This window comes from Eriocheir sinensis, unplaced genomic scaffold (assembly GCF_024679095.1).
Source record: "Eriocheir sinensis breed Jianghai 21 unplaced genomic scaffold, ASM2467909v1 Scaffold82, whole genome shotgun sequence".
NCBI classification, from domain to species: Eukaryota; Metazoa; Arthropoda; class Malacostraca; order Decapoda; family Varunidae; genus Eriocheir; species Eriocheir sinensis.
The window spans coordinates 830,697-902,785 of record NW_026112186.1 but is presented as its reverse complement, the minus strand read 5'-3'; positions in this window follow the sequence as shown (position 1 = coordinate 902,785).

Here is a 72,089-nt window from a genome sequence, read left to right as displayed (position 1 = left end):
TTTCTATCTGGTTCTCCTGGCTCTCCAACCCACAGTTCTGCCCTCATGAATCCCTAAATTCTCCCAGTTTACCTCTTCAAGCTGTCTGCAAAGCTCCTCGTAATTTGCTCTTCTAAAATCTGGCACCAACACTAGGTTTCTTTCGCGGAATACCGCCCAGTCTAAGCTAAAAAGAACCGTTCTGTGGTCACTATTTCCTAACTCTCCGCCCACCTCCAACTCACGTAAGAGTTCCCATTATTAGTTAGAACTAAGTCTAAAATGTTATCTCCTCTAAAATTCTTCTAAAACACTCAACATTGTTGCTTGTATTGGTCCTATAATGCACTTTTTTTTTATAAAACTGACGTATAAAGTAAATTAAAATAATCTGATGAACTAACTACATGACGATGGCGAGCACGGTTAAAGAATATACGTGTATTAATTACTTTTCTCTAAAGTTCTAAACATTATCACCGTGAATGTGCAAGCAATTCTCCAAGAGTTGTTACTGCTGCAAGGGAAGGAAAACGAAATAAACCACACAGCTTATAACGACAAGGACACATGCATGATGCTGCTCGGATAAATGCTTGCCTTCATCACGGTTTTACCATATATGATAGCGACGTGCTGTCCAGTGTGTGTGTGTGTGTGTGTGTGTGTGTAACTCACCTCTTGGTCTGCTGCGGGTCTCTCTCGAGACAGCCAGCCGTTCCCCTACGGAAGAGCACAGAGCTCGTAGTACCGATCTTTGGTGTGTGTGTGTGTGTGTGTGTGTGTACGCGGGACAGTTTTATACAATCCTACAAATAGTTTTCCCGTTTTCGTTAGTTCAGCAGATGTACTTAGTGCCGTTACCATGGAGACCGTTGCCCACGTGACGTTCTTTGTGTAAGTCCTAACTAACATATTAGAGTTCTTAAATATTCGCAATATATCAAAATCAAATTAAGGACGTTAAAAAAAGCTGTCAGAATTATGATGATCTTGGGAAATACCACACTGTGATATGAGTGCGGAGCTTGGGCCGAAAAGAAGCCTTGTGATCGGTTGGATACTGACGAACTGTGACGTCATCGCGGCAGCTCATGTGAAGCCCCGGAGCTTGGACACAAAAGCGAGCAGGAGCAGGAGTACGTGTCGGCCGTCAGTGATGTTTATCTTATTTTTTTTGTGTGTGTGTCGTATGACGTTCGCGATCCTCGTCCTCTTCGTGACAGGTAAGCCCGAGGATAGATAGAGTACAGGTGGATAAGTTGTAAGGCGGTGGTGGGAGAGCTACGTGGGCGGTGGCTGTGGTTTGTGACGGACGGCGCGGGGAGGCATAGTTGCTTTTACCTATCTCAATCTCTCTATCTATATGTTCGTTGTTAGGTTAATATCCTTTGTGATGCTATGGTTGCCTTTTCGTTTTTGTGATTTTTTTTTATTATTACCACAAAGTAACACAATGGAAGAACAAACAACAGCAGACCTGCTGGTCCTTACGAGGCTGTTTGTGACAAGCTACACTAACTATCTAATCAAAGGTGGAAGATGAAGGACAGCAAAGGCGAAGGCTCCTCCCCACCCCCCATCCCTCCAGCCAAAGCTGGCAGGAAAGGAAAAAGAACCATGCAGCATGGAAAAATTTCATGTAATTTATGTAGGAAAGAGGAAAGAACTACCATTACTGCTTCCACTAACCGGGCGATATATATAAACGGAAAAGGACACCAGTATTCGAAAGAACTTAACGTTATTATGACAATGAGTAACATCTTAGTTGCTGGTTGGATTCAAAATACTTGTCTAATCTATTCTTGAAGGCCGTAACTGTTGTACTATCAACGACATCACAGGGTAGAGAGTTCCAAACATTAACAACTCGATTGAAGAAGAAGTGTTTAGCTTCGTGCGACGAGAATCTTTTACCACTTATCTTCAAAAGTCAAGCCCTAAGAGTTGCATTTTTAAGTGCTATTAGCCATATATGAATCCATTGCTTCATCTTTGAATAACGTAGCGGCCTCACTCTCCAGCCACCACCATCCTCCCAGTTTCTATTTTCAAGAAAGTTTATTTGATTTTGTCATTCGACGTCTATTGTTGTTACCATAGACGTACGAGCCGGGGGGCTGGGAGGGCTGTAGCCCCCCCCAAGTTTGGCCACACAAAGATTTTTCGGGCAGAGTAGCCATCGTAGCAGCCTAAGAGGACTATTGAACTGGCGGCTCGTGAGCCAAATCTAGTCCTTACGGCCGGCGTCACACTGGACCAAATCTGGCGAGCACGAGCTTTTGCTGGAGGGATGGCTTGCTCGCGAGCTTTTGCTCCTGCGTTTAGCTCGCCGTTTGGACGGGGAGCAGCTCGGCGAGCCGCGAACAGGCAGTCAAATGAGCTCTTTGGTGCACCGATATGTGAATAATATATATTACCTAGTGTAGCGGATCCGTATACCCATGATATTAGAGAACTTATTCACATACTCGTTTCAGGTTTGATGGTGTTTGTAATATTTTATAATATTGTGAAAAGTAGTGTTGGTTTTTATTTTGATTTCTGGATCCCTAACCAAGACCAAGACCGCCCAGCTGAAGTAAACACTCGCCTAGTTCTAAAGTTTATTGGTCCTCCGGTATTGTGCACTCTTTAATATCTAGAGTCAGGGACCATCCCGAGTTGTGGGACCAAAGCCATCCACATTTCTGTAAGTCTACGCTGAAGAAAGTTAGATGGATTGTTGTACACACCATGGGTCTCCCTTCTCTTCAGCCATGACCGAACCCCATACCTGGGCACTTCCGCACCTCGGTCCGGACCTCCGCTCCTTCGCACCTGCGGACCGCCAAACGAGGTGCGGGAGCCCGGAAGTGCGGAAAGTTTTCAAAGGTGCGAAAGTAACAGGTGCGGACAGGCGAAATTTTGGGTCCAGACTTCCGCACCTGAGATTTTCAAAGAAAAAAAAACGAAGACGACAAACAGTCCTCGGCAGTACTTTCGCGAGTTTTGGCGGGCTGTGTGCTGCCAGCTGATCACTGTGTCAAGCTTCTTTTTCTTTTCAGAATCTTTTGACTTTTAGTGATTCACTGCGATTGTTTAGTGTTTACAAATAAACATGGACAGATACGTGAAAAGAGGTGATAGCGATAGGAGCAGGAGTGTGTCTGGGGATAGTAGCGTCAATAGCATGAGCTACAGAACCAGCACGCCTGCACCGTATAATATATATATATATATATATATATATACACATATATATATATATATATATATATATATATATATATATATATATATATATATATATATATATATATATATATATATATATATATATATATATATATATATATATATATATATATATATATATATATATATATATATATATATATATATATATATATATATATATATATATATATATATATATATATATATATATATACAAATATATATATATATATATATATATATATATATATTTTTGAGGTGCGTACTAGTTTTTTCAGGCGCGCTTTAATAGTTTTGGGTACAGTGGCGGAGGTGCGTATGTCCGGTAGCGGACCGAGAGAAAAAAAATTAGGCGCGGAAGTACAGGTGCGGACTACCTGCTTCTGAGGTGCGGAGGAGCGATAGCGGACTACCCCAAATCCAGTAACGCGCCCAGCTCTGCCGAACCCAGACTCGTCTTTTCTTCTTCTGAACTCTTTGAGTAACGGCAAGTAATCCCGTCATGGCTGCACACTTAGCCGTGATGCGAAGCGTAGATGTAGTAGACGCCATGGCTGAGGCTTTGTTTACAATGTTGCTCGCCGCTCGTCGCTTGTCAGTGTGATGACAACAGTGTCATTAAATTCATTTAAGTGCCCACCATACAGTAATCATTAACAATATCTACAAGTTTGACAGTGTTTTGACAATATATTTGGTTTGAAATCCAATATGGCCGCCCTACCAATTGGTAAGAATGCACTTCAATTGTTGAAAACATCAATCTAGAGTGTCTTTTTATGAAATAGAAGGATGTAGACCAAACTGTTTGGGCAGAACACAAAACAACATAGCTTAAAGTTCTATATTCCAGGTTCCGTGGCGGCCATCTTGGGAAACGGCCTGAAAAACGGTCATCGGTTACTTTTTTTTTCCTGGACCGAGAGAAAAAGTTGATCAGTATGTCCACCCCCACCTCTGTATCAATTTTAGCACTTTTGTCCAGCGCGTAACTATATTGACCCTAACAGACCTCACTATAGGGTTCGACGCCTCTGAAAAGGTTAAGAACCATTGCTCTGTACTAATAATCATAGAAGGGAGGGAAGACAGTCTTGAGCCTAAGGGAGCTTCAGGAGAAACTCAGGGAAGCATGGTCTCGAAGATATTCATTTCTGAGCATCACATTATTTTTTTGTGTGTGTGTGCTTACGAGGTTTTGACAGAAAATTCATATATGCTTCCTTACTACTGAGACTTTTTACACAACAAAGGGAGGTCAATCTTTGTAAATTTATATCATGAGGTGCTGGCTATCATGTGTTTGAAGATCCCCTAAATTTAACCTAACCCAATCTAACAAAACCCCAAACAGTTACCGTTTACCGTTTACCGTTGATGAGGTTTCCGGCCGCCGCCATAGTTGCACGCCACTGAAGTTACTCTAGGTCTTGACTAAAAAAATGTATATATGCTTCCTTACTACTGATACTTTATATACAACACAGTGAGGTCATTCTTTGTTGATTTATACCATAAGGTGCTGGTTATCATATGTTTGAAGATACCCTAAACTTAACCTAATCTAACCTAACAAAACACCAAACAGTTATTATAGGTCTTGACTCAGAAAATTCATAAATGCTTTCTTGCTACTGAGACTTTCTATACAACAAAGTGAGGTCATTCGTTCTTGATTTATACCATAAGGTGCTGGCTATCATGTGTTTGAAGATACCCTAAACTTAACCTAACATAACGTAACAAAATCTCAAACAGTTATTATAGGTCTTGACTCAGAAAAATAATATATATTTCCTTACTAATGAGACTTTCATACAACACAGTGAGGTCATTCTTTGTTGATTTATACCATAAGGTGCTGGCCATCATGTGTTTGAAGATATCCTAAATTAACCTAACCTAACCTAACAAAAAACCTAACAGTTATTATGGGTCTAGACTCAGATAATTCATATATGTTTCCTTATTAATGAGACTTTCTATACAACACAGTGAGGTCATTCTTTATTGATTTATGCCATAAGGTGCTGGCTATCATGTGTTTGAAGATACCCTAAACTTAACATAACTCTCGACTTCATTTCTCGATTTTGCATGACCCTATCCTTCTTTCTTTCTCTGCCTCCCATTCCGACAATCTCTACTGAATACGAACACAACGTTCCATCTCTTAATAAATTTGCTGTTACAGATGCATGAGTACCACGTTACTGCCCATAGACTATCGACTTTAACTTGAGCCCTGTGGCTGGGCCCGGGGAGCCCCCATTGTTGTTTACACATCTAGCGATGACCTGTGGCTGGCGATCTGTTTCACTGTTAGTCTGTACGTTGTCTATTTATGGAAAATATATATATATATATATATATATATATATATATATATATATATATATATATATATATATATATATATATATATATATATATGTATATATATATATATATATATATATATATATATATATATATATATATATATATATATATATATATATATATATATATATATATATATATATATATATATATATATATATATATATATATATATATATATATATATATATATATATATATATATATATATATATATATATATATATATATATATATATATATATATATATATATATATATATATATATATATTTAGGCAGTGGCCGAAGTGGTAGCGTACTGGACCCACATTCGCCGCGTGATGGACGACGCAGGTTCGATCCTCACGCTACCACTCGGATTTTTCGGTCACCGCCGAGTGGCTTAAAACTACCCACATGCTGTCCTGAAGACCACCCATCAACCGGACTCTAGAGGAAGCCGTCCAAGCAGATCAAGTACGAGTTCCGGGGGCAGCCCAATGCAAGATGGCGCCACTATAAACACTCGCCTGCGCCAGAACGGGCTGGGCTGACCATCAGGCCCCACCTGAAGAAAGCCAGGGCCAACATCAGGCCCCTGGAAAGACACCGGCAATGAGCAACAACAAAAAAATATATATATATATATATATATATATATATATATATATATATATATATATATATATATATATATATATATATATATATATATATATATATATATATATATATATATATATATATATATATATATATATATATATATATATATATATATATATATATATATATATATATATATATATATATATATATATATATATATATATATTATATATATATATATATATATATATATATATATATATATATATATATATATATATATATATATATATATATATATATATATATATATATATATATATATATATATATATAATATATATATATATATATATATATATATATATATATATATATATATATAACACCGGAAGAGAGTAGTTCAGCATGCTCTCTAAAGACAGATCCTCTCTTTATCCACACCACACTACATTCACACTATATACACCTTTTCCAAAATTAAAATTTCAAATGGCGCACATACACCAAGCCTCAGGTCCCCGCCTGGGGACCACAAATTCCAGGGAGGACTCCCTTCTGGCTGCCGACCCGAGAGGTGTCTTGATAACTCCTCGAACCTCTTTCTTCTCAATTTCTGCAACATTCGCGGTCTTCGCTCTAATTTTCATTCTGTGGAACATCATCTCTCCTCCTCTAAACCTCACCTTCTCTTCCTTACCGAAACACAGGTTTCTGAGGCTACTGACAGCAATTTCTACTCTGTTCCCTCCTACTATCTCTATCCTAAATTTCAATCCAAAGCTGGTTGTTGCGCCTACGTGCGCAACGACATCACTTGCTCTCGTGCCCACGACCTTGACTCCTCTGAATTTTCCACCATCTGGTTAAGCTTTCACTGTCATTCTATTACTAAATACATCTGTGCTGTTTATCTCTCACCTAACTCTACCAACTATGTAAAATTCTTTGACTATTTGAATTCTAAAGTGGAGCACATCTTGACCCACTCTCACTTCACTGAAATCTCCATCCTAGGAGATTTCAATGTTCACCACCAGCTTTGGCTTTCATCCTCTTTCAGTGACCATCCTGGTGAACAAGCCTACAACTTTGCTATCCTCAACGACCTAGAGCAGTTGGTCCAGCACCCTACACGTACTCCCGACCGTCTTGGAGATCAGCCCAACATTCTAAACCTCTTCCTTACCTCAAACCCTTCTGCTTATTCTGTCAAACTGTTCTCTCCGTTAGGCTCCTCCGATCACAATCTTATTTCTGCATCCTGTCCTATCGCTCCTGTACACCCTCTGGACCCACCGAAGAGGCGATGCTTCTGGCGTTTTGCATCAGCTCGGTGGGACGACCTGAGGATGTACTTTTCCGATTTCCCGTGGAATGATTATTGCTTCCAGGATAGAGACCCCTCTGTGTGTGCTCAGCGCATCACAGAGGTGATTGTCTCTGGAATGGAGGCATACATTCCTCGTTCTTTCTCTACTCCTCACGGTAAAAAGCCTTGGTTTAATCACGCTTGTTCTCGTGCTGTCAATGATAGAGAGGTAGCTCACAAAAGGTACCAGAGCCTTCAAACTAATGCTAATTATGAACTTTACATATCTGCCCGAAATCGTGCCAAATCTATTCTCCGACTAACCAAAAATTCTTTCATTAATAGAAAATGTCAAAACCTTGCTTTCTCTAACTCTTCCCGTGACTTCTGGCATCTAGCCAAAAACATCTCCTCCAACTTCACTTCTTCATCTTTCCCTCCACTCCTCAGTCCTGACAGCAACACTGCCGTCTCATCTATCTCTAAGGCTGAACTCTTCTATAAAACTTTTTCTAAAAACTCCACTATGGACGATTCTGGGCATATTCCTCATACTCATCCCCACTCTGTCTCCTTTATGCCTGTTATAAAGATTCTTCACAATGATGTTTCTATGCCCTCTCTAGCCTCACTCCTAAGGCTTATGGACCTTCTGGAGTGCCTCCTATTGTCAGTAAACACTATGCCGCCTTGATGTCACCATGCTTGGTCAAACTTTTTCGACTCTGCCTGTCAACATCTACCTTTCCTTCTTGCTGGAAGTATGCCTTCACAGCCTGTACCTAAGAAGGGTGACCGCTCAATCCCTCAAACTACCGTCCTATTGCTTTACTTTCTTGTCTGTCTAAAGCTTTTGAATCAATCCTTAACCAGAAGATTCAAGCACCTTTCCTTCTGACCTTCTATCTGATCGCCAGTATGGGTTCCGCAAGGGCGTTCTACTGGTGATCTCCTAACTCTTAACTGACTCTTGGTCATCCTCTCTTAGCCGTTTCAGTGAAACTTTTGCTATTGCGCTGGACATATCAAAAGCTTTTGATAGGGTCTGGCACAAATCTTTGCTTTCTAAACTACCCTCCTACGGTTTCTATCCTTCTCTCTGTACCTTTATCTCCAGTTTCCTTTCTGACCGTTCTATTTCTGCCGTGGTAGACGGTCACTGTTCTTCCTAAATCTATTAACAGTGGTGTCCCACAGAGTTCTGTCCTATCTCCCACTCTTTTCTGTTGTTCATTGATGATCTTCTTTCCAAAACGAACTGTCCTATCCATTCCTACGCCGATGATTCCACTCTGCATTATTCAACTTCTTTTAAGAAGCCACCCTTCAGGAACTTAACGACTCACGCTGGAGGCTGCAGAACGCTTAGCCTCAGACCTTACTATTATTTCCGATTGGGGCAAGAAGAACCTGGTGTCCTTCAACGCCTCAAAACACAGTTTCTCCACCTATCCACTCGACACAATCTTCCAAACAACTATCCCTATTCTTTGACAACACCCAGCTATCACCTTCCTCAACACTAAACATCCTCGGTCTATCCTTAACTCAAAATCTCAACTGGAAACTTCATATCTCATCTCTTACTAAATCAGCTTCCTCGAGGCTGGGCGTTCTGTACCGTCTCCCAGTTCTTCTCCCCTGCACAGTTGCTGTCCATATACAGGGCCTTGTCCGCCCTCGTATGGAGTATGCATCTCATGTGGGGGGCTCCCTACAGCTCTTCTGGACAGAGTGGAGGCTAAGGCTCTTCGTCTCATCAGCTCTCCTCCTCATACTGATAGTCTTCTACCTCTTAAATTCCGCCGCAATGTTGCCTCTCTTTCTATCTTCTATCGATATTTCCACATGACTGCTCTTCTGAACTTGCTAACTGCATGCCTCCCCCTCCCATGGCCCCGCTGCACTCGACTTTCTACTCATGCTCATCCCTATACTGTCCAAACCCCTTATGCAAGGATTAACCAGCATCTTCACTCTTTCATCCCTCACGCTAGTAAACTCTGGAACAATCTTCCTTCATCTGTATTTCCTCCTGCCTACGACTTGAACTCTTTCAAGAGGAGGTATCAGGACACCTCTCCTCCCAAACTGACCTATCTTTCAGCCACCTCTTTGGATTCTTTTTAGGAGCAGTGGTAGCAGGCTTTTTTATTAATGTTTGCTTTTTGTGCTTGAACTGTCTCCTTTGCAGTAAAAAAAATATATATATATATATATATATATATATATATATATATATATATATATATATATATATATATATATATATATATATATATATATATATATATATATATATATATATATATATATATATATATATATATATATATATATATATATATATATATATATATATATATATATATATATATATATATATATATATATATATATATATATATATATATATATATATATATATATATATATATATATATATATATATATATATATATATATTCATAACACGGCTGCATGGTGTTATGAATGGCTTCGGATTTGAGGGAAAGACAAAGACTCTGTAAACCTTCCTTTTCACTTGTCAACGTGGCTCATGCGACGGTGCCGCTTGAGGGACCTTGGCAACAGCCGCCCGGCCGCACCATTCACTCTTCCGCCACCACGGAAGACTCACGTAGGTCTCACTCTCGCGTCCTGCACAGCCAAGCAAAAGATATTATATATAAAGTAAATAAGAGAGAGAGAGAGAGAGAGAGAGAGAGAGAGAGAGAGAGAGAGAGAGAGAGAGAGAGAGAGAGAGAGAGAGAGAAAGGGGGGGAGTATGAGAGCTCCTCTGAGGATAATGATGGGGTGATGCGGCATTAGTGCGGCTCAGGGGAGCCGTGCCTAAAGGCTCAAGTTAGATTCGGTAGACTATAGTTCACGGATACTTTTATTTATTTATTTTTTACATCAGAGGATACGGCTCAAGGGCAATAAAAAGAGCACATAAAAAAAAGCCCGCTACTCGCTGCTCCTATAAAAGATAAAAGTAAAGAGTAGCCAAAAGAGAGGTCAATTTTGGGTGGAGAGGTGTCTTGATACAATCTTCTTGAAAGAGGTCAAGTCATAGGCAGGAGGAAATCAGACGACGGAAGGCTGTTCCAGAGTTTACCAGTGAAGGGGATGAAAGAATGGAGATGCTGGTTAACTCTTGCATAAAGGCTTTGGACAGTATAGGGATGAGCATGAGTAGAAAGTCGTGTGCAGCGGGACCGCGGGAGGGGTGGAGGCATGCAGTTAGCAAGTTCAGAAGAGCAGTCAGCATGAAAATATCGATAGAAGATAGAAAGAGAGGCAACATGGCGGCGGAATTTAAGAGGTAGAAGACTATCAGTAAGAGGAGGACAGCTGATGAGACGAAGAGCCTTAGACTCCACTCTGTCCAGGAGAGATGTGTGAGTGGACCCAACCCACACGTGATATGCATACGAGGGAGGACAAGGCCCCTATAAATGAAAAGCATCTGTCAGAGACGGTACAGAACGCCCAGCCTCGAGGAAGCTGATTTAGTAAGAGAAGAGATATGAAGTTTCCAGTTCAGATTTTGAGTTAAGGATAGACCGAGGATGTTTAGTGTTGAAGAAGGTGATAGCTGGGTGTTGTCAAAGAATAGGGGATAGTTGTTTGGAAGATTGTGTCGAGTGGATAGGTGGAGAAACTGTGTTTTTGAGGCGTTGAAGGACACCAGGTTCTTCTTGCTCCAATCGGAAATAATAGTAAGGTCTGAGGCTAAGCGTTCTGCCGCCTCCAGCCTGGAATCGTTTAGTTCCTGTTGAGTGGGTCTTCTATTAAAAGAAGTTGAGTAATGCAAAGTGGAGTCATTGGCGTAAGAATGGATAGGACAGTTCGTTTTGGAAAGAAGATCATTAATGAACAACAGAAAGAGAGTGAGAGAGAGAACAGAGCCCTATGGGACACCACTGTTGATAGGTTTAGGGGAAGAACAGTGACCGTCCACCACAGCAGAAATAGAACGGTCAGAAAGGAACCTGGAGATAAAGGTACAGAGTGAAGGATAGAAACCATAGGAGGGTAGTTTGGAAAGCAAAGATTTGGGCCAGACCCTATCAAAGGCTTTTGATATGTCCAGCGTAATAGCAGAGGTTTCACCGAAACGGCTAAGAGAGGATGACCAAGAGTCAGTTAGGAAGGCAAGGAGATCACCAGTAGAACGCCTCTTGCGGAACCCATACTGGGGATCAGATAGAAGGTCAGAAGTGGAAAGGTGCTTTTGAATCTTCCGGTTAAGGATTGATTCAAAAGCTTTAGATAGACAAGAAAGTAAAGCTATAGGACTGTAGTTTGAGGGATTGGAACGGTCACCCTTCTTAGGCACAGGCTGTATGAAGGCATACTTCCAGCAAGAAGGAAAGGTAGATGTTGACAGGCAGAGGCGAAAGAGTTTGACCAGGCATGGTGTCACCACGGAAGCACAGTTTTTAAGGACAATAGGAGGCACTCCATCAGGTCCATAAGCCTTCTAAGTATTGAGGCCAGAGAGAGCATAGAAAACATCATTCTTAAGAATATAACAGGCATAAAGGAGTCAGAGGGGGGATGAGTAGGAGGAATATGCACAGAATCGTCCAGAGTGGAGTTTTTAGAGAAAGTTTGAGAGCCTCAGAGATAGATGAGACGGCGGTGCTGCCGTCAGGACTAGGGAGAAGAGGGAAAGATGAAGAAGTGAAGTTGGAGGAGATGTTTTTGGCTAAATGCCAGAAGTCCGGGGAAGAATTAGAAAAAGCAAGGTTTTGGCATTTTTTATTTATGTGTGTTTTCATATAAAAAAAAAGTATGCGAAGAAAAGTGTTTTTTTTTTTACATAAAGTTCATTGATATATGTATTTTGTGTTATAGGTGAAGCCATTTTTACCATTTTGGTGAACAAATTTTAATTTTTACTGTTTTTTCGTCCAGATCGTCAAACTCATCAAAGCTTTGGTGTATATGCACCATGAAGTTCCGGATTTAATTCTCACAGATAAAGAAAAGAAGTTGAGCTGTCTGCATACTTTTCAAAATATATATAAACTTTTAAGCTTTGATTTATAGATAAATAAGATGAAGAAATCTGTATAATTTTCAAATTATTTACATCATTATATTTTATATATGAAGCTGAATCAGACTTTTTTAATTAACTACAGAAAACTTTCACCGTGATGAAATTATGGTGGATCAACGTGTGAAGTGTCGAAATTGATTATTATAGCTTTTAGACGTTCGGAAGAAAGAAAACAGTCATTCCTACCACTGAGAATTAATTGCTCTGTATGTAAATAGCCATAACATTGTACATAGTGGTCGCTGCTACAAAACAAAGCGTACAGGGATTAGTTGACTCAGATTTCAATATAGCTCTTGAAAAGTACGAAAAAAGGTACATACAGAATTATGGTGTTATATTTTACTGTACAGTGAGGTACCAAAAAAAGAAGAGTACATAGTTCGAAATCACGATACGGCCTTCATTAGCAGGAACAGAAACCGGAAAAATACTATGCCGTGCCGTGCTAGCCTTGGTGACGTGCCTATGGTAACGAGGGGTGGCAGGTGATGTGTCGGTGGGTGTGGTTGGAAGGGTTGAGAGGGAAGTGGCTGAGGGAGAGGTCAATATCTGGTGGTGTGACAGGGGATGGTAATAAAACGTCAAAACCTTGCCAACCTTAACTCTTCCCAAGCCCTCTGTGACTCTCGGGACAAAATATCCCAACAGTTTTACCTATTTATCATTCTCGTTTCTTAATCTATATCTGGTGGTGTGATAATGAGGATGGTAATAAACGTCAAAACCTTGCCTTATAACTCTTCCCAAAGCCCTCTGACACTTCGATGTGGTCAAAAATATCCCCAACAGTTTTACCTATTTATTGCACTACAGCCGTCACCTTTAGGCTCTATCTCAATCTAAAATCTTCCCTCAAACTTTTGCTATAAATTCACTCTTTACGATTCAGAGCATATTTTTCCCACCCTTCCTCCCTATGCCTGATGCTAAAAGAAATTGTAAAGATATTATTTCGTGTCATCTGTGGCCTCAATCCTCAGAAGACTAATGGCCGTGATGGAGTTCTATTGCCTTTAATAACTGTGCCTCCGTGCTGACATCCTGCCTGGTCAAACTGTTTTGCCTCTTCCTATCAACATCTATTTTACCTTCCTGCATGAAGACCACACACATGCACGCTCTAACCCTCTAACCTTCTAAACCTCCAACAACCGTCCTATGGTTCTGACGTATGGATAAATAAGATGAAGAAATCTGTATAAATTTCCAAACATTCCTGTCTTTCTAAATGTTTTGAAAGCATCTTCACAACAAATTGCTAAGCATCCATCAACTATAGCTATCAACCTTCTTCCTCATCGTTACTATTTATTCTGCAAGTGATATTCTACTGATGATTCCTTTTCCTTCCAAGATGAATATTATTATACCACACGTTTTTGTTTTACATGTCTGTGTCTTTTTTTATCACTTGGAATTTGTGGTTTGCAGCTTTAGTTTTTGTATTTCTGGGTACTTTTATAATTTATATGTGGCTTTTAAGAACAATTAAGAAAACTACCATCTGGACATAGTGATTTCGTTTTCTTCAGTGATCTGAAGCGTCTGTGATGACTGCTTCTTTAGTCATACCAACATTGCACATGATACACAAAACTTGTCTTCAGGAAAAAACGTACTGAAAAAATATAATGTTAACCTTTAAGGAAAGAGTATTGATTTCAATCTATCAGTCAATTAGGGGGAGGCGGTGGCCGAGTGGTCAGTGTGCGGGCATTGTGAGGCCGTGGACCAAGGTTTGAGTCCCACCGAATCACGCTGATTTTTTAAATCATCGCCGAGTGGCGGAAGATTACCGACACGCTGCCCAGATCTTCAATCAACCCTGACTTCAGAGACTTCGGTCAAGTGGAGCACCGGGGGGCAGCATGGCCAAGCAGGAGTCATACATCACGGCAGCCACTATAAATAAAGTTCACCTCCGCCACGAACGGGCTGTGGTCGCCCAAGAGGTCCTTCAAGACAGCCTACCGGCGCTAGGCAGCGCCTAAAAAAAAATCAATCAATTAGTACACGCCGGGAGCGCGTCACTCGCCCACCAGACGCAGGGGTTCCTTCAGGCAAGTCTCCCTGCAGGCCCTCTTCCCATCCAGTACCTCATGGCAGGATCTCTCGTCTTGCTCAAGCCACGAACTCTGTGGGCGTCTCTTGGCCTCTTCCGCTCTGGGTTGTCTCTTATAGAAACAACCGGGCGAGCAGCGTCGGTTTCTGGATTACGTGCCACATGCCCGTATAGTCGGAGTTGGCTTTCTGACGGACTATACAGGTAATAAATATCGAAATCATGGATTATGGAGTAATGGCCAGATTGACACAAAGTCATCACAGCGATATCCCATGATTCTGCGTGTAGGCTCTATTACCAAAGGCATGAATCCATTTCTTCAAGTCCCTGTTCAGTGTCCATGTCTCACAGCCATATAGAGAGTAAGACAGGAGTTCAGGCGGCTTGAAGGGCCAGATCTTTGTCCTTCTACACACGTGTATCGACAACGCCACCACATACTTGTACAGGCGAGTCTATAACACCGTGGGCCAAAGTTTTCAATCCGGGCCGTAAAGACTTTTGACGAACCCCCCGTTGTTCTGAACTACACTACCAAGGTATGAGCGAAATTTTCAAGATATCAGTGTTACAGCCACTGCATAAAACAGACTGTACTGTTTCATTGGAGCAAGCCTCCAATGCCATTCATTAAAGAGGAAGTGATGGTAAAAATAAAAGAAAGCATTATATCATAGTTTTCTTTATTCGTAGTGCATCAATTTTGATGGCGAGAATCGGGGTGACACCATACAACAAGACTGGACAAAAGAAAAATAGACGCTCCAAGAAGAGCCGGATATAGAACAAAAATAAACACGCTGACGTGCATGCATCAGTGTCTACATCCGTTAGGAGGAAGTGGGACAACGCGGCGATGGAGTCCCCCCTGAGGCTACACCTCCACGGCGGTTCGGAGGAACGGAGGACAAAGTAGTGGTCAGTGGAGGCGTTTACTTCCTGGCGAAGGTGATGCCTGGGCGCGCTGCTCCGCGGCGATGCGGAGGAGCTTCGTGCACGTGCTCTCGAGGATCAGGGGGGCGACAGGGAGCAGGGAGACTCGGGCCTGTAGCCGTTCTCGTCACACGTAGCGGAACTCAGCGTGGGTGCCGCCGTCCTAAGGGGAACCTGAGGGTGAGGGAAGGCGTGAAGAGGGTGGGATGGTGTGTTTGATGGCTTCTCTCTCTCTCTCTCTCTCTCCTCTCTCTCTCTCTCTCTCTCTCCTCTCTCTCTCTCTCTCTCTCTCTCTCTCTCTCTTTTAAATTGTGCAGACTGAAAATTCTTGCTTCAGTTTCATAGCAATACGCATTATATAACTTCTGAGTTCCTACCTGAAGCTGCCGTCCATGTTATTTCTGGCCCTCTGGACCTGGGGTTGCCGGTCTTGGACAACTCAGATGCCGTTGCTCGTCTGGACGTTGTAGTAGAAGTTGCCGTACGCCGCTGTCGCTGCGCTCGTCGAGGGTGATGGTGGCGTCCTTCAGTCAGGTTGGCGGGCGGCACGCATGACCAGCAGGCAGGCGAGGAGTACCTGCAGACCACCGACGAGCATTAGGCAGGTCAGCTGACCGGGCCAAGCGGCATGCACGTGAGGAAGAGTCGAGCCTCATTGTGGAGGTTATGGCTCTAGTCAAGGCTCTATACACCAGACTCATTCATGACGCCTCGAGTTGTAAGGTCAGGTCTCGACACACTTGGCATTATTGTCAGAGCAAAGTGTGTCTTCAGGCTCAGGAAGTGGATAGTCACCCAATACTAAGAAGCCTGAGAAATTAAGTGATGGGAGTGGAGGGCATTGTATATGGGGCATAGATACTTTAAGGGCGAGGGAAAGAAATTAAAAAGTGCATGGGATACATATATGGTGACAAGGAGGAAAAGTTGCATAATTGTAATAAAACGGGAAATGGCGTAAGAGAAGAGCAATACCTAAACTAGAATAAATAACAAGCACATTTGTTGAAAATCTCATTGAAAGGAAAAATAATATATGCATGAACGAAGTAATACATATCTGTGACTTTAATATTCAAAAAGAAGAAAAAAGAAAACAAATAAGATTAGAAAGTGCTCGCAAGGGGCCGTCAGGAGCCAGCTACTCTACGTGTGTGTGTGTGTGTGTGTGTGTGTGTGTGTGTGTATGCTGTGCGTGTGTGTGTATGTGTGTGTGTGTGTGTGTGAGAGAGAGAGGCCACTAAGAGGTGTGTGGCGACGCTACTCACAAAACTTCATGTTGTTGAGGGTCTGGGGATTCTGTTGAGGATGACTGGAAGCTGCGGCGTGCAGGCTATTTATACCTACGCCGAGGTCAGGACAGGTTAGAATTGAGGAGGAGCTGAGCTGCTGGGGGCGGGAGGCAGGCTGGGGTGAGGAAGGAGGCAGGGTGACCAAGACAGTTAAAAAGAGAAGGAACAGAATGAAGGAAAGAAGTGGATAAAAAGCGCCACAAAAAGAAAAGACGACAATTTCTATGTTTTTTTTTTTTGCACGTTTTTTAGAGATTTTGTCAAGTTAATGAAATATAAGCAGAGACCTTTTCGGCTGTTGTTAGGTTAGAATGAGAAGATAGATAGGTAGATGGACAGATAGACAGATATAGGTAGCAGATAGTTAGAGAGAGAGAGAGAGAGAGAGGCAGAGAGAGAGAGAGAGAGAGAGAGAGAGGAGAGAGAGAGAGAAGGAACAAGTATATACCTACAACTCGCAGAATAAAATTTAGTTAAAAAAGCCCAGTTGCATTTAGAGTGACTTAGCATTTGAAGAGACGAGGAGCTGCAGTGAATGGTAATGTAGACATCTGAAGAAACGCAAATCTTGCAAACTAGTGAACAAAATGAGAAAATATACTAGCAAAACTTACTATATATATATATAAAAAAAATAATAATGAACCCGAGTATTGATGAAGTGCTATGAAGACGAAGGGGCTGGAGAGCGAAGATAAAACAAAGGGGATGTGAAGAAACAGGATAATAAAGAGGAGGAAGAGGGAAAAAATGAGAAGGAAGAATGTGAAGGAATGGAGGAGCAAGGGGAGAGGAAAAATGGAGGAATGTCAAGGAACAGAAAATGGAGGAGGAGGAGGAGGAAAAAAGCGAAGATGAGGGATGGGATGTAAATAAAGAGGAGGAAAAAGCGGAGACTAGATAAAGTATGCGCAAGAACAGGAGGGAGGAGGAGGAGGGAGAAGAGGGAAGGAAATAACGTAAATGAGGGAGGGATGTGAATAAAGAGAAAGAAGGGAGGAGGGGGGCTAGGAGAGGAAGAAACGGATCACGAGGAAGGGTGTGAAAAAAACAAGGAGGGGGGAGGAGGAGGAGGAGGTGGAAGAAAACACGCAGTTGAAGGGAAGAACATGAAAAGAACGTAAGAATGGAGAGGAACTGCAAAATTAAGAAGATAGAAAAAGTAGAAAGATAATAGGAGGAGGAACAACAAAAATGAAAAGAGAGAGGTATAAGAAGGGCCAGAAAAAGGAGGGGGAGGGGAGGAACAATCACAATGGCAAACAAACAGGAGACGCGGAGTTAGCGGAGCAGGGAGTGCATGAAGGAGGAAATGCCAGGCGTTCTGGAGGGCGTGGAGGTGCAAGGAACCAGGGAGTGCATGTAAGGAGGGCGGGGTGGGTGGTGGACGAGGGGTGGGTGGCTGGTGGGCGGAGGATCGAGGTGCTTGGGGCGATGCCTGGGTGAATGGTAGGGGTTAAATGTTAGGGTTAGAGTAGTGGCTGAGTAGTGTTGGTGGGTGTTTTGTGAGCGGTTGGTGGTGGGTTGTGGGTGGTGGTAGAGGATGGGGGATGCGGTAGGTAGTGGGTGGTGGGTAGTGAATGGTGGGGAGTGAGGTGGAGAAAGCGTAAGAAGGTGGGATAAAAAAAAAGTGTTGTAATATGTGTAAAACAACTTTCTTTTTTTTTTTTGGGGGTTATTAATATTGTGGGTTCCTTTTTTAACTTAATAAATCTTGACATTGAAATCCGTGAAAAAGATGGAATATCCTTTTTAGAGTATTGCCTTTAGTGCTTTTTGTATTCCACGGTGGCAACTCTTCTTAAAAAATAGGTATAAACAAATAAGCTAACTAAAATATATATATATATAAAAAAGCAGAATCAAACATCACTGAAAATAGAAATGAAAATAAAACACTCCTCTCAACTCTTTTTATGGGAGGAGTGATTTGCTCAACTTTTTCATTATTGTTTTCTTTTCTTTGCCCTATGAGCTGTTTCTTTACTCTCAACAAAATCGCTATGAAATGCTATGAAAATACAACTCTCCCCTTCTTCCAAGAGTGAGCGTGTGTGCTGTTGTTTGTATGCCTATGCATGAACGTCGTAAGTCTGGCGAGGCCTTTGGGTCATCCCAGAGAGCCCTCACGGAAGTCTTGTCTCCGAACCACAACATGACTTCCTCGACGCCCCAATGTTGGCCTAATCCGTCAACTGGGCCGAGCCAGGCCCGTCGGGAAAAAAAAGGATAGCCTGTGTTAGGCCAGGTATCCCGAAGGTCTGTGGGTCATGGTGGGAGGCGCCCATTATGTGTGTATGAGGGGAGAGATGAGGTGTGTGTGTGTGTGTGTGTGTGTGTGTGTGTGTGTGTGTGTGTGTGTGTGTGTGTGTGTGTGTGTGTCTCCTCTACGACATGGAACGGAGGGAATAAACAGGAATAGGAGAGGAGAACGACGAAAAGGAGAGTAGGGGGGAAGAACAAGATGGGTAAAAAAGAGAGGAGGAGGAGGAGGAGGAAGAGGAAGAGGAGAAAAGAAGAAAAAGAAGACGATGATGATGATGATGATGAACAAGAACAAAGAAGAAAATAAGAAGAAAAGAGGAAGGAGGGGAGCCAAAAGGGAATTGCATGGGGAGAAATGAGGAACTGACAGAAGACAGGGGCAATGATAAAATTATTTTTTTGGGAGAATAGTGGATGATTAATGACTAAGAGAGAGGGGAGAATCAAGAGGCGAGGCGGAGAGGAAACATAGGAAGGCATGGAAGAGCACTGCAACAGAAGGTTTGGCGTGTGACGGTTAGGTTGCCTATGGTGATCTAATCAGGAGGAGGTGGAAAAGATAGAAGGAAGAGGAAAGAGAAGAGGAAGAGGAGGAGCAGGAGGAAGAGAGGAGGAGAAGAGAGAGGAGAGGAGGAAGAAATAAAATGACCTCCGAAACAGATTACACCACTTGGTTTGACGAAAAAGCCCAGGAAGGTTCAATTCACTCCTGGCACAAAAAGAAAGTAACAGTCATTGCAGGTTATTTCTAGATACTTGATCGTTCATGCACTAGCTACTGCAGGAGGGTTGTTCCAGTGACGGATGACTACTTGAGTAGAAAAAAAATATCAAGCGCCGGTATTGCATCCCCTCAGCTTGAATCAATAATTAATGGAGAGTTATTTCTAGTTCTTGGTTTTAGTTTGGGCTAAAAAAAAAAAAAAAGTGGAGTGATCGACGTTGCTGAACTTCTTTAGGTATTTCTGAAGACCCTGTATCAAATTCCCTCCATGAGTCATCTTAGTCATCTATTCACACACCTGAAGAAGAGAGGAGGGAGGGAGGAGAGAGGAGGAACACATATGGAACACAAAAGGGAAGAACATACACCCAGCAGACCTGATGGTTCCTTACGAGGGCTGCTTGTGAGCATTAAAGCTACAACTAACTATCTTAATCAAAGGTGGAAGATGAGAAGGATACAGCAAAGGCAGAGCTCCTCCTGCACCTCATCCCTCCAGCCAAAGCTGTGCAGGAAAGGAGAAAAAGAACCATGCTTGCATGGAAAAACTGCATGGAAATTATGTAGGAAAAGAAGAAGGAGAACCATTAATTAATGCTACCACTCAACCGGGCGATATTAAAACGGACCAAAGGACACCAGTATTCGAAAAAAAAGGAACTTAACGTTATAACGACAATGGGTATATATCTTAGTTGCGCGGTTGGATTCAAAATATACTTGGCTAATCTATTCTTGAAAGCCGTGACTGTTGTGCTATCAACGACATCATAGGGTAGAGAATTCCAATCGTTAACGACTCGATTGAAGAAGAAGTGTTCGGCTACACGTTAGAGCGAGAATCTTTTACCACTTATCTTGAAACTGTTATTTCTTCTTGTTCTATTTGATTGATCCAATTTGGCAAGTAATCTTCCGCATAATATCACTGAATCCTTTAAACATCTTTAAACGCTTCCTATTAGAATCGCCTCGCATTCTTCTGGGTTTTGATAAGCTGAATAAAGTTTCATTTCTTTAAGCCTTTGTTCATAAGATAAATTTCCTCAACCTAGGAATATTTTTTTTTTACTCTTCGTTGAAAACCCGTTCCAACTTTTCTACGTGCTTTTCTGCCAATAGGGAGATCAAGCTGTACACAGTACTCTAGACGGGGTCGAAACCAGCGAATTATAAAAGTTTTAATAATATTATTTTTTTCCGATTTATTTAGTAAAAACTCGTCCGATAGAAGCCAGCCAATTTGTTTGCGGTTTTAACTACCTCTGAACAATGCTGACTGGGCTTTAAATCGCTTGATATAGATGATTCCAAGATCCTTTTTCATTTACTGCAGAAAGTTGTTGTGGCCCATTCGTATTTACGTACTGAACGCGATTGTTACTGTTTCCAATGTGCCAACACTTTTACATTTTCAACGTTAAATTTCATTTGCCATTGATTATTGTAACGTACCAAGTCGATCTATATCCGATTGTAATGCTTCTTCATCAGGTGTCCATAGTTACCTTACTAGCGATTTTTTGTGTCATCAGCAAATGTGATATTTTGCAAGTGAGCCCATCATCGATATCATTAACATAAATTAAGAAGAAAGGCATGGAATGCCAGCACTGGTCGCTTGAGGTGCGCCACTTCTGACATCAAGCCAATTTAGATAAAACACCTGTTTAGAACACTTTCTGTTTCCGCTCAAGAAGCCAGTCCACAAACCAATTTGGAATGTTACCTGGAGATACCAACACGCGCTAATAGTTTACTGAGCTATTGTTTGTTGCAGGACCATATCAAATGCCTTTTGAAAATCCCAGATATATGAAGTATCTACAGATCTGCTTTCATCGACTCCAAAGTATAATGAAAAATCAAGTAAGTTAGTTAAACACGAACGTTTTACTACGGAAGCCATGTTGCGAATTTTATTTATTATATTATCTTCGAAGAATTTCACCATATTGTGAATGATAATGCTCCATTAGAGATTACAAACAATCGATGTCAGACTTATTGGTCGATAGTTTCCTGGATGAGACTTGTCCCCCTTTTGAAAATTGGTGTGACATTGCTGTTGTTTCCAGTCCGACGGAACTTTTTCCAGATGTTAAAAGATTTATTGAATATAGATGGAGAGGCAGTTTACAAATTTGATGTTTGATTTTTTTTAAATTCCTGGGTGTAATTTTATCTGGACCAGGAGCTTTGCTTACTTTAATCTTTTTCAATTGTGCGTAAATGTCACTTTCTACGATGCAGCACGCCATTTAAAATCTTTTCGGTCCTTCTAACCTCCGGCGGTTGAGAGTGTGATAAACAATCTTCGTCGGTAAATACGGATGCGAAAAAGTTATTTAGGATTGTAAGCCATTTTCATTTTCATCTTTCGATAATGATTTATCGTTATCATTAAAAAGCGGTCCGATAGTACAAGGGAGTGACTTTTTGGCTGTTACATAGCTAAAACTTCTTTAGGGATTAGATTTACTTGTTTCCGCTGTATTTTCTTCAAAACTTTCTTGCTTCATATTATTAATTTTTTTGGTTTCACGGCGAATTCTGTCCAACTCTAGTTTGTCATCCCTCACTGCTGAGTTAATATGTATCTCTCCTGTATATGCGTTTTTTAAGAGAGAGGCTATTTTTATTTCGTTATCTAACACCATTTGGGTTTCTTCTGTGCTGAACGTCTGTTACGATAGGATACGCATATGCTTATGGTATTGTTCAATATTGTGGTGAAGGCCTCCCACGATTTATCAATATCTGTTTCCGTCGAAATTACAGTCCAGTCAGAATTATTTAAATTGATCGGAGCGCCCATAAATTCGCTCTCTGATACCAAAATTTTCTTTACTAGCAATTACTTTTTCAGATTTCTTTCATTCATCTTGATGCTGAATGATTATTCGGTGATCAAGCAGAACTGAAATCGACCAACATTAACTTCTCTGTTAACTAGATCACCTGTCGCTGAAAAGATAAGATCAAGTATATTATTTTCCTTAGTCGGTTCTGAACGTGTTGATGTAAATCACTTTCTATATTTGTGTACAGGTCGAGCCTGTATGACAGTTCAGCTTCTGCCCCATCTTTCCACCACCTGGCAAGTTAAAGTCCCTAACAATTACTGCCCTCGCAGCTGCTACTTGTTTTCTATTATTAATTCACTTAACGTGGTCGATATCGAAGAGTCTGCCCTGGCGGTCCAGATTAGGTCCAACTACGTTTAAGAGACTTATTTTAATTTCACGAAGACCGTGTCCACGTTGGTTATAAATCTGTTTTCACGATACTGAATGGAGAGAGTTGTGGATGTATAAGATAACGCCCAATTCTGTCTGTTCCCTCTCTTTCATGACTAAAATTCGTAAATCGGTAATCTATATCTGCAAATGAAATCTCTATTTTAAGTGTTCATCCAAGATTTGCAGATCTGATGATGTCATAATGATTTAGAAGGCGAGTGTTTCCAAGTCTTCAAATTTGTTACGTAGGCTACGAGCGTTTATATAGCAAGCAAGCTTTAACGTGATTCGAGTCGGGGTTGCGCTGGCTGAGTGCTCCTCAGGTTGGAGCTGCTGTGTTCTCACCTTGAAGTTTTTTGCCTTCGAAGAGCCACACTTATCACAGAGCAAGCCCTGAAACGGGCTGCTCCAACAGGGTTTATGGATGCCATCGGCAAGCGAACAACAAGTCCGAATCGTAGTAAAACAGTTCACAAATTAACGAAGGGACGAAGTTTCAGAGCAAGGACTGAAGTCTGTTGTTCAAAGCGAAGGCCTTACTGCAAAAGTTTAGTCTGGCACTGACCTCGGGAGGATTCCTGAAATTATGATGTTACTGTTATCCGTTTCGTTTCATACTGCTTGATCATGCGGCGGTATTTTCTCAAGCAGTTCCCTCAGAACGGCTGTCCTTACGTCATTTGTGCCCGCGGAATGACAAAGAGGGTGTTTGGTCGGTATTACTTCGTGATATTGCACGCTGCGGTGATGTCGTTCATTCTGGCACCTGGATAATAGTAACGTTTTCGCGTCCGTTTGATGAACGACCACAGAACTCAACCAGCTGGCCACGCACCATGGAGTCCCTCTAACCAGGTGCGAGTCTCAGATTCATCTTCATGGTGTCTGGCAGGACCTGAAACCATTAAAGGTAGTGTGTGTGGGGGTCAGTAAATATTTTGTTGCCTGCTTCAGTCATTCTTTCCTGCTGGGAACCCGTCATCTTGTGAAGCAGGAAGAGAAGCGTTAAGGGGCAGGCTGGAAGTTGTCCTGTGAGGCAGGCTGGGAGTTAGCCTGTGAAGCAGGCTGGGGTGAGCCTGTGAGGCAGGCTGGGGGTCAGCCTGTGAGGCAGGCTGGCGGTTGTTCTGTGAGGCAGGCCGGGGGTTAGCCTGTGAGGCAGGCTGGGGGTTAGCCTGTGAAGCAGGCTGGGGGTTAGCCTGTGAGGCAGGCTGGGGGTTATCCTGTGAGACAGGCTGGGAGTCAACCTGTGAGGCAGGTAACACGTCCTCCCGTGAAGCAGGAGGGTCGTCTGGAGAGGGCACAGTCTCAGTGGAGGGCCTCTCCACCATCGATGGTGGAGTCACTGCCACATTTGTTAAAACAAATTCCTGAAGGGCTACAAATTTCTTTTCAAGATCATTGTGCTTGACTTTCCACTCAGTCACAGCCTTCTGAAGATGTAATCTTTGAACGCAGAGGCGGCAAGTTTTACTCAGCTGGAAGAACTGAGCTGCAAAACGTCCGGAACAGACGTCACATTTAAGGTTCGAAGGCATTGTTAGAATTTTAAGCGAGTTAACAGTTTGTGTAAATATTAAAAGCGCTTTCGAAATAACTTAAATTGTGACCATAAATTGAATTGTATAAAAATTGTGAATGGAAAATAGATACTGCTGTGTTAGATGCCACCAACACTGGAAGTTCGCTCCCACAGGGTCTTGAAAACGCCTCAAAGACCAATCGCTTGTCCTGAGCCTCGGTCACGAGAGAGACTTTTACGGACAACACGGCGCTTTTCAGCTATTGTCCTCGAAGTTTTGTCCCATAGCACGGGGCCGGCGTAGGGGTTATCCTGTGAGGCAGGCTGGAGTCAACCTGTGAGGCAGGGTAACACGTCCTCCGTGAAGCAGGAGGGTCGTCTGGAGAGGGCACAGTCTCAGTGGAGGGCCTTCCACCATCAACGGTGGAGTCACTGGCACATTAGTTAAAACAAATTCCTGAAGGGCTACAAATTTCTCTTCAAGATCATTGTAGAGAGAGAGATTAGTGTTTATATCCTCGATTGGTCGACGCTTTCTGTTGCCGACTAGAACTTGCCCTGATTGGCCACTGAGACGCGGCCGCCTTGGAGCGGCGGCGCCCTAGCCCCATTACGGCGGCCTTAAAAAGTTTTTGAGTATGGGAAAGGAATGCAGAGATACGGCGCCGTAGCGCAGCCGTAGCCAACGGTGCCTTTGGTGAAGTTAAGGCAGCGCGCGGGCCTTAACTTCGGCTATTCTCAGAATCCGCCCCTGCCTCCTGGGCCGCAGGGGCACACCAGGAACCGGCATTACTGAAACGTTCACATGACTAAGTGAGTAAAGTTATAGGAGATCCTATAAGCTGCTCGTGGCATCGGTGCTCACCTGTGTTGTATTGGCCTTGTGCCTGTGTTGGGAGAACCCATTACCACGGGATACGGGCAATTGTGACATCCTGGTTGCCACAGTTTATCCTCCTTGGTTTCCCCAGGTACCCAATTACCGACCAGTACCAAAGGGGGGTGAACAGCCAGGTGGGGTTTCACTGACTGCACAGGCGGGATTCAAACCCAGGCCCCCAGATTCGTAGTTAGGGATGCTAACCACTGCACCGCGGAGGCACAAAGAGAGTTCATGAGAGGCAGGTGATAATCTGAACATTCTATCCCCTTGAAATAACCGGACATAAATACATATAAATACATAAACACATGGCTTTATCAGTTTGTACTTACTGAGTAAGTGATTATATGAAACAAATGTGCATCACTTTCAAACAAACAGATAAATAGACAAGCAGCTTCTAATTATGGCAATGATTTATTATTGTTTACGAGAGGGAAAGAGTGTGAGAGAGGGAGACGGTGTGAGAGAGAAAGAGTGTGAGAGAGATTGTTAGATATACAAAATCAAACGTCCATTGTTACAAATACATTCAAAATACACAAAATAAAATATGAAACATAATTTGTAATAAGTGTCAGTTTGTCACTAGGTCTCTCTCTCTCTCTCTCTCTCCCACTCTCTCTCTCTCTCTCTCTCGTATAGTTTCACAGGTACTACCACTATACGCGTGTACAAATTCAAGCCTTTGTGTCAACGTAAGGCACGACTGTTGACTCTACCGTGTCATTATGAGTGTGTTGTGGGTGTGGTTAGTGTGTCCCTCCCCTGTCAGACTCTCCCGGACGAGGTGTGCAAACAGTATTTAAAAGTTAACGTACACAACATTAATCCAGAAGCCCTGACCTGTCCATCCCCTTACAGAGTTATGTGGTAACCCTGTGCTTCCCCTCCTTCCAACTCCAAGCTAACACTGCCTGCACGCCAGCCCCCTCATTCAACAAGTCAAGGGCCGTAGTGACTCCGTATTCTCAGACGCTTTCGGGTCCTGCAACAAATGTTTCTCAAGGCCCCAAAGGAGATTAATCGGGTTCTTAAGTGTGTTCTCTAACATTCGTGGTACAGAAGCCTTGTCAAATTATACCTAGGCTCGTAAACTACCCATGGAAATACTGGCACAATCTCTACCACAGCCTTAACAAATGTAAGTGTACACCCTCGAAATGTTTGAGAATATGGACCACGTTTATTAGGTACCCATCCAGGGATAAATTAAAACTATCACTAGGTTCATAAAACTACCCATGAAAATGCTAACCCAGCCTCTACCACAGCCTTATCACATGTGGGTGTGTGAGCCTCGAAATGTTTGAGAATATGTTCCACGTGTATTAGGTAACCATCCAGTGTTAAATTAAAACTATCACTAGGTTCATAAAACTACCCATGAAAATACTAACCCAGCCTCTACCGAAGCCTTATCAAATGTGTGTGTGTGTGTGTGTGTGTGTGTGTGTGTGTGTGTGTTTAAGCCCCCAGGTTTGTGGACAGGCCTTACTGCTACACTTCCTCCTTGATGTATACACCATCTAAATTTAACCGTATTAAGAAAACAAAGACCTTCTCCCTTGCCTTTCCTTGGAAATCTAAGCTGGAAAGATTCTGTACAGAGCTACCAACATGGGCCGCTTTCACAACCGTTTTGTTTGTTTTGATCGTTACCAATGGCGCCGATCGCCGCTATAGTATTTCCACGTAAAACTGTCCGATAGGGTAGTTGCGGCTGCGGGGTTAGCCTCGCCCTGCACCTTACCACACACTCTCGACACTTCTCGCTTCGTCTGCAACCGCCACTACCCCATAGGCCAGTTTCACGTGAAATATTATAGCGGCGATCGCCGCCATTGGTAACGATCAACACAAACAAAGTGACTGTGAAAGCGGCCCTAAGTTATTAGCCTCTTATTTTCCTCGGAAGATTGAAAACACTTAATATGGAGGTTCTAGTTGGATATACTACTACTACTACTACTACTACTACTGCTGTACTACTACTGCTACTACTACTACTACTACTACTACTACTACTACTACTGCTGCTGCTGCTGCTGCTGTACTACGAATACTGCTACTACTACTACTACAACAACTACTACTACAACAACTACTACTACTACTACTACTACTTCTACTAACCCAAACCAAGGTGCTGACCCACAAATAAGGAAGAGAAGGGAGAAGGGGCGGAATATTTTCTTTTGTTGTTTGTCACATTAAACAACAATAAATAACATGTTAGTAAACTGGCGTATTACTTTCATTCTTGGTTCTACGTAGTTCTAGTATAGTATATTTTGTATATTCTTTTTTTTAATCACCTTTAGCAGCGATAGATAACAACATGGAAGACTAGCCTATTATTTTCACTCTGCTTTGTGGTTCACGATAAATAAATTCAACTCATAAACCCATTGTTATTATTACACTCAACCACCAGTTCCCTCACTTAGTGCAATAGTTAATGTCACAGAAGACTGGCATAACATTTTTCACTAAGGCTCTGCGGTTCACGGTAACTGCATAACTGCAGCGTCGAAATCATCCATTTTCACTATCATTATTCTTATTCTTGTTCTTATCCTTATTCCGATACTTATTATATTTAACTAGAAATTATGTACGTAAATGATTTAGTTAGTGTATTCGCAAATATTTGAGAGAGAGAGAGAGAGAGAGAGAGAGAGAGAGAGAGAGAGAGAGAGAGAGAGAGAGAGAGAGCAATGATTGTTTATAGACAACTGTGTTTCGTCTCTCTCTCTCTCTCTCTCTCTCTCTGTCTCTCTCTCTCTCTCTCTCCTTCCTCTCAATCCACTTATCCTCAGCGCGTCAAGGGCAGCAGTAATATGGTATTTGGCGGAGGTCTAGTTCAGTTTCCGTCCCGCCGCTCGCTCATGACTCGCACGATGGAAGTCAGAGAGGAAATTGGGTCGACGGTGAAAGAACAAGTCAAACGGATTCACGCGTAACTATTATACCTGCTGACCAGGTACTGTCACATGTACCTCCTTCCGTGTCCCTCCGCTCCCTCCCTAGCTCTTGTCCCTCGTGCCTCCTACAGCGGTATCAGACTGTCCTACTCAGCCTCTTATGTTTGCCGATTTCAGAGCCGAAACCTGTCTCCACTCCCCAATAACTGACTTCATATATAGTTACCGTTAAAATGGTTGATTATCGGTGTTTCTTGGCAATAGTTATGGTAAATACGATGCTTTGAGGACAATAATCTGACAACGGCTATAGTGAAACAAGATTGAGGATCGTTTTGGCGTTGGCGGGCTTCTGCAACACCGCCCCAACACCTCTCTTTATCTATGTTACCTAGAGCTAATACATGAGGAAAGATGGGTGTTGGGCGTGTGGCAGAGCGGCAGGAGGAAAGGACAGGAGCAAACGCCAAATCTGGTTTCACTATAACGAGGCAGTTTATTAGAGTTCATGTAGGAGGCGGAAGCGTCTCTAATATAAGAATACCGACTTCAGGCTCTTATTGTAAATCAGTCTTTCTGGTGTCTAGGAAATTATACAAATACGTCTTTCCTCTGCATCTGCTATGTGGTGTGTGTGTGTGTGTGTGTGTGTGTGTCACCCCCAACCACCGCTTGAGTCCAACCTGCCTCCCTTCCTCCCCGCCGCTCCGTCACCGTCTCCAGCCTCTCGCCTCTCTGTCCTCTGTCGATCTTTCCATTCTTACTGTCAGTACACGAATAAGCTTGTTCAGTGAAAAGGTTGACAGTTTCTGCAATTAAACGACGGAAGAGCGGAGCGTAGTGATGCAGGTGCCAGACGTGTCATAACCGGTCACTGGCATTATATCTGTGAGGCGGTATATAACGCCGAGTTATATAATTGTTTCATAACTTTAGTATGCACAAGAACCAACGTACGAGATGCAGAACCGTCCTTTGGTTGGTAGGAGTACAAGGTCTCCCGCCAACCTCGTGTTCGCGCCGCGGCCCGCGCTTGCCCGCCGTCAGCTGATCAGTGAGCTTCTTGCCAGTGACGGTAGTGGTGTAGTGAGCCGTGAGGTGCAGTGTCTGGCTCGGGGAAGTTGCCCTTGACACTACACGTGGGATAGATAATCAGTTATTTGGATATATTTTGAAAACTCTAGTTCCCCATAGTCGGCTTGGCACTACACGTGAGATAGATAATCAGTTATTTGGATATATTTTTGAAGTCTATAGTTCACTTACACTTAGCGGGAAAAAGAACATAACAGGAAAAGAGAAATGAAAATCGAAAGTGTAACAGTAGGAAACAAACAAAAGGACAGAAAAGGGAAATGCTGAAAGACCACACTAGACTAGAGTGAAGAAAACGAAGGAAAAGAAAATTGAAAAGCAAAACAAGAGATTAGGCAAAGTGTACGGAGAAACTGAGCTCGGTGCAGCGTGAAGTAATAAGTGTGCAGACTGGAGCATCTAAGGTGCAGAGTGAAGTATTAAGTGTACAGAGTGGAACATCTAAAGTGTGCAGAGTGAAGTATTAAGTGTGCAGAGTGGAGCATCAAAGTGTGCAGAGTGAAGTATTAAGTGTGCAGAGTGGAGCATCAAAGTGTGTGAGGAAGTATTAAGTGTGCAGAGTGGAGCATCTAAGTGTGCAGATTGAAGTATTAAGTGTGCAGAGTGGAGCATCAAAGTGTGCAGAGAAGTATTAAGTGTGTATAGTGGAGCATCTAAGTGCAGTGAAGTATTAAGTGTGGAGAGGAGCATCAAAGTGTGCAGAGTAAAGTATTGTGTGCAGAGTGGAGCATCAAAGTGTGCAGTGAAGTATTAAGTGTGCAAAGTGGAGCATCTAAGTGTGCAGGGTGAAGTATTGTCAAGTAAAGCATCTACTATAGGTGTGCAGAGGAGCATGTGTGCAGAGTGAAGCATTGGGTGTGCAGTGGAGTATATAGAAGAACCAAGTAGGAGCCATGAAGTGATACAAAGTGAACAGTTCAGAAGAGGATGAGGAAGAAGAAGCGTGCTTGCTGCAGCTAACGAGGTGGTTAGCGGGGCCGTGATCTGCCGCCGAGCAGTGTGGATTAACCGGACTTCTCCCACCAGGCCCTCGCCCCAACAAGGTAACGTGCCCCGCGTGCCTGGCCCTGCACCCAGTACTCTTGCGTCCCCAGACAGACTCTTACAACTAACATGCTTGTCGCTGCTGCCTACACACTGGCCTGCCCCTACAGACGCTTGCTTGCTTGCCCTTGCAGAATCTACAGACACACTTGCTTACCATTACAGACTACAGACTATACAGCCTTCAGACATGCAGACAAACTGACTATAGACACCGTCGGCGGTTTATGGTCTTAATTGAAAGAGTTCAAGTCGTAGGCAGGAGGAAATACATATGAAGGAAGATTGTTCCAGAGTTTACCAGCGTGAGGGATGAAAGAGTGAAGATGCTGGTTAACTCTTGCATAAGGGGTTTGGACAGTATAGGGATGACCATGAGTAGAAAGTCGAGTGCTGCGGGGCCGCGGGAGGGGGGGAGGCATGCAGTTAGCAAGTTCAGAAGAGCAGTCAGCGTGGAAATATCGATAGAAGATAGAAAGAGAGGCAACATTGCGGCGGAATTTAAGAGGTAGAAGACTATCAGTATGAGGAGAGCTGATGAGACGAAGAGCCTTAGCCTCCACTCTGTCCAGAAGAGCTGTGTGAGTGGAGCCCCCCCACACATGAGATGCACACTCCATACGAGGGCGGACAAGGCCCCTGTATAAAGACAGCAACTGTGCAGGGGAGAAGAACTGGCGGAGACGGTACAGAACGCCCAGCCTCGAGGAAGCTGATTTAGTAAGAGATGAGATATGAAGTTTCCAGTTGAGATTTTGAGTTAAGGATAGACCGAGGATGTTTAGTGTTGAGGAAGGTGATAGCTGGGTGTTGTCAAAGAATAGAGGATAGTTGTTTGGAAGATTGTGTCGAGTGGATAGGTGGAGAAACTGTTTTTGAGGCGTTGAAGGACACCAGGTTCTTCTTCCCAATCGGAAATAATAAGGTCTGAGGCTAAGCGTTCTGCAGCCTCCAGCCTTGAGTCGTTAAGTTCCTGTAGGTGGGTCTTCTATTAAAAAGTTGAATAATGCAGAGTGGAATCATCGGCGTAGGAATGGATAGGACAGTTCGTTTTGGAAAGAAGATCATCAATGAACAACAGAAAAAGAGTGGGAGATAGGACAGAACCCTGTGGGACACCACTGTTAATAGATTTAGGGGAAGAACAGTGACCGTCTACCACGGCAGAAAAAGAACGGTCAGAAAGGAAACTGGAGATAAAGGTACAGAGAGAAGGATAGAAACCGTAGGAGGGTAGTTTAGAAAGCAAAGATTTGTGCCAGACCCTATCAACAGCTTTTGATATGTCCAGCGCAATAGCTAAAGTTTCACCGAAACGGCTAAGAGAGGATGACCAAGAGTCACTTAAGAAGGCTAGGAGATCACCAGTAGAACGCCCCTTGCGGAACCCATACTGGCGATCAGATAGAAGGTCAGAAGTGGAAAGGTGCTTTTGAATCTTCCGGTTAATGATTGATTCAAAAGCTTTAGATAGACAAGAAAGTAAAGCAATAGGACGGTAGTTTGAGGGATTGGTGCGGTGACCGTTCTTAGGTTCAGGCTGTATGAAGGCATACTTCCTGCAAGAAGGAAAGGTAGATGTTGACTGGAATATGCGAAAGAGTTTTAACAGGCAGGGTGACAGCACGGAGGCACAGTTTTAAGGACAATAGGAGGCACTCCATCAGGTCCATAAGCCTTCTGAGGATTGAGGCCAGAGGGCATAGAAACATCATTTTGAAGAATCTTTATAACAGGCATAAAGGAGTCAGAGGGGGATGAGTAGGAGGAATATGCCCAGAATCGTCCAGAGTGGAGTTTTAGAAAAGTTTGAGAGAAGAGTTCAGCCTTAGAGATAGATGAGACGGCAGTGTTGCTGTCAGGACTGAGGAGTGGAGGAAAGATGAAGAAGTGAAGTTGGAGGAGATGTTTTGGCTAGATGCCAGAAGTCACGGAAGAGTTAGAGAAAGCAAGGTTTTGACATTTTCTATTAATGAAAGAATTTTTGGTTAGTCGGAGAATAGATTTGGCACGATTTCGGGCAGAAATGTAAAGTTCATAATTAGCATTAGTTTGAAGGCTCTGGTATCTTTTTGTGAGCTACCTCTATCATTGACAGCACGAGAACAAGCGTGATTAAACCAAGGCTTTTTAGCGTGAGAGTAGAGAAAGAACGAGGAATGTATGCCTCCATTCCAGAGACAATCACCTCTGTGATGCGCTGAGTACACACAGAGGGTCTCTATCCTGGAAGCAATAATCATTCCACGGGAAATCGGAAAAGTACATCTCAGGTCGTCCCACCGAGCTGAAGCAATGCCAGAAGCATCGCCTCTTCGGTGGGTCCAGAGGGTGTACAGGAGCGATAGGACAGGATGCAGAAATAAGATTGTGATCGGAGGAGCCCAACGGAGAGAACAGTTTGACAGAATAAGCAGAAGGGTTTGGGGTAAGGAAGAGGTCTAGAATGTTGGGCCGATCTCCAAGACGGTCAGGAATACGTGTAGGGTGCTGAACCAACTGCTCTAGGTCGTTGAGGATAAAGCAGTTGTAGGCTTGTTCACCAGGATGGTCAGTGAAAGAGGATGAAAGCCAAAGCTGGTGGTGAACATTGAAATCTTCTAGGATGGAGATTTCAGCGAAGGGAGAGTGGGTCAAGATGTGCTCCACTTTAGAATTCAAATAGTCAAAGAATTTTACATAGTTGGTAGAGTTAGGTGAGAGATAAACAGCACAGATGTATTTAGTAATAGAATGACAGTGAAGTCTTAACCAGATGGTGGAAAATTCAGAAGAGTCAAGGTCGTGGGCACGAGCAAGTGATGTCGTTGCGCACGTAGGCGCAACATCCAGCTTTGGATTGGAATTTAGGATAGAGCTAGTAGGAGGGAACAGAGTAGAGATTGCTGTCAGTAGCCTCAGAAACCTGTGTTTCGGTAAGGAAGAGAAGGTGAGGTTTAGAGGAGGAGAGATGATGTTCCACAGAATGAAAATTAGAGCGAAGACCGCGAATGTTGCAGAAATTGAGAAGAAAGAGGTTCGAGGAGTTATCAAGACACCTCTCGGGTCGGCAGCCAGAAGGGGAGTCCTCCCTGGGGAATTTGTGGTCCCTCTCAGGCGGGGACTCTGAGCTTGGTGTATGTGCCATTTGAAATTTTAATTTTGGGAAAAGGTGTATATGTTGTGAGAATGTATGTGGTGGGGATAAAGAGAGGCTCTGTCTTATATATATATATATATATATATATATATATATATATATATATATATATATATATATATATATATATATATATATATATATATATATATATATATATATATATATATATATATATATATATATATATATATATATATATATATATACATATATATACCTTGGCAACGTGTGAAAGGTTCCATCGAAAACATGAGTCATAAGTTTACGCGGGTCCGCTCATAACCGCGGACGCTGTCCTTGCCCGCACCGTGTGAAAGGGGCCTTAGATATTTTGCAACGCCAATTTTTAATGTGCATGATTGCGATGACGAGTCTAGCTCGTGATCAGGCCGCGGTAGTGAAAAAAAAAATTCCACACCTTCATGAATTAAATGTGAACCCGATCACAGTCGTGGTGCCGCTAAAGCTGGTGTCCACCCACCCAGTGTGGGTTGACAGTAGCCTTGTTAACAGCCATGAGTGTAAACAGTCTTTTGTCGTCCTTCACGGCCACTGTGCGGTGCGGGGGTGTCAGGCAAAGTGCCGCAGAAGTGGCCTGTAGGGCGGTGACGTTTTAACTAATCTGTTGGTCAGTTAGCATGCAGCCCTGACCTCTACTTTGATGTCCCAGGTTCAATTTCCGTCGAGGTTTTCACTGCGTTATTGCAGTTTTATTGTAATAAAATTTTCCACACACTAAAAAAAGAAAAAGCTTATCTATGAAAAGCTACGAAAAATATCTGACAGTGCACTGACGCGATCAGCTCCCCGCGAGGTGCTCTGATGCCGGACAAGGATTATTATTATTATTATGATTATTATTATTATTATTATCATTATTATCATTATTATTATCATTATTATTACAATTGTTATTTTTTTTTTTTAGGGCCAGAATGTTAGCCCCTATGGAGGGTTCAAAATACTTGTATGTACCAAGCTGGTCCTGTAAGGGGTAACAGCTGACCATGAAAAAGAAAAAAATATATAAAATATCCCTTTAATAAGAGACTCTTTAGCCCTCGTAAAGAACAGAAAAGTCTCAACTTCATCATTAGGAAGAAAACTGCACAATTTAGTTACATATGAATTAAAGTAAATAGAAAATAGGTTAGTTTTGAAACGAACAGCTTTAAATGGTGTATTGTATTAATTTTAAGGCAACCCCTGAGTAAGAATAAGCATTGATGGTAACCACTTAGGCTTTACGAACGGTTTGTTGATCTGCAGACCTTACAACACTGCCTGCACACCTTCCCTTACACTCCAGTACAACATTCGCATCCAGCAGCGCCCGAGACCTGCGTCAAGTGAACGGGATGACATGACGACCATCACTGCCCTGGGCATGGGGGTAGCCGAGCAGTGAGCCCCCCCTTTCCCCCCCCTCTCTCTCTCTCTCTCTCTCTCTCTCTCTCTCTCAAGGCACACTGTCCGTTGTACTAAAACAATTCACGTCACTACTTCTTCAAGGTACAGAAACGCACAGGTCATATGGCAACACTGTGCCTGCTGGGTGAGGGAGGTCCTTTAAATTTAGCCGCATGGGGACTCTAAAAAGTTAGTGTTACACAGCTTCACGCGCCCCGCCGGACGCCCCATAAAACCGAATGGGGACGACAGACGGAAGGCGATTTTCTACAATTTTTCAGTTAGAACGCGGCGGAAGCACCTCGAGATACCAGCTGATGGACACCCAACACTGACGGAGGGACGGAGATAAGTTTAAACGCCTCGTCGAACAGCGTCAATGATCTCGCCGCCTGTTATATCACGCCCCTTACCTTGGTTGGTGCCGCGGTGTGGGGATCCGCGCGTTTCTCAGGGTCGGCGCCTCCAGCAGTGTCGCCCCCCGCCAGCCACACGCCGGGAGCCCTGCCGGATGATGGGGGTTAAGGGCGAAAAATGATGATAATGATAGTAAAAAATGATAGACTGTTACTACTACTACAACTACTACTACTACTACTACTACTACTACTACTACTACTACTAATGAGAGAGAGAGAGAGAGAGAGAGAGAGAGAGAGAGAGAGAGAGAGAGAGAGAGAGAGAGAGAGAGAGAGAGAGAGAGAGAGAGAGAGAAATGTGTCTGGGTCGGAAGCTGTAATGGGTGATGAGAGAGAAGAAGCATAACCATTTTTGCAGCAATTAAGAGTAAGGGAGGGATGTGTGTGTGTGTGTGTGTGTGTGTGTGTGTGTGTGTGTGTGTGTGTGTGTGTGTGTGTGTGTGTGTGTGTGTGTGTGTGTGTGTGTGTGTGTGTGTGTGTGTGTGTAGGGGTGGCATACATCGCAAAACTCTACGCCGAAAAGTCTATGAAGCTGCAGCTTAGATCATCCGTATTCAAGAAAGTCCTAACAACAATCAGACAACTTTGGCGCACCGTATGCTGACCTTGTGCGGCAGAGAGGCGGGCGGGGTTGGGGGAGGGGAGGAGGGTCCTGAGGCTGCTGGAGACGTAACTCGGTGTTTGAACTCCATGATGCAGGTCCGTACTGAAAGACATCAAGACAGGTAGAGAAATGAGGCTAAGATTAACACTTCCAGCCAACACACACACACACACACACACACACACACACACACACACACACACACACTCAACCATCGCCACGGCCATCAACAACAACAACCCAAACTACACCCACATCCAGCAAACACTTGACAACCTCCTCACATGGACCACCAATGACAACGTCACCATCAACCACCAGAAATCAGTTACCATGTTGTTCGATTTTTCCAACACCCCCACCACAGAACCCACCCTCACAATAGGCAACTCCACCCTCAACCTGGTCCGCCTTGGTCCGCTCCACCAAACCCCTTGGCGTTACACTCGACGACAAGCTGACCTGGGACCCGCAGGTCAACAGCGTGGTGAGCTCTGCCTCATACAGGCTCCACATGCTACGGCGGCTGAAATCACTAGGTGTTCCCGCCCCTGAACTGGCAACCACTTTCAAGATGTTTATTCAGCCTAAATTAACGTATCCTTCCCTTGCCTGGTCACCCTGCCTCACCGCCACCCAGCTCGGCCGCCTAGAGAGGGTTCAGAAAAAGGTCGTCAAGATCATCCTTGGCACCTCCTACACCACCGATGACGTCGCCCTCGCTACTCTGCACCTCACCACCCCCGCTGCCCAGCACACCACCAGCCTCGAGAAGTTTGGACTTAAACTGCTCAACAACCCCCGCCACTGCGACTTGCTACCCCCGACGCACCACCACCTCGACGAGCCCTACGCAACCCCAACAAGTTAGTTCCCATTAGAGCCGCATCGACCGTTATAAGCACAGCACTCTAGTCAAGTTTTTTAACCACCGTTGATGTTTTTCTAATCATCTTGTTTTACTAGCCACTATTATCATTTTTTTAACTATGATCTCTCCCAATTTTATCATTGGGTATGTTTTCTATTGTGTTTTATATTTTCTCATCATATTACACAAAGCCTTTTACAATGGTGCTCTTTTACAGTTCTGTTACGATTTTTACTTTTCGATCTTTGATTCTGATAAGTGCTTTCAGCCGTTGGCTGCATGTGACCCTGAATAAACCGTAAATCATTATTATTATTATTATTATTATTATTATTATTATTATTATTATTATTACACACACACACACACACACACACACACGCGCGCGCGCGAGCGCTGCAAGGCTTCACGGCCAAACAGGCGGTGGTTCGAGCCCCGCTCAGGCCGGATTCTTTCCGTTGACTAGGAGTGGTTACTGTCCCCCCTTGAGCAAGGGGGATGGGGTGTGTGGTGTGTGAGGTCCTGGCAGTACCCAGAGATCGACAATAATGAGCACTTGCTCACGTCGTGAGGGTACCTGCTGGCGAAAGCGAGTCCAACTCGTGATCAGGCCGTGGTGAATTACACACGCGTACCATTACAGGTGCCCATGCCGGGTTACAGTTATTTCCTAACCCTCCCTCCCTCCTTTGTTCAATCCGTCTGTCACGACCGCCACCGCTGCAGGAAGCTAAAATTACAAGAAACACATTGACGTAAGTGAAAGACAGACGAAGTAATACAGTGAAGTGAAGCGGCCGGCTGTTGCAACACACACACACACCCACACACACACACACACAACTCTTACGTCACTTCTTCCCATTCTCTCCGCTAACATAACCTTTCCAATCCGTTCCATCCCATCACAATCTCTCTCTCTCTCTCTCTCTCTCTCCTCACGCTTATGAAGGCAACAGAACCGAAAATTTGATGGATGGAATCTTATCTTTCCTTCACAGTCTTGAGTGATAACCCGGCTTGGCTTCCTCTCATCAAAGGCCTCCTCCTCCTCCTCCCCCTCCTCCTCCTCCTCCTCCTCCACCTCTTCCTCCCCCTCCTCCTCCTCCTCCTCCACGGGGCTCTTCGTCAGGAGATATGAAGCGGCAGTGACGGAGAAAATCTTGCTTTCCTCCTTAATTAAGTCCTGAGATCCAAAGAACATGAATTGTGAAGAGGGTTACTGGCGTGTGTGTGTGTGTGTGTGTGTGTGTGTGTGTGTGTGTGTTTAGTCTAGTTCTCGGACCAAACTTTTTTTTCCTTATGATTTTTTTTCTTTTACTTTCTTTTCCTTCCTTCCTTCTATTTCCTTTCATCTCCTTGCCTTTCCTTCTTCCTTTCTCTCTCTCTCAAAATAGCGTCAAACCTCAAATTCTTACAGCAATGCATCGATGCAGCAAATAAAGCGAACAGAATGTTGGGCTTCATTAAAAGAAGCTTTTTATTCAAGAATAAAGATGTAATACTTCCGCTCTACAATAGTTTAGTCAGACCCCACTTAGAATATGCGGTACAGTTTTGGTCTTCCCACCATACAAAGGACATTGCTAAATTAGAAGGTGTTCAGCGTAGGGCAACAAAAATGATCCCTTCCTTGCGCAACATATCTTACGAAGAAAGGCTTTCCACCCTTAACATGTTCTCTCTTGAGAATCGTCGCCCCCGAGGAAAACTGAGCGAATGTTTTAAAATACTTCATGGTTTCACGAATGTAGACAGATCAAAATTGTTTATTATCGATGACACTTTGCGCACGAGGAACAATGGCATAAAACTCAAATGTAGACAAGTAAATTCAGACTGCACAAAAAAATTTATTTACCAACGTTGTAGTGCGAGAATGGAATAAGCTCCCACCTTCAGTGGTCCGGAGTAACACGATTGACTCCTTTAAAAACAAGCTCGACCGTCACTCCCTTCAACTTAATATTAACTAGAATAGAAATGCAACATTTTGGAGCCATCTAATTTAATGTAGAATCCCATAGGTTTAAGGATAGGCTACCTAGTCTGGACCATGCGGTCTGTGTGGTCTGATTTTCTATGTAAATGTATGTAAATCTCTCTCTCTCTCTCTCTCTCTCTCTCTCTCTCTCTCTCTCTCTCTCTCTCTCTCTCTCACACACACGAGGAGTCAGTCGCTGGCTTTATCAACTCAATCACGCGGCTCAGGGAAGGAAAAAGGCAGGACAGGTTAAGGGTATTTGTCTGTTCCCTTCGCTCCGTTGTTGTAAGCTGACGCGAAATGTTAGAGAGAGAGAGAGAGAGAGAGAGAGAGAGAGAGAGAGAGAGAGAGAGAGAGAGAGAGAGAGAGTCAATTATTTCCACTGTAATATCAAACCAATGTGTGTTTGTTGGTGGTGGGGGGGGTGTAGTTCGCCTTGACCTGAACGCGCTACACTCGCTACCGCCGGCCAGTCTATACACCCTCCCCGAATATCCCTGGGAGCTCACAGGTGACAGATCTCTGGGTACGGCTGTAACCTCACACCCACACACACCCGGGATGCGAGACCCAACCCCTGACTGACACCCGCTACCCATTCACTCTTCGGTGGGTAGAAAGCAAGGAGACTCTAGATATATATAGTCTCTTTGGTAGAAAGTGTATCATCACTGTGATGATAGTTAACGAAAGGGGTGATTACCTATGTTTTGTGTTTAACGGCACAACTTTATTGTATAGCTATCCGATGTCTATTGTATGTAATATCTGTTCATTTATTTGTATGTCTATTTTATACATGTTCTTGATAGTATACTATGTGATCATTGTGTATAATGATGGTTAGTGTGTGGTTTATCACGCGAGTCGCTGCGCATTTGTCTTGCTGTTTGGGTGGAGAGGTGGCGATGCAGGGCTGGACAAGCAGTAGCAGGCCAGACGGCGTTTGGATGGTTTGAGCATCGGGCAGGCGTGTCGAGGGAAAGTGTAGGTAATGTATCTAAGTGTTGGAATAAGGGTTATATGATGTGTTATTTAGTGTCATATTATTACTTTTATACATGTACAGTCGGCTATAGAGAGTAGTGTCACACTGTCCAGTAAGTTTCGTTCAGAAAGCGACATCTGGCAACCCCTCCACGCGACATGAAAATTATTATATCCTATCGAAATCGTACTGTTGTGGTGATCGGTGGTCACAGGTGCACTCTTCATAATTTTAAGATAGATATTTATCAAAAGTGCCCGTCGCTAACGCTTAATAAATATTTTTTCTGTAGGCTCTGTCGCTACATTTTGACAAGCGCTTTTAGTTTCGTTCAAATTTAGTCAAGAGCAACTCTAAGTTGTTTATCAAACTATGATACATTTAAAAATATAGTGCACTTATTAGGGGAGATTGTTATGCCTCTAAACCAAAAACAAAAAATTCCTGACAGCCGAGATCTTGTTCTTTATAATTTTTTTATACGTAATAATAGGCTATAAACGCTCACATGATGGCGTCGTCGACCGCGGGCCTTGGCTGGAGCAGCGGTATTCTATTAAAGCCCTTATGTCCGCAGGCACTGCAGTTGAGCTGTCACGTCAGTGGCTGTGGAAACGTATAAATTTTTAATACCTAAAAAAAATAGGAGAGAGAGAGAGAGAGAGAGAGAGAGAGAGAGAGAGGGGCTGGGTGGGGACGGGAGACATGTCCATCAGCAACAAGGGGTCAGCTAGTCAGCGACACACACACACACACACACACACACACACACACGTATTTATACTTAGATATTACGTAATCTTTACGGAGAAATAATTTTAGATTTTTGATGATCTGAATTGTCTTTGAGGCTTTATAGTGACGGGAATTAAGGCTGCGAGTTAAACAGACCCTCGAGCCTATTTGGTGTTTGATGGTAAGAAGCATTAGTCACTGCCTGCCTCTGTGAAGGACAGCATTGCACGCGGTATTTTCAAAGTTTAATAAGAAAAAGTGTTTCAGACTGTTCGTGATGTTTTACCTCGCCATCATCAGTATCATCATCATGTAGAAGACATTCATTATCGCATTTCTAGATTGAAGTCATGTAATAGGGTATATTTCTAACTACATTATATTATAATATAATATAATATTATACAATATTATAATTTCACGGTCACACACACACGGTACACACTGAAACGCGTCACTAACATCGCCAGTAAATGCGTCACCGTGGTATAGTTGCCAGATACCGCCACCGTGGTATAGTTGCCAGATACCGCCACCAGGCTAAACATTCTGAAAACCGTGACACTACTCTCTATCGTCGACTGTACATGCCTGTATAAGGAACTGTATTGTGTTGGCAGGATCAACAGATGATTTGTGGAGGGTAGTGAACATGGCCCTTATCGTTTCTCACTAAACTCTCGGAGGTTACAACGTGAGTGATATGTTTGGATTTATTAAGTGTATATTACAACAGTGTGAGATTATGTGGCTATATGTTACAAGCTTTTAGTTTGATGTTGAGGGTTCTTTCTTTATACTTTAGTTTATGCTTCGATTTGAAACGCATATTGAATGTGTTGATCTTCACAGGTTGAAATAAATGACATTACAACGACACCACGAGTTTAGTGTGAACCAGAAAGAGGGTACGTATTTACGACCCAGTTCACATGAGGCGTTTTCAGTCGCGTATTTCCTTAGGCGCGACATCAAAATTATGGAAGTCTATATATAGGGCCGTATTATTAAACCTTTCGGCGCCGGGACACACATTTGGCAAGGCTTTCGCAGGAGTTGTGGGCATATCCAGGGGTAGTTTTATGGCCCTGGCGGTAGTCTGAGCTTTCTTCTGTACCGTGAACGTAAAGAAACACTCATGGGAACGCGTTTAGCCTCTTTTTCGGCAGTTATAAATGATGGATGTAAGAGAAGGAAGCGTCTAGGAACACCGACTTAAGGGAATGTTCACATATTTCAGGAGGAGCGCATCAGGACACCTCTCCTCCCGAAATTGACCTCTCTTTTGGCCACTCTTCATAACTTTTTATAGGAGCAGTGATTTGCGGGCTTTTTTTTCATTAATGTTTTATATTCTTTTGTCATTGAGCTGTTGCCTTTACTGTACATAACAACAACATAACAGTCGCTTGTCGCTGGGCCTTCCGGCGACTCATAGGTTCCCTGCCTACCGCGTCTCTGCTCCTGGTGACGCCTCGCTTCATTGGCTGGCGAGGTGAGACGCAAGCGAGTGACAGGCAATCCCAGCAGCTGTAGCTCCACGTGAACCCGCCCCTCCCCTCTACGGCGCAAACTGCTCGCGGTGTTCATCACATTCATCACATTGTTAAGCACAGTCACGCCTTCCTGCGGTGTGTTAGACCAGGCGCGAACACACACACACACACATGCCAATGTTGTTACAATGTTTTTTATCATTGAATTAAATTTTTCGAGTATTTATAATGCATTAAGGAAAAATAATATCAGAGAGAGAGAGAGAGAGAGAGAGAGAGAGAGAGAGAGAGAGAGAGAGAGAGAGAGAGAGAGAAATATCATGAGTGTTTTAAACGTCGCCCCCGAAAACGCTTACTATGATCTGGGCCTAAAGAAGCCCGTCTCTTCTCCTCCTTGAAATCGAACCCATGCAGGACCTCTAGGTAGTGTGGCGAACGCGCTAGCCAATGCACTACGGAGCTGTGTGTGTGTGTGTGTGTGTGTGTGTGTGTGTGTGTGTGTGTGTGTGTGTGTGTAAAATGCTTGTTTCACTAAGTGCTTTGCTTAAGGGCACGGAAGGAAGGGAGAGATGGAGGGAGGGAGGGAAGGAAGGGGAGAGGTAGGCAGGAAGAGAACGAAAGAGGAAGTAAAGATGGAAAGAGGAAGGGAAGAGAAACAAAGAGACCTAGTACTGGAGAAAACGATGTGTGTGTGTGTGTGTGTGTATATGTAGCTACAATGAACGATGTAATATATACAACACTATCATGGCGCGCGCGCACACACACACACACACACACACACACACACACACTCACAAATGAAGCAACCTTCCTGCAAAAAGTTAGTATGCAAACGAACTTCTTTCATAATTGGATTGCCTGTTATTTCGCTGCAACAAGACTAGAATGACCGTTGCATCCATCCACTTCTGACCTTCCTTCTGATTCCGAATATAGGTTCCGCAGGGGGCGTTCTACTGATGATCTTCTTGCCTTCCTAACTGACTCCTGGTCATCCTCGCTTACCCGTTTCGGTGAAATTTTCACAGCTGCCTAATACATCTCGAAAGCTTTTGATAGTCTGGCACAAATCTTTGCTTTCTAAACTACCCTCCGACGGATTCTATCCTTCATTGTACTTTCATCTCCAGTTTCCTTTCTGGTCGATTTTTCTCTCAAGCGGTTGACGGCCAATGTTTTTTCCCCTAAACCTATCAACAGTGGTGCCCCGCATGGCTCTGTCCTATATCCCACTCTCTATTGTTCAATAGTATTCTCATAACAAACTGTTCTATCCACTTGTACGCCGATGACTCCACTCTGCATTATTCAACATCTTTAAACAGAAGACCCTCCCAACAGCAATTAAAGGACTCCAATCTGGAGGCCGCAGAACGCTTAACCTCAGACCTTGATATCACTTCCGATAGGGGCAGGAGAAGGAACTTGATGTCCTTCAACGCCTCAAAAGCTCAATTTTTACATTTATCACTTCCAAATCTTCCAAACACCTATCCCCTAAGTCTAAGGCTCTTCGTCTCATCAACTTCCCTCCTCTTGCTGACACTCTCCTACCTCTTAAATTCCGCCTCAGTGTTGCACCTCTTTCTATCTCCTACTGATACATCCCATTGTCGCTTTTTTTTCTGCTAACTGCATGCCTGCCCTCCCCTCCCTCCTGTGCACTGCACACACGACTTACTACTCTATCTCTAAATCTCTCTCCAAAAATCCAGTTAACCAGCATTTTCTTTTTTTTCTCTTTCCCTTCCCCTTCCCTTCTCTTCCCCTTCCTCTTTTCATTCCTTTCCTCCTGCCTACTGACCTCTGACTCTCTGATCAAGACCTCTCTTCTAGAAGACACTTCTCAATACTCTCACTTTCTTTCTCTTTTCTTCTTCACGGCAGCAATTTGTTTTGTTATTGTTGTTTTTTGTTTCTTTGAGCTGCTTTTCCTCATTTTACCGGGAATAATAAAACGATCGCGTTAAGATGTGAAGGAGGAACGGTCTCCCTTTATAACTGTGCTGGACTAAATGTTTTACAAGTGTCGATCTTAATTCTCTCTCTCTCTCTCTCTCTCTCTCTCTCTCTCTCTCTCTCTCTCTCTCTCTCTCTCTCTCTCTCTCTCTCTCTCTCTCTCTCTCTCTCGCTTGGTCGGTCCATCGGTGCATCTTTTTGTGCTGTTCCAAGAAAGACGAATTAGGAATACATGGAAGATTGTCAGGAGGAGGAGGAGGAGGAGGAGGAGGAGAAAGAATTGGAGAAAAAGAAGAAGAAGAAGAAGAAGAAGAACAAATTAGAACAGGAGCAAGAATAAAGAAGAGGATGAGGAGGAGGAGGAGGAGGAGGAGGAGGAGGAGGAAGAAGAAGAGGAGGGGGAGGGGGAAGAGGAGGAGGAGGAGGAGGAAACATGGAAACATGGAAAAAAAACATGGACTAGCAGGCAGCAGAAAGCCTGTTGGCTCATTACTAGGCTGCCTGCATTCAGTGATTTAATCAATCCGTTTGCCATAGGAGTGGCTTGCAGGGAAGGGGTCTCTGCGCTAACCACTTCTGCAGGAAAGCTGTTCCAGTGGCGAACAACTCTATTCGAGAAATAACTCCTGCCGATGTCGGTATTGCATCGCTTTGCTTGAATTGTTTTTCCGTTGTTTCTTGTTCTCAGGTTAGTTTGTAGCGTGAAGAGTTTGGAGTGATCAACGTTGCTGAGCTTGTTCAAGTACTTAAAGACTTGTATCATGTCTCCCCGCAGTCATCTCTTTTCCAACGTGAAAAGGTTGAGTCGCTCTTCATAGGGCTTCGTCCTCAGTGATGGTATCATCTTCGTGGCGCGGCGCTGTACTCTCTCAAGTAATTCAATGTCTTTCCTGTAATTAGGAGACCAGAATTGCACGGCATATTCCAGGTGGGGCCTTACCAGCGAATTATACAAGGATAACATAACTCCCGGCGTCTTGTATTCGAAGTTCCTCGCAATGAACCCAAGCATTGTGTATGCTTTCTTACAGGCGGACTTGCAGTGTTTTGTTTGTTTCAAGTCACTGCTGATGGTGACCCCGAGGTCTCTTTCTTCTTGCACTACATGTAGTGGTTCGCCACCCATGTGGTATGTGTGGTTGCTGTTTCTGGATCCGATATGCATTACTTTACATTTGGTAGTGTTGAAGGACATCTGCCATTTTTCTGACCACCGAGTGATCTGGTCCAGGTCTCTCTGGATAATTTCGCAGTCTGCCGTTGTGAGGGCCTTCCCACCCACCTTTGTGTCGTCGGCAAATTTTGAAAGATTGGATTTTAATCCTAGTTCTAGGTCGTTGATATATATGATGAAAAGTATGGGTCCCAGCACTGACCCCTGTGGCACTCCACTTGTGACCGGGAGCCACTCGGAGGCCTGCTCGTTGAGTACAACTCGTTGTTTTCTTCCAGTGAACCAGTCTTTGATCCACGCTGTCAGATTGTCGCCTAATCCCGCCGACGTTTCTTGAGTCTTTCGTGTGGCACTTTGTCAAAGGCTTTCTGAAAGTTTAGATATATAACATCACTGGGGATATGATTATCCCAGTTTTCATAGATACCTTGGAAGAAGTCCAATAAAATTGGTTAAGCATGAGCGCTTGTTCCTGAAACCGTGCTGAGCATCGGAAATGATGTTGTTGTCTTCAAGGAACCTAACGAGTTTGTCTCTGATGATCTTCTCGAGGATTTTTCCGGCCACTGAAGTCAATCTGATTGGTCTATAGTTTAGGGCCACGCTTTTGTCTCCCTTTTTGTAGATCGGTGTTACATTCGCTTGTTTCCAGTCTTTTGGTACTTTGTTTTGTTGTAGTGACAGATTGTAGATGGCGGTGTGTAGCTTGAGGATTTGCTGCTTGAGTTCCTTGAGCAGCCTGGGTGACAAGTCGTCGGGTCCGGTGGACTTATTTGTATCGAGTTTGTCTAGGTACTTTCTTACATCCCGTTCGTCGATTAGGCCAATTTCTAGGGGAGTGATTCCCATCGGTGGGGTAGGGCTCTTGGGTACGGACTGGGTGTTCTCGACCGTGAACACAGAAGCGAAGTTTTTGTTTAGGATTTCGACCATTTGTCTACTATCCTGTGTTAGTACGTCACTTTCATCTTTTAGGGGACCGATATTGCTTTTTGTCTTCTTTTTGGTTCTTATATACGTGAAGAACTTTTTCGGGTTGGACTTGGCTTCGCGTGCAATTTGCTTTTCATAGTCGCGTTTACGCTGGCGAATGAGAGTTCTGCAAGCTCTGAGGCTTTGATGGTACTGTTCGCGTGCCTCGTCAGTGCTGTTTTCCTTTGGCAAGTTGTATTTTCTCTTCTTTAAGGTAATCGCCCGTCGAACTTGGGTAGTCATCCATGGTGGGCTTGTGACATTATTTGTTCTCCTTGTCTTCATGGGAACAGTTGTTCTCTCTACCTCCAGGAGTTTGTTCTTGAAGCCATTCCACGTGCCGTCCACAGGAGTGAAGTTCATGGGCTCCCATGTTGTCTGGGTTAGCAGCTCACGAGCGAAATTAAAATTGGCTCTTTTGTAGTCTGTAATCTCGGACGTGTTTTCGGTGAGTTCATGGTCTGTTCTGATCTTTAGGCGAATTAGGTGATGGTCGCAACCATCCAGTTTTTCGCCGACTTGACATTCACGTGTGAGAACGGAATCACTCACGAGTACTAGGTCTAATAAGTTATTTTCCCCTGTCGGTTGGGTAACAATCTGAGTTTGAAAAGTGTCCTCTAACATTTCGAGCAATCTGTTACCCTCCCGATCTCCAATCATCATGGCCCAGTCAATGTTGGCACAGTTAAAGTCCCCGATAATGACTGATTGTTTGTTTTGTGTTACGGTGTGAATTTCCTTCGTCGTCGTCGTCGTCGCGCTTCGTAGTCCGCTGCTTGTTGCTTTGGAGGTCTGTAAACGGTTTCAATCGTTTTTTTGTTGCGCTTGCTAGTCTCCAGGTCAACATATACAGTGTCATATTTCTCAGAGTCTTCTTTGTTTATTTCCACGGCAGGGTATTTGTTCTTGACGTAGCATATAACACCTCCTCCTTTCTTGTGAAGTATGTTTTTGTAGAAGCTCTCGTATCCCGGAATTGAGAATGCGGTCATTAGGTGGTCAGAGGTGGCTCACGTTTCGGTGATGGCAATCACGTCCGGTCTTTCTACGTCAACGTAGGCAAGTAACTCATCCCGTTTGGGTATTAAGCTCCGCGCGTTGGTGTATAGGACAGAAATGTTCTTCTTGACTTCAACGCTTCGAGGCACAGTAGTCTGGTGTCTGCGTGTGTTTTCTGTTGGAGGCCTTGGTGTATGATGGGCGGTCTCTACTTATTGGTTGTTTACGGTACTTTGGTGCCCCCCCCCGCGCTCGGAGCTTTTTGAGTACAAAAGTACCTCCTCGTTCAGCAACCTACCAAGCCGTGCTGAGCCAATCGCATTGAGGTGAAGACCGTCAGGACAGAAAAGGTCGGGGTTATCATAGAAATGATCTTGGGTAGGCGGTGGCCGAGCTGGTAGCGTACTGGACCCACATTCGCCGCGTGATGGACGACGCGGGTTCGAATCCTCACGCTACCACTCGGATTTTTCGGTCACCGCCGAGTGGCTTAAAACTACCCACATGCTGTCCTGAAGACCACCCATCAACCCGGACTCTAGAGGAAGCCGTCCAAGCGAATCAAGAACGAGTTCCGGGGGGCAGCATGAGCCAATGCAAGATGGCGCCACTATAAACACTCGCCTGCGCCAGAACGGGCTGGGCCGACCATCAGGCCCCACCTGGAAGAAGCCTTGGGCCGACCATCAGGCCCCACCGGGAAGATGCCTACCGGCGCAATAGGCAACAACGTAAAAAAAAAAAAAAAAAAAAAAAAACATTTGCGAACGAAACTTCCTCGTCCTGACAGAGGTGCTTCAATCTGTTGTTGATGTTTGACGCCTTTCTGTGGAAGCCTGTGAAGGCGGTGATTCTCGGAAGAATCCCGGAGACAATGATGTAGCGTGACTTTTCCTTGTAGCGGCGGATTACTCGTCGGTAGTCAGCTAAAATTTCCTCCGTGCGCGTTGTTTGAACGTTGTTCGTTCCAGCATGCAAAACAAAGAGTGTGTCCTGTTCCGTGCGGTCTGAGACGAAGTCTGCCGCTTCTTCTATATCTTGTAGTTTTGCACCCTGAATACAGTAGCGTCTTCTGTTCTTGATACTTCGTCCACAGAACTCAGTCAATTGTTCTCTAACAATGCAGAGGAAGGGGAGGAGGACGAAAAAGAAAAAGGAAACGAAGAACAGAATAGAAGAAAGAAATAAGGCAAACATTAAACCATGGAAGATTAGGCATCAGAAAGCATGATAGCAAGTCTGCCTGTAATGGTGAGTTTCTCGTCAGGAGTATTAATGGCACGCAGAGCAGACTAAAGCACTTGTATGGGGCAAACCAACACTATTTACCACTTTACCGTTCAAGGACAAGAGGCTTTGATTTAGTGACAATTGGGAAGTCAACAGTTCATAATAAACATTTTTCGAGCTTCTGAGCGTCATCGCGTTAGGCAGAAATTCTCGAAACGTTCCTTTTCTCTATAAACTGTTGACAAGTGGCGTCGCGTTTCACTTTTTTTTTTTTACAGTAAAGAGTTCAAGGGGAGAAAAGTAAACAATAATGAAAAAAAAACCCGCTACTCACTTACTCACTGCTCCTACAAGAGTCCAGAGGAGTGGCCGAAAGAGGTCAATTTCGGGAGGAGACGCTGTTCCTAATGATGACGATGATATATTTTTTTTTTTTTACAGCAGAGGACTCGGTTCACGGGCATAAAAAAAGGTAACAAATGTGAAAAAAAGCCCGCTACTCACTGCTAATATAAAGAGTTAGAGGAGTGGCCGAAATATAGGTCAATTTCGGGAGGAGAGGTGTCCTGTTTACCCACTGGAATGTTTGTATTCATCCAACGAGGAAGCTTAAACCTGTCTGTGGCGCAGCAGTGACTCAACAGGAACCTCGAGAGTTCATCATCGGCCCCTGCAAGTTTTCCTCTGTCACGTCACGGACCTCACGGCCACGCCAGGCCAGCCGGGTCTCTCGCGGGAGAAAGAATTCTTGGCAAAAATTGGGGGACGTCTTCAAAATCTGACGCGCCAGAACAACACACGCGAGAATTTCTCAAGAATTCCGGGTCATTCTTGCCGCCAGATGACGCCCTGCGAGGAGCTGCCTTACCCACACCCACCCACCCACCCTCCAGCTGACTGACCTCTTGCAGACTTCCTATGTTCTTTTGTTCTTGTGTTTTCTTTGTTTGTGTTCCCGCCGCCTCCTTCAGCGGTCATCCCTCTGCCCGCCGACAAACTTCCTGCCCATGAAAATTACATGTAAGACCTTTTTATAGTGTGTGTGTGTGTGTGTGTGTGTGTGTGTGTGTGTGTGTGTGTGTGTGTGTGTGTGTGTGTGTGATGACAAACTTGCACTCACTCCGCAGCCCTCTCCTTTCCCTTCCTTTCCCTTCTTCCCTTTTATCTCTTTACATTCCTTCCCCGCCCCCCCCTCCTCAGCCTTTCCTTGACAATACTTCCCTTCATTTTTTTCAAACTTCCCTCTTCTTTTTCCTTGTTATTTTCCTCCTCTTTCCTCCTCCTTCTTTTCTCTAAACTTCCCTCCCTTTCGTTTTCCTCATTATTTTCCTTCTCTTTCCTTTTCCTCCTCTTTCCTCCTCCTTCCTTTTGCAGACTTCCCTCTCTATCGTTTTCCTCATTTTTTTCCTCCTGTTTTTCTTTTCCTCCTTCGTTTTCCTTCATACTCTCCTCCTTTTCCTCCTCCTTCCTTCTTCCAAACTTCCGTCTCCTTCATTTTCATCATTATTTTCCTCCTCCTTCCTTTTTCTCCTACTTTTCACTTCCTCTTCCTTCTTTTTACTTAATTTCACCTTATACTTTTCCTTTTAAGTTATCTTTCATGACTTCCTTCTTTTTTTCTTTTCCTTTCATGCCTTCCTTCTTCTCTTTTTCTTTTCCTGTTCCTTCTTTTGCATACTTATTATATCTCCTCCTCTCTAGTTATTTTTCACTTTCTCTCCCTTCTCTGTTTCCCTTTTTCCTCCTCATATTTTGTCTCACTTTCTCGACCTCTTCCTCCTCCTCCTCCTCCTTTTTTTGCTTTTTCCTTCCAACTTTCTTCTCTAACTCTCTTTCGTTTCCCTCCCCTCTCCTCCCCTTTCTTCTCTCTTTCCTCTCTTGATTCTCTTTCCTTCTTTATTTTTATTTCTTCCTTCTCCTTCTTTTTCTTCCTAGTTTACCTCCCCTTTCTTCTTCTCTTTCTTCCTCTTTTTTATATTCCTCTTTTTATCTTATTTTTCTGCCTTCTCTTTCCTTTTTTATTTTTATTTCTTCCTTCTCCTCTTCCTTTTTCTTCTTCGTTTACCTCGTCTTTCCTCCCTTTTCTTCTCTCCTTTCTTCATACTTCCCCATTTATCTTATTTTCCCTGCCTTCTCTTTCCTTCTTTTATTTCTTTTTCTTTATTTCTTCTCTTCCTTCTTTTTTCTTTCTCGTTTACCTTCCCTTTCCTCCCCTTTCTTCTCTCTCCTCCTCTCTTCATATCACCTTTTTCACTTATTTTCCTGCCTTCTCTTCCCTTATTTTTTCCCTTTTCATTTTTCCTTCTCTTTCTTCTTCTTCTTCTTCCTTTCAACTTTCTTCTCTAACTCTCATTCATTTACCTCCCCTTTCTACTTCTCCCTCCTCTCTTTCTATTGCCTATTCCTCTTTCTCCTCCCTTCTTTTTCTATCTTCTTTTCCCAAATCTCCCTGTCTTCCATTCTTGTATTGATTCCTCCATCCCTTTTCCTTTCCTTCTTTTCTCATTGCTTTTAACCTCCTGCATCTTCTCTCCTCCTTTTCCTCCCACATCCTCCTTCCCATTTCCTTTCCTCCCCTTCCTCCTCTACCATGCACCTCTCCCCTCCTTTCCTTCCCCTCACTTTCTTCTCTACACTCCCCATATTCCTCCGTTCCCAGCATCTCTTCTCTCTCCTTCTCATCACATTCCACACACTTTTCCTCCTCCCCTGCAGCATCCTCTCTCCTCCTTACCCTTCCCTCCCTTCCCTTCTCTACCCTCCCCCTCTCCCTCCCTTCCCAGTATCCCTTCTCCCTCCCTTTCATCTCATTGCAACACACTTTTTCACCTCCCCTGCAGCATCCTCTTATTTTCCTCCCTTCTTCTCTCCCTTTCCCTCCCTTCCCTTCTCTACCCTCCCCCTCTCCCTCCCTTCCCAGTATCCCTTTTCCCTCCCTTTCATCTCATTGCAACACACTTTTCCACCTCCCCTGCAGCATCCTCTTTACATTCATCTTCCATGAACTCGCGCGCACACACACACACACACACACACACACACACACACACACACGGCCGAAGGCAAGGCTGAAAACAAAGGAGAAAAGTAGAATTGAAAAGCGAGAAAGGTCACACGAGGTGGAGTACAAGCAAGTACAAAGGAAAAGCAAAGAGCAACAGACCTCTTGGTCCATACTATGCTGTTTGTTGTTGCTACCATCTACTCTAATCTACGAGTCAGAGACACAGGACAGCAAAGGCGAAGGCTCCTCCCCTCCCACCAGCCGCTCCAGCCGAGGCTGGCACGAAAAGGAAGAATACCACGTAGTTTAGAAAAACTACAATGGAATCTTACATGGACAGAAGGAAGATCATACACGACAACTAAGCTAATACTACTTTCTGTGGCTCGCCGCTGCACCCTGTCGAGTTTATCAATATCCTTTCTGTAATAGGGAGGCCAAAGCTGAACGCAATACTCAAGATGTGGGCGAACTAACGAATTGTTCAGTGTCAATATTACTTTTTTCTGATTTGTGTTCAAATGTACGACCAATAAATCCGATCAGTTTATTGGAAGTTTTTACTACTTCTGTGCAATGTTGACTCGGTTTAAGATCGTTCGAAATTATTACTCCAAGATCTTTTTCTTTGTTGACTTCAGAGAGTTGCACTCCGTTAATTTGATAATGAATACGATCGTTGTTGATTCCGATATGTACGTATAACCTTGCACTTTTCAATATTGAAATTCATTTGCCGTGTTCGTGCCCAACTACTTAAACGTTCGAGATGAGCTTGTAAGTGTTCTTTATCCATTGTCGTCGTGACTCTGCTGGCTATTTTTGTGTCGTCGGCAAATTTCGATATTTTACACGATAGCCCCTCGTCAGTATCATTTACGTACGCTAAAAACAGAACAGGTCCCAACACCGACCCCTATGGAACACCGCTTTTGACATCTCGCCAGTCAGATGATATACCATTCATAACAACTATCTGTTTACGGTCGGTAAGCCAGTCTTTGAGCCACTTATGAATTTTACCAGTTATACCGTGAGCTTGCAATTTACTAAGGAGGCGGTTGTGAGGGACTTTGTCAAATGCTTTCTGAAAGTCCAAATATACAATGTCTACTGATTGACTTTCATCGTACACATTAAAGATGTAGTTGAAGAAATCGAGAAGGTTAGTCAAACAGGAACATTTGTTTCGAAAACCATGTTGCGAACCCTTAATTAGTCTGTTATCTTAAAAAAAAAACATTACCATTTTTTCGCGAATGATTGTCTCTAAAATTTTGCACACGATTGGCGTTAGACTGATCGATCGACAATTACCTGGTTGGGACTTGTCGCCTCTCTTAAAGATAAGAGTTACGTTAGCGAGTTTCCATTCTAGTGGTACTTTTCCTGTGTTTAGCGACCTTGAGAATATGTTCAAGAGGGACTTGCTGATCTGATGTTTTGCCTCATTAAGAATGCGCGGGGATATTTTATCTGGGCCGGGCGTTTTGTTTACTTTAATATTATCGATAATTTGTACTATATCACTTTCTACAATGTCGCTAATACTACTCAAGGATGTCATCAATATATCTAGGGGCTTCCAGTTGCCTTTCGGAAAAGATTTCTTCTGTAATAACGGAGGCAAAAAATCATTCAATTTGTTAGCGATTTCTTTATCATCATTCGCGGATTCGCCATTTACAGTTGTTATCGGGCCAATACTGAGGGTGAGAACTTTTTATTTCTTATGTAGGCAAAAAATTCTTTAGGATTTGTTTTGCTGGCGCTTGCAATATGAAGCTCTAGGTTTCTTTTAGTGAGACGTATGATTCTTTTTTGTTTCTCGGCGTAATCTTTGGAATTCAATTTTGTCTGTTTCATTATTTGTGATCAAGTATTTGCGACGCGCTCGATTTTTATTCTCAATTTGGCGTTTGAGTTGATTGTTCCACCACTTAGGCCTCCAGTTGGCTGTTGGTCGTCTTTTACGGAATGGTACACATAAATTCACGGCTCTACTTAAAGTTTCTGTGAATGTTTCCCAAACTTTATTTATATCTGAGGCTGCAGAAATTTCGCTCCAGTCTGCATTCGCAAGTAAATTTCTTAGTTTGTCAAAATCCGCACGTCCGTAATCAGGTATTCTTTCTTCACTCGTTTTCATGTCCTCTTTGATTTTTATCTTAAACGAAATCATTCGATGATCGCTGTCGCTGAATTCTGTACCAACACTGAGATCATTAACTAGGCTTTCTTTAGTTGTAAGAACAAGATCGAGGATGTTATTTTCGCGAGTTGTGCACATGCTGATAGAGCGCATTTTCTAATAAGTTACTATACAGATCGTGACCTGAGTGTATTTTAATGTGTCTCCCCAGCTCATTACTGGTAAGTTAAAGTCTCCCATAATTACAGCTTCAAATTGATTACATGTTAGAAATTTGTTCGAGCAATTTTCTGCCTATTTCCATTGCTTGGTTTGGAGGTCTATAAACAATGCCAATAACTGATATACTTGAACGGTTTTTAATTTCTACGAAAACGGTGTCTATATTATTTATTCTTTTTACATTGATAACACGTGGATTTAAATCAGCACGAATATATAAAATGACGCCACCACCAACTCTGTTTTCTCTGTCGCAAAGAAAAATTGATTAGCCGGGTAAGTTAAATTCCGCAATAAAATCTCTGTTATTTGTATTTAACCATGACTCCGCAACGGCGATAATGTGGAAGTTTTCCGCTGCATCTAGTTCTTCCAGGTCGTTTTCTATCGGGGCTCGCTGTTTTTTTTTTTTTTTTTTTTTTTTTTTTTTTTTTTTTGAAAAGTGACACCTGCTCACTAAGGAGTCTTCCAAGTCTAGCCGCCCCGGCGGGATTTAGGTGGACACCATTGCGTTCGTACAAGTCATTTGCACTATAAAAGTTATTCCAAAAGCTTACAAACTCGACATTTTCTTGAGCACATAATGACTTTAGTCGGCTGTTAGTGCTGAAGGCTTTGCTGTAAAAAGCATTACTTTCTCTCATCCGCGGGAGGATACCAGGTATCATTATGTTGTTTGTTTTTTCCTTGAATTGTCGGATCAGTCTACGATACTTTTCCATTAATTCTTTTGAACGATTGGCCTTTACGTCGTTCGTTCCGACATGGATGACGAACAGTGACGTTTGGTTCGAGCCGGTCATAACATCGTCGTGCGCCGCAGTGATGCCATCTACACCTATACCAGGGAAACACATGTTATCCATTTTTAAGTGTTGTATTTAAGTGGTTTGTGTCAAGTGTTAAGTTTAAGGCGCGAACAGTTATTTCACTCGTCACAGGGCCGGTGTTACCGTGGCCTGCTTCACAAGTTGATTGTGGTAGGTGAGATAACACAATAGCCTTTTAAGTTAAGTGATGTGTGTGGCCAAGCGGTAGCCGTTATAAGTTGACTTTAGTTCACTTTAGTTCTTTCTCTCACAGGGACATCAAAAGGTGTGCTGTATTTTAATTATATCAACAGTTTTGCACAATAGTTTATGTGAGCGAGTCGCACGGAGATAAGCAAGCCACATCCAGCGCGCGGAGCGGCTGATCACCGCCCGCTACCCCGCTGCCCACTGTCTTCTCTCTCCTTCTCTGCGTTGATCGCCCTTTTTATTGGATGTTGATTCCTCCGGAAGGGTGTGGCTTCCGGTTGATGACTACTGATGAAAGTCATCATTTGCTGATCTTTGCTGATCTAGCGTCAATTCATCACAGCTTCCCACGGCCAAAAGCACGACGTGCTGTTAAACATCTTGTTGTGTGACACCGACCGGGTGTCGCAACATATACAGTCATACATTCATATACACATGACGATATTTACATTACACACATGCGCTTACGTTTCTCATATGAAGCATGACCGCAAAATTCTGTTAACTGACCTCTGATCATTGAATCGCCAATCAACCGGGTTTCGTGTTCCTCATCAATTTTTTCCTTTAAAATAGCAAATCGATTGAAGGTCGTGAGTTGCAACATTTTTCTTGGCGTATAAGGCCTGGCTCCATTCCTTACAGGAATGAAACCGTCATCAGGTGCTTCGGTACTCGGATTTCTCGTGACTTGGGCATAGGTCGGTACGGTCGGGTTGGGCAAGGAAGGGGCAGTGTCGCTAGTCTGCGGCACAACTATGTTGGCCGCAACAAACTCCTTCAGGGATTCGTGCTGTTTTTCTAGGATGTCATATTTCATTTTCAACTCGTCATACTTACGGTCGCTAACACAAAAGCGACAGAGGAGTTTCTAAAATACTTAGAGCGAACTCCTCGCAACATACTTCGCAATCTCTCAGGTTGGACAGCATTCTGGATCAGAAATTTCTAAACTGACAATGAAAGTAATTAGAGCGCAGTTACTGTAAAACTTAAGGGTGTCACCATAATACAATATAAAAAAGTTAAATGCATAGAAAAGAAAATACTGCGGTTTCCCAGTGCCCCAGGAAAATAAAGGTATGGAGACCTCCGCAGGGCCAGAAAACCCCCCAAAATGGTCATATGAGTGATGAGCCTTCGGATTTGTAGCTGGCAACCCTGTCAACCCGATCGAATTTGTCCTTGAGCTTTGTCCCAAAAAGACTGGGGCCGGCGTGGTTACCCATCACCCACACTGGGTAGAGAGAAAGGAGTCAGCCACCCAAGAGCATCACAACATGTGTCCCCCTTCAAGCACGAGCCTTGCGAGCCCTGGCCCAGGGCAACGGTCACCAGGTGTGCTCCGAGGACTACGCAGGAAAAAAGAACACCGCCGCGAAGACTCCGAGGTGACTAGAACCTCCCGGGAAAGTGAGAGAAACATCGGAGGAAGACTGAGACTAGAGGCTGGGTAGAATACCTGTAGAAAGGAAGGAAAGGGGGGGATGTGTCCTCAAAGTGTAGGGGAGGGTGACAACCCTTGGATAGACTACCCATAGGAAGGAAAAAAAAAGGTAATAGTCCGGAGAGAAAGAAAGAAGTCCCTTTTAGTCGCCTTTTACGACACCCAGGGAATACGGTGGTGGAATTCTTACACCCCCCAAGCAAAGGTTGGAGGAGGAGGAGGAGGAGGAGGATTCAGAATCAGTTTAGGTGGACGTTTACAAAGGGAAAGAAAAACTAACTCTAGGGGTTCTGTACAGGCCACCCAACCTAAACAGGCAGGACACGAGTATATTACTACAGGAGATTGGCAGTGCGAGTAGGAGTAAAAATGTCTGCATAATGGGGGACTTTAATTATAGGAATATTGACTGGGAAGACCTAGTGGGTGACCTGGAAGCCGAGGACTTTCTTGAAGTTATACAAGATAATTTCCTTAAGCAGGTAGTTACTGAGCCTACCAGAGGAGATAACATATTAGACTTAGTCCTAACCAATAATGGGAACTTGCTACGTGCGTTGGAGGTGGGCGGTGAGTTAGGGAATAGTGACCACAGAACGGTTCGTTTTAGCTCAGACTGGGCGGTAACCCGCGAACCAAACCCAGTGTTAGTGCCAGATTTTAGAAGAGCAAATTACGAGGGACTTCGAAGACATCTTGAAGAGGTAAACTGGGATAATTTAGGGATTCATGAGGGTCAGAACTGTGGGTTGGAGAGCCAGGTGAACCAGGTAGAAATGTCTTACAATAATTTAGTTAAAGTAATAGTAGAGGGGCAAGGACAGCATATACCACAGCGAACACTTAGAAAAGAAAACAATGACCCTAAGTGGATGACTCGTGGACTAAACCACGAGATAGGGTTAAAGAAGGGAATTTATCAGAAAATAAAGAATGATGAAACACATCTCGGGGGTCGGTATGTCGAACTATCTAGATTAGTGAAGAAAAACACCAAGATAGCAAAAAAGAACTATGAGATCAAAGTAGCAAATGAGTCAAAAAGTAATCCTAAGGGCTTCTTTCAGTTGTATAGAACAAAAACAAGGGAGAAAATTGGACCGCTGAGAACAAACACAGGCGAGCTAGTGGAAAATCACGAAAATTTGAACACATGGAAGTGCAGTATTCTGAGTGTAGGTAGGAACAACCTCTCACATAACTATTGCTTAAATGACACTCTCATAAGCAGGTCTGCTTGCGAGAGGGATTTAGGGGTCTTAGTGAGCTCTGATCTCCGTCCAAGGGCACAATGCATTCAAGCTTGAAATCGAGCAAATAGGGTACTGGGATTAATTTCAAGGAGCATAAGCAACAGAAGCGCCGAAGTCTTCCTCAAACTACATTTAGCATTAGTTAGACCTCATCTTGACTATGCGGTTCAGTTCTGGTCACCTTACTATAGAATGGATATCAAAATGTTAGAATCGGTGCAGAGGAGGATGACTAAGATGATTCAGGGGTTGAGAAACTTGCCATACGAGGAAAAACTCAAAAAGTTAAACTTGCATTTTCTAGAAAGGCGAAGGGTGCGTGGAGACATGATCGAGGTTTATAAATGGATGAAGGGCTTTAATAAGGGGGATATTCATAAGGTTTTGTTGGTAAGAGAACCGGGTAGGACACGAAGTAATGGGTTTAAACTGGAGAAATTCAGATTCAACAGGGATATAGGCAAAAATTGGTTTACTAACAGAGTGGTGGATGAGTGGAACAGACTCAGCAGTCATGTGGTGAGTGCCAATACAATTGTCATATTAAAAAATTGATTAGATAAATTCATGGACAGCGATATTAGGTCGGGTTAGATACACGGGAGCTTAGGTTCAAAGGAGCTGCCTCGTACAGGCCTACCGGCCTCTTGCAGACTCCTACGTTCACATGTTCTTATGTTCTTTGTGTTTCTCTCTCTCTCTCTCTCTCTCTCTCTCTCTCTCTCTCTCTCTCTCTCTCTCTCTCTCTCTCTCTCTCTCTCTCTCTCTCTCTCTCTCTCTCTCTCTCTCTCTCTCTCTCTCTCTCTCTCTCTCCTTGTTATAACGACCCAAGATAACCTAGTCAGTAGTGTCACGGTAGGAGAACACCTCGGTTCTTGCGATCATAAATTAGTGCGCGTCGACATTAAAGCTCAATCATCAGTGACTGAAAATAAAGTAAAGGTGCCCAATTTCAAAAGAGCTAACTTCGTAGAAATCCGACAAAAACTAACAGAAATACAACTATCAGATGACGGCAACGTAGAGGAAGCCTGGCTAAGCCTTAAAAATCACTTACTCACTCAGCAGAACACATTCGTCCCCTTGTGCGAGAAGCGAATTAACACTAATAAAAGCCCACCGTGGTTTAATAGCGAAATTAAACAATCAGTCAATGAGAGAAAATTGTTTTACAGGTTAAAGAAAGAACAAAGCACGCCCGAAAACATTAGACTTTATAATGATGCCAGGCGACGAGTAAAAAGACTAGTAGGTCAGGCAAAGCGTAGATACGAAGAAAATATTGCAGCCAACTGTAAAAATAATCCGAAATCTTTCTTCAGTTACATAAACAACAGAAAGGCGATCAAAAGTGGTATTGGACCTTTAACAAACAGCGACGGTGCACTAGTGACTGACAGCCAACACATTGCAAACATCTTAAACAATTACTTTTCCTCGGTGTTTAATACTAATAGTCTTCCTCTCGCTACCACCAACACCAGTACTATTGTAAATCTCGAGCATGCATTGCCTAATTTTGAAATAACAACCGATGAAGTCCTTAAAGCTCTCCATTCACTTAAAACAAATAAAAGTCCTGGACCTGACAAAGTATATCCAACTCTGCTGAAAGAAACAAAGAGCGAAATACTCCTCCCCTCACAACCGTATTCAATATGTCCTTGCGACAAGGCATCGTCCCTTCAGATTGGAAAAAGGCTAACGTGACACCGATTTTCAAGAAAGGAGACAAAAAAGTACCAGGTAATTACAGGCCCATTAGTCTAACTTCGGTTGTAGGTAAGCTACTTGAGGGCATAATTAGAGACAAAATTGTGAATTACCTTGAAAGCCACTCATTGATTGGGGACTCACAACATGGCTTCCGAAACAAAAGATCCTGCCTATCAAACCTATTAACCTTTTATAACGACCTCTTCACTGTTTATGACGTAACCAAATCACTGGACGTAGTCTATCTTGATTTCCAGAAAGCGTTTGATAAAGTCCCGCATCATAAATTACTTTACAAATTAAAGCAAATAGGTATTGACGGTCAAGTAAACCAATGGATCGCGAATTGGTTGAGCAACAGACAACAAAGAGTAGTGATTGACGGATTTAACTCAGAGTGGGCGCCTGTCACTAGTGGCGTCCCTCAGGGCTCGGTCCTTGGCCCAGTGCTCTTCGTTATTTACATCAACGACGTGGATGTTGGACTCAATAACCGCATTAGTAAATTTGCAGACGACACAAAGATTGGCAACTCGGTTCTCACTGACGAAGACGGAAAGCCTCCAAGAGGATTTGCACAAAATTTCAGCTTGGTCGGATAGATGGGAGATGCCCTTTAACGTAGACAAGTGCCAGGTCCTTCAAGTTGGAACGAGGAATAAGAAGTTCGAATACGAAATGCGCGGCGTTAAACTCAAAAGCGTTCAATGCGTCAAAGACTTGGGGGTCAAAATCGCGTCAAACCTCAAATTCTCACAGCAATGCATCGATGCAGCAAATAAAGCGAACAGAATGTTGGGCTTCATTAAAAGAAACTTTGTATTCAAGAATAAAGATGTAATACTCCCGCTCTACAACAGTTTAGTCAGACCCCACTTGGAATATGCGGTACAGTTTTGGTCTCCCCACCATGCAAAGGATATTGCTAAATTAGAAGGTGTTCAGCGTCGGGCAACGAAAAGGATCCCTTCCTTGCGCAACAAATCCTACGAAGAAAGGCTTTCTACCCTTAACATGTTCTCTCTTGAGAAACGTCGCCTCCGAGGAAAACTGATCGAATGTTTTAAAATACTTAATGGTTTCACGAATGTAGACAGATCAACATTGTTTATGATCGATGACACTTTGCGCACGAGGAACAATGGCGTAAAACTCAGATGTAGACAAGTAAATTCAGACTGCACCAAATTTTTCTTCACCAACGTTGTAGTGCGAGAATGGAATAAGCTTCCACCGTCAGTGGTCCAGTGTAACACGATTGACTCCTTCAAAAATAAGCTCGACCGTCACTTCCTTCAACTTAATATCAACTAGAGTAGAAATGCAACGTTTTGGAGTCTTCTGATTAATGTAAAATCACTTAGGTTTAAGGACAGACCACCAAGTCTGGACCATGGGGTCTGTGTGGTCTGATTTTCTATGTAAATCTATGTAAATCTCTCTCTCTCTCTCTCTCTCTCTCTCTCTCTCTCTCTCTCTCTCTCTCTCTCTCTCTCTCTCTCTCTCTCTCTCTCTCTCTCTCTCTCTCTCTCTCTCTCTCCACTCCGTGTCCTGCCCTCACTCACTCCGTGCCCTGCCCTCGCTCAGACTGGTCGCACCGCTCGTGACCTCTCCTGAGAAGCGGATGTGTGATCCACGCTGCGATCGTGCACAGCCTTGCACAGCTTTGCTTGCGTGTTACCTGTGATATCCCGACGTGTGTTTCGAGTGTGTTGTGTGTTTTTGCGTGTGATTTGACTGTGTTTATCGTGTGTTTCGAGTGTGTTGTTGTGTTCCCGAGTGTTTTCGCGTGTGATTTGGCTGTGTTCCCAAGTGTTTCTGCGTGGGTTTCAGAGTGTTTCGAATGTGTTGTTGTGTTCCCGAGTGTTTCTGCGTGGGTTTCAGAGTGTTTCGAGTGTGTTGTTGTGTTTCCGGTGTTTTTAAGAGTGATTTGGGGGTGCTGAACCTTGTGCTCATGCGTGAGTTACTAAGTGTTTCTCGTGTGTTTCGATTGTGTTGTGTTCCCGAGTGTTTTCGCGTGTGATTTGGGTGTTTGTACGTGAGTTTCTGAGTGTTTCTCGTGTGTTTCTCGTGTGCTGTTTTTTTTTTTTTTTTTTTTTTTTACAGCAAAGGAGACAGTTCAAGGGCACACAAAAAGCAAACATTAATGGAAAAAAAAGCCCGCTACTCACTGCTCCTAAAAAGAATCCAAAGAGGTGGCCGAAAGATAGGTCAGTTTTGGGAGGAGAGGTGTCCTGATACCCTCCTCTTGAAAGAGTTTAAGTCGTAGGCAGGAGGAAATACAGATGAAGGAAGATTGTTCCAGAGTTTACCAGCGTGAGGGATGAAAGAGTGAAGATGCTGGTTAACTCTTGTATAAGGAGTTTGGACAGTATAGGGATGAGCATGAGTAGAAAGTCGAGTGCAGCGGGGCCGCGGGAGGGGGGGAGGCATGCAGTTAGCAAGTTCAGAAGAGCAGTCAGCGTGGAAATATCGATAGAAGATAGAAAGAGAGGCAACATTGCGGCGGAATTTAAGAGGTAAGAGACTATGAGTATGAGGGGGAGAGCTGATGAGACGAAGAGCCTTAGCCTCCACTCTGTCCAGAAGAGCTGTGTGAGTGGAGCCCCCCCACACATGAGATGCATACTCCATACGAGGGCGGACAAGGCCCCTGTATATGGACAGCAACTGTGCAGGGGAGAAGAACTGGCGGAGACGGTACAAAACGCCCAGCCTCGAGGAAGCTGATTTAGTAAGAGATGAGATATGAAGTTTCCAGTTGAGATTTTGAGTTAAGGATAGACCGAGAATGTTTAGTGTTGAGGAAGGTGATAGCTGGGTGTTGTCAAAGAATAGGGGATAGTTGTTTGGAAGATTGTGTCGAGTGGATAGGTGGAGAAACTGTGTTTTTGAGGCGTTGAAGGACACCAGGTTCTTCTTGCCCCAATCGGAAATAATAGTAAGGTCTGAGGCTAAGCGTTCTGCAGTCTCCAGCCTTGAGTCGTTAAGTTCCTGAAGGGTGGGTCTTCTATTAAAGAAGTTGAATAATGCAGAGTGGAATCATCGGCGTAGGAATGGATAGGACAGTTCGTTTTGGAAAGAAGATCATCAATGAACAACAGAAAAGAGTGGGAGATAGGACAGAACCCTGTGGGACACCACTGTTAATAGATTTAGGAGAAGAACAGTGACCGTCTACCACGGCAGAAATAGAACGGTCAGAAAGGAAACTGGAGATAAAGGTACAGAGAGAAGGATAGAAACCGTAGGAGGGTAGTTTTGAAAGCAAAGATTTGTGCCAGACCCTATCAAAAGCTTTTGATATGTCCAGCGCAATAGCAAAAGTTTCACCGAAACGGCTAAGAGAGGATGACCAAGAGTCAGTTAAGAAGGCTAGGAGATCACCAGTAGAACGCCCCTTGCGGAACCCATACTGGCGATCAGATAGAAGGTCAGAAGTGGAAAGGTGCTTTTGAATCTTCCGGTTAAGGATTGATTCAAAAGCTTTAGATAGACAAGAAAGTAAAGCAATAGGACGGTAGTTTGAGGGATTGGAGCGGTCACCCTTCTTAGGTACAGGCTGTATGAAGGCATACTTCCAGCAAGAAGGAAAGGTAGATGTTGACAGGCAGAGGCGAAAGAGTTTGACCAGGCAGGGTGACAGCACGGAGGCACAGTTTTTAAGGACAATAGGAGGCACTCCATCAGGTCCATAAGCCTTCTGAGGATTGAGGCCAGAGAGGGCATAGAAAACATCATTTTGAAGAATCTTTATTACAGGCATAAAGGAGTCAGAGGGGGGATGAGTAGGAGGAATATGCCCAGAATCGTCCAGAGTGGAGTTTTTAGAAAAAGTTTGAGAGAAGAGTTCAGCCTTAGAGATAGATGAGACGGCAGTGTTGCCGTCAGGACTGAGGAGTGGAGGGAAAGATGAAGAAGTGAAGTTGGAGGAGATGTTTTTGGCTAGATGCCAGAAGTCACGGGAAGAGTTAGAGAAAGCAAGGTTTTGACATTTTCTATTAATGAAAGAATTTTTGGTTAGTCGGAGAATAGATTTGGCACGATTTCGGGCAGAAATGTAAAGTTCATAATTAGCATTAGTTTGAAGGCTCTGGTACCTTTTGTGAGCTACCTCTCTATCATTGACAGCACGAGAACAAGCGTGATTAAACCAAGGCTTTTTTGCGTGAGGAGTAGAGAAAGAACGAGGAATGTATGCCTCCATTCCAGAGACAATCACCTCTGTGATGCGCTGAGCACACACAGAAGCAATATTCATTCCACGGGAAATCGGAAAAGTACATCCTCAGGTTGTCTTGCGTTGTGCATGCCGACACCTCACCCTTTGAATTCCCCTGAGGATTCAATCTGCTACTCCTCACTACACTCTCTTTAAATCCCCTAGAGGATTAACCCTTCATACCCCCCCTTTTTTTCCCTCACCACACCTCACATATTGACCTGACCCCCCCTCGCTCACCTCACCTCACATCCTTTTTAACCCACCCCTCCATCCACCTCACCTTACCTCACCTCTTTCCTAACCCTCCTCTCAATCACCTCACCTCCTTTTTTAATCCCCCTCTTCACTCACCTCCTTTTTTAATCCCCCTCTTCACTCACCTCACCTCACATATTGACCTGAGCCCCCCTCGCTTACCTCACCTCACATCCTTTTTACCCACCCCTTCACCCACCTCACCTCATCTCTTTCCTAACCCTTCTCTCAATCACCTCACCTCCTTTCGTAATCCCCCTCTTCACTCACCTCCTTTCGTAATCCCCCTCTTCACTCACCTCCTTTCTTAATCCCCCTCTTCACTCACCTCACCTCCCTTCCTACTCCTCCTCTCATTCATCTTACCTCCTTTCCTAACCCCCCTCTCACTCACCTCACCTCCCTTCCTAATCCCCTTCACTCTGTGTTTTTATCTCTTTCATTTCAGACAATCATTAATCACTTTCAGCTAAGATGGCGCCTAAGAAGTGCAGTACTTGTAACGGTAGCTTCCCAGCTCACTTTTTTACAGGGCGTTCTGTTGTCTGTCCACTGTGTCTCACCAGGCAGCATCTCGATACAATACTGCAGGAGCAAGAAGAGAAGATGGAAGCAGGTCAGAATAAAATAATAGAACTTTCTCGCACTGTTGCCTCCTTACAGGAATTCATCCAGGCTAACGTTGCTGTGGTGTCAAACCCTTCTCCAACCGCCCCCTTGCCTTCAGCTGTACCGTCGACACCAGCGGACAGCACCACGCAGCGGGAGGGTGCTAGTGGCACTGCCCATGATAGCTTCACCGTCGTGAATAGAGGAGCCAATCCAGCCAGACAAGCAATTTATCCTGTTCATTGCTTCAACAGGTTTGACATTCTGGAGGAGAATGACGAGCAGGAGAGCACCTTCCTGGTGGGTGACTCCATGATTCGCCAGCAGGTCGTTGAGTTTTGCGGCACAGTTCCTCGTCGAAGACGGAACTATTGCTATCCTGGTGCTGGGATCGACGATGTAACTGCGGCTCTTGAGGAGATCTCCCCCCAGGCTACTAATGATTCACTGTTTGTTATTCACACAGGTACGAACGACGTCACCACGACCCTGTCTGAGGAACTGCTGGACAAGTACCGTAGGCTCATCCAGCAGTATAAGTCTAAATCCCCTAACATTTTGATTTCAGGAGTTCTACCACGGACGTGGGCGGAGAGCGACTTCTTCAGTAAGGCCTTCAGCCTAAACAACCGCTTACAGACTCTTTGCAGAGAGCTTGACGTTGAGTTCTTCAACGCCTGGGACAATTTCTACGGACAAAGTGAATTCTTCCACAGGGACGGAATACACCTGTCCCCCATCGGGGCAGCCAGATTCGGAAGGCTCCTAAACGATGCAGTACGTGACACCCGATCAAAAAACGACTCTCAGCCGCGCCCCTCCACCCCGCCCGTGTAAATAGACGCCATGCATCGCAATAAACTCGTAATCGTGATCCCGCAAGTACCACCACCTCTATTGCCAAGCCTCTAGATAACTTAAAAATACTTAGTTTCAATGCGCGTAGCCTAAGAAACAAGTTTGATGAACTGAGATGTCTTGCTCTAACAGAAAATATTGACATAATTGCTATAATCGAAATATTTATCGACACCACAAATATTGATTTAAGTTCCAAATACAACATAGATGGCTACAGATTCTTCAACAAAGATCGTGTAAACCGTAGAGGCGGTGGCGTCGCCTTTTTTGTCAAAAGCTATTTGCAACCCACTGACAAAACACCAAGAGACAGTAACGCTGATCATTTGTGCGTACGAGTAAACATTGCAAAATTCAATTTAAATATATCTGTCACTTACAGGCCTCCCGGGCAATCACTCGATGACGATCATGAAATGTACAGCGTTTTAAGGTAGTCACTTAATAACAACGACTCACTGATATTAGGAGACTTTAACCTTCGCCATATCGACTGGGCGACACTGTCAGGTACAGAAGGCGAGTCACATAGAATGATTGAATTTTTAAAAGAAAATTATCTAAGCCTAATGGTTTCTGAGCCAACTCGACAAAATAACATACTCGACCTTGTTATAACTACCCAAGATAACCTAGTCAGTAATGTCATGGTAGGAGAACACCTCGGTTCTTGCGATCATAAATTAGAGCTCAAACATCAGTGACTGAAAATAAAGTACAGGTGCCCAATTTCAAAAGAGCTAATTTCGTAGAAATCCGACAAAAACTAACAGAAATACAACTATCAGATGACGGCAATGTAGAGGAAGCCTGGCTAAGCTTTAAAAATCATTTACTCACTCAGCAGAACACATTCTTCCCCTTGTGCGAGAAGCGAAATAACACTAATAAAAGCCCACCTTGGTTTAATAGCAAAATTAAACACTCAGTCAAGGAGAGAAAATTGTCTTACAGGTTAAAGAAAGAACAAAGAGACTTTATCATGATGCCAGGCGACGAGTAAAAAGATAAGTATGTCAGGCAAAGCGTAGATATGAAGAAAATATTGCAGCCAACTGTAAAAATAGTCCGAAATCCTTCTTCAGTTACATAAACAACAGAAAGGCGATCAGAAGTGGAATTGGACCTTTAACAAACAGCGACGGTGCACTAGTGACTGACAGCCAACATACTGCAAACCTCTTAAACAGCTACTTTTCCCCGGTGTTTAATAGTAACAGTCTTCCTCCCACTACCACCAGCACCAGTACTAATGTAAATCTCGAGCATGCATTGCCTAATTTTGAAATAACATCCGATGAAGTCCTTAAAGCTCTCCAATCACTTAAAACAAATAAAAGTCCCGGACCCGATAAAGTATATCCAATACTCCTTAGAGAAACAAAGAGCGAAATACTCTCCTCTCTCACAACCGTATTCAATATGTCTTTGCGACAAGGCATCGTCCCTTCGGATTGGAAAAAGGCTCACATGACACCGATTTTTAAGAAAGGAGACAAAAAAATACCAGGTAATTACAGACCCATTAGTCTAACTTCAGTTGTAGGTAAGCTACTTGAGAGCATAATTAGAGACAAATTTGTGAGTTACCTTGAAAGCCACTCATTAATTGGAGATTCACAACATGTCTTTCGTAACAAAAGATCCTGCCTATCAAACCTATTGACCTTTTATAACGACCTCTTCTCAGTTTATGACGTAACCAAATCAGTGGACGAAGTCTATCTTGATTTCCAGAAAGCGTTTGATAAAGTCCCACATCATAAATTACTTTATAAATCAAAGAAAATAGGTATTGACGGTCAAGTAAACCAATGGATCGCGAATTGGTTGAGCAACAGACAACAAAGAGTAGTGATTGACGGAATTAACTCAGAGTGGGCGCCGGTTACTAGTGGCGTCCCTCAGGGCTCGGTTCTTGGCCCAGTGCTCTTCATTATTTACATCAACGATGTGGATGTTGGACTCAATAATCGCATTAGTAAATTTGCAGACGACACAAAGATTGGAAACTCGGTTCTCACTGACGAAGACAGGCAAAGCCTCCAAGATGATTTGCACAAAATTTCAACTTGGTCGGATAGATGGGAGATGCCCTTTAACGTAGACATGTGCCAGGTCCTTCAAGTTGGAACCAGAAATAATATGTTCGATTACGAAATGGGCGGCGTTAAACTCACAAGCGTTCAATGCGTTAAGGACCTGGGGGTCAAAATCGCGTCAAACCTCAAATTCTCACATCAATGCATCTATGCAGCAAATAAAGCGAACAGAATGTTGGGCTTCATTAATAGAAACTTTTTATTAAAAAATAAAAATGTAATACTTCCGCTCTACAATAGTTTAGTCAGACCCCACTTGGAATATGCGGTACAGTTTTGATCTCCCCACCATGCAGAGGACATTGCTAAATTAGAAGGTGTTCAGCGTCGGGCAACAAAAATGATTCCTTCCTTGCGCAACAAATCTTACGAAGAAAGGCTTTCCACCCTTAACATGTTCTCTTTTGAGAAACGTTGCATCCGAGGAAAACTGATCGAATGTTTTAAAATACTTAATGGTTTAACGAATGTAGACAGAACAAAATTGTTTATGATCGATGACACTTTGCGAACGAGGAACATTGGCATAAAACTCAAATGTAGACAAGTAAATTCAGACTGCACCAATTTTTTCTTCACCAACGTTGTAGTGCAAGAAAGGAATAAGCTCCCACCTTCATTGGTACAGTATAACACGATTGACTCCTTTAAAAACAAGCTCGACCGTCACTTCCTTCAACTTAATATTAACTAGAGTAGAAATGCAACGTTTTGGAGCCTTCTGTAGAATCACTTAGGTTTAAGGACAGACCACCTAGTCTGGACCATGGGGTCTGTGTGGTCTGATTTTCTATGTAAATCTCTCTCTCTCTCTCTCTCTCTCTCTCTCTCTCTCTCTCTCTCTCTCTCTCTCTCTCTCTCTCTCTCTCTCTCTCTCTCTCTCTCTCTCTCTCTCTCTCTCTCTCTCTCTCTCTCTCTCTCTCTCTCTCTCTCTCTCTCTCTCTCTCTCTCTCTCTCTCTCTCTCTCTCTCTCTCTCTCTCTCTCCTACTCAGCGGAATAAACTTGTCCACTTAATTAAGCGGGACGCGACGTAACATTAGCAAGAGTTCGCCGTGGTTCAGCAGCGAAGTAAAACATTTTCTTGGGGCGGGAATTTCGTTATTCAGGCAGAAGAGAGAGTGCAAGATTCGCCCTAAAATACCGGACCTTATCATGAAGCCAAGCGACGAGTGAAGAATGTTACTAAGTCAGGCAAAGGGTAGCCGTGAATGATATAATATTGCCGCAAACTGTAAAAATAATCCGGTGTTTCTTTAATTACATAAGGAACAGATAAAAGAGATCAGAAGTGGGATTGGACTCCTAAATGACAGCGAAGGCGAGTTAACAGCTGGAAACCAAAACATTGCGAACTTTTTGAACAACTATTTTTCTTCGGTATTTAATATTGCGAGTCTTACCACCACTACCACCAACACCAGCGACGGCAATAGTATTAACGCTAACCCCATTCATGCCTTGCCCAACTTTTTAAATAACCACCACCGCCACTACCACCAACACCAGCGACGACATAGTATTAATTAACGATAATCCCATTCATACCTTGGCTAACACTGAAATAACTACCGATGAAGTCCTGTATGCTCTCCAATCCCTTAAAACAAATAAGTCCTGGACCAGATCGTGTTTACCCTATATTATTAATGACACAAAAAGCGAAATACTCTCCTCTCTCATATACTTATTAAATAGGGTCTTGCGGCAAGGCATCGGATTGGAACACACACACACACACACACACACACACACACACACACACACACACACACACACACACACACACACACACACACACACATATATGCACCTCCACCACCACCACCACCACCACATAAAGTCCATCTGCTAAGCTCCTCACAAGAGAAACCCGAGTCCTCCTTTCCCTCATTAAGTCACCGGCCAAGAGTCTTAAGTCTTTTTTGGGCGATAGTAATCTTTTATGATTCTAGAATGGAATTAATTGAGGTCTGAAGGTGTGGATGTGTTAAAGGAGGTGAAGTAGTTGTAGTAGTAGTAGTAGTAGTAGTAGTGGTCGCATTTTTTCATTAAAAAGTTCTTATGTTCTTATATATATATATATATATATATATATATATATATATATATATATATATATATATATATATATATATATATATATATATGTATGTATGTATATATACCAGATAAAAAAGCATGCTAACAGGCCAAACCGAAACGCCCCCGAGCCCCTTCGGGTACCATTAAGAAGCACTCATAATATAAGCTAGACCTTCTTAGGTTCTGGGCAAGACCACCTCCAAACCCTTTTCGAGTGAGCAATGGGAGGAGTAATGGGAGGGGACATCTAGCTCATAATATAACCAGGCAGCTTAGAAGTAATTCTAGGGGAGTAACAGAGGACGGGCTAAGAATCTTCTATACTAACAGCAGGAGCCTCAGAAACAAGATAGACTTACTAAGGGGTGAAGCTTGTTCAGAAAATTTTGACATAATAGCGATCACTGAGACATGGATAGACACTGCTAATAGAAATTTTAGATCAGAATTTGAAATAACGGGTTATCAGATGTTTCACAAAGACAGAAGGGGCAGAAAGGGAGGTGGAGTTGCGCTATATGTTAAAGACTCACTTAAATGTTTAGTTAACAATTCAGTCAAAACTAACATGGATTCAGAATCAGTTTGGGTGGACGTTTACAAAGGGAAAGAAAAACTAACTCTAGGAGTTATATACAGGCCACCCAACCTTAACAGGCAGGACACGAGTATATTACTACAGGAGATTGGCAGGGCGAGTATGAGTAGAAATGTCTGCGTAATGGGGGACTTTAATTATAGGAACATAGACTGGGAAGACCTAGTGGGTGACCTGGAAGCCGAGGACTTTCTTGAAGTTATACAAGATAATTTCCTTAAGCAGGTAGTTACTGAGCCTACCAGAAGAGATAACATATTAGACTTAGTCCTAACCAATAATGGGAACTTGCTACGTGAGTTGGAGGTGGGCGGAGAGTTAGGAAATAGTGACCACAGAACGGTTCGTTTTAGCTTAGACTGGGCGGTAACCCGCGAACCAAACCCAGTGTTAGTGCCAGATTTTAGAAGAGCAAATTACGAGGGGCTTCGAAGACATCTTGAAGGGGTAAACTGAGATAATTTAGGGATTCATGAGGGCCAGAACTGCGGATTGGAGAGCCAGGAGAACCAGGTAGAAATGTCTTACAATAATTTAGTTAGAGTAATAGTAGAGGGGCAAGGACAGCATATACCACAGCTAACACTTAGAAAAGAAAACAATGATCCTAAGTGGATGACTCGTGGACTAAAACACGAGATTGGGTTAAAGAAGGGAATTTATCAGAAAATAAAGAATGGGGAAACACATCTCAGGGGCCGGTACGTCGAACTATCTAGATTAGTTAAGAAAAACACCAGGATATCAAAAAGGAACTATGAGATCAAAGTAGCAAATGAGGCGAAAAGTAACCCTGAGGGCTTTTTTCAGATGTATAGAACAAAAACAAGGGAGAAAATTGGACCGCTGAAAACAAACACAGGGGAGCTAGTAGAAAATTACGAAAATATGAGCACATTGTTGAACGACTACTTCCTTTCAGTATTCACACAGGAGGATCGAACGACCATACCGGAAAGAGTTCAGGTGTACGAGGGCGGGGATGGCGACAAATTGAGGGATATAATCATTACCAGGCAAGTAGTTCAGGATGAGATAGATAAGCTTAAGAAGAACAAGTCGCCAGGTCCTGACGGGATATTTCCGAGGGTATTAAAGGAATTAGGCGATATACTCAGTGACCCACTAACCGACATCTTTAAGATGTCGGTAAATACTAATGTGCCGAGCCTATGGAAAGTAGCTAATGTGACGCCGATTTTTAAAAAGGGGGACAGGTCAGTTGCTTCAAACTATCGCCCAATTAGCTTAACATCGGTTATAGGCAAGATGCTGGAGTCCATAATAGCCAGGAACATTCGGGAGCATTTAGATAAACATAGCTTAATTCACGACTCGCAGCATGGGTTCACAAAAGGTAGGTCATGCCTCACCAATCTCTTGTCCTTCTACAATAAAGTATTTGAGGCGGTTGACAGAGATGAAAATTATGATGTAATCTATCTGGATTTTAGTAAAGCGTTTGACAAAGTTCCTCACCAACGACTGTTGCTTAAATTACAGGCTCACGGAGTAGAGGGTAAAGTTTTGAACTGGGTCAAGGCGTGGCTTAGCAATAGGAAGAAAAGAGTGCAAATCAATGGTAAAAGATCTGACTGGGGATGTGTTACGAGTGGGGTCCCACAAGGTTCGGTATTAGGTCCACTTTTGTTTATTATTTATATCAATGACTTAGATACAGGAATTAGTAGTGATGTTAGTAAATTTGCAGATGATACCAAGATCGGTAGAGTAATTGAGTCGGATCAGGACGCTAGTATTCTCCAAGGTGAACTCAACAGATTGTATGACTGGGCGGATAAATGGCAGATGGAGTTCAATGTAGGGAAGTGCAGTATTCTGAGTGTAGGTAGGAACAACCCCTCACATAACTATTGCTTAAATGACACTCTCATAAGTAGGTCTGGGTGCGAGAGGGATTTAGGGGTCTTAGTGAGCTCTGATCTCCGTCCAAGGGCACAATGCATTCAAGCTAGAAATCGAGCTAATAGGGTACTGGG